Consider the following 72,089-nt stretch of genomic DNA (forward strand, 5'->3'; position numbering starts at 1 on the left):
CAATAAGCTGCTTTGGCTCCAATATCATCTAAACGGGAGGTCGGATGGACCCGGTTCGATCAATCGGCTGGTCATGTCGAGCCCTTCAGTTAATCCTCAACAATAAGCTTTCTTGTAACAATTTTCATTATATACACATGTGTTTTAAATTAAGCTATTTATATTTCGGATAACTGAAGAAGGCGATGGCTCATGGGTCAATCAAGTGGTACGCTTTCTATTTCGCTTGATGGATACGCTCTGCTTGAGTATACTATTCTTGGAACATCTGGTGCTTTCCGCAGTGGATCTTGGGTGCTAATTTTGGGGACCAGCTACGTTATACATGTTATACTTGGAGCTCGTTTTCAGCATTAGCACTTGACCCCGGCTCGCCACGGAAACACAGCATCGCCCTTGTAGGCACTCCGAGGTGGGTGGATGACAAGAATGGTGAATCTTTCTCATTTCCTATGGCACAACAAAACCAACCCTCTAAATCAGCTTTAATACATAAAAAAAGAAAATGTGATGATTCAGTGCCCTGTCAGGAAGATGACAGTTGGCCCAGATTTATTGTAATAAAAGGAACAGATGAAAAACCAATTTCCAAAATATCTCCCTTTGTGATTCACAAACAAATTCAAAGCGTTGCTGGTACTGTAAAAAAAGTTTCAAAAATGAGATCAGGCAATTTGTTGGTTGAATGTTCCAACAAAAGTCAGTCAACAAATTTGCTTACACTGACAACAATTACAAACTTTCCTGTTTCTGCCTCTCCTCACAACAGTTTGAACAGCGGTAAGGGGATCATTCGAGACAGAAGTCAATACCTTGGTGACCTTACCGTGGAAGAAATCTGTGAGGAACTTTCAAGCCAAGGTGTAACTGATGTTGTTAGATTTCAAATAAAAAAGAATGGAAATATAATCAAATTAAATACATATCTTTTGACATTTAGAACTCCAATTCCTCCTCCATCTATTACTTTAGGTTGCTTCGGAATCAGAGTTGACAGGTTTATCCCTAACCCAATTCGATGCTTCACTTGTCAAAAGTTTGGTCATGGAAGCAAACAATGTCGTGGTACGCAGAGATGCTTCAAGTGTTCTGACGAAGGACACGAGGGAACAACCTGTAGCTCTGAATCTTCTAAATGCGTAAACTGTGGTGAATCCCATTTTTCATCATCTAGGGACTGCCCTGTTTACCTTAAAGAAAAAAATATTATCAAAATTAAAACAGAAAGAAACATCAGTTACCCAGAAGCTAAACATATAGCTTCTGTTTCGAATGATCTCCTTGTTTCGAACAGACCATCGTACGCCAGCAAAGTTGTCCGCTCATTCAGTCACGAGCATACACAAACTCGCATGACCTGGCCAATAGATGCTGAGACATTTACAATGCTGCCTGTTGAAACAGAACCTAACGATAAAATATTAGTTCCAAGAAAACCAACACCTTCTAAAACCAGTACTCAGTCAACTCAATCTTCCTTACAGAGCTCAATGTCATCATCTAAAAATAATGATAAAAAGAAATCAAATAAAAAAGATACAGTTAAATCAGACAGTTGGGGCGGTGAATCTGTCTGGGATCTTCCCAGTGACATAGATGATTCTTCCATCTCCAATAGTCCTCCTTCATCTGCATCTAATAAAACTAGTTTATCTTCTGCATCTAGTACAAAGTCTTCTAAAGCCCCGTCTCCTCTTCGTTCTCCAGAACAGAAGGATGTCCCAAAGAAGCCAGCAAATACATCCTCTCAGAAGTCTTCTGATTCGAGGTCGCGGGGTAGGGGTCGAGGCGGAGTAAAACCAGCTGCGCATGGTCCTGGAGATCGACGACTCTCCTCACACAACAGATTTTCAACACTTAACGACGAATCAGAAATGGAAATCGAAAGTGTTCCGCCACCCGAAAGATTACAATCTCAGGGTGAGCGAAATAAGAATGCTGGCAAACTCGATAGCATTCGCCCGTCTATTAACAAAACATGACTAATATCATCCAATGGAATTGCCGAGGTCTTAAAATAAATCTTCTCGAGTTAACGCTTCTAGTTCAGTCTTTTTTACCTACTGCATTTTGTCTTCAAGAAACTCATTTAAAAGAAAGTGACAATGTATCTTTAAAAGGATACAACATGTATAGCACATTTTCTAAGGTAGATGAACGTGCTGCAGGCGGATCATCCATTTTTGTGAAGGACAACGTCATTCATAGCACAGTCCAACTCACCACGGATCTGCAGGCAGTTGCAATTCGTTTATCATTAGATAAAACAATTACATTATGTTCTATATATATTCCACCCAATTCAATTATCGATAAAGCTAAACTCAAAAACCTCACTGATCAATTACCCTTACCATTTATACTTATGGGCGACTTCAATGCACACAACCCCTTGTGGGGAAGCAAGTCTCATAATATCAAAGGTAAGATCATTGAGGACTTTGTCTCTCAAGAAGGATTATGCATTTTTAATGATGGGTCTGATACTTATCTTCATCCTGGAAACGGGTCTTATTCTGCTATTGATATCACTATTTGCGATCCCTCTCTTCTTCTGGATTATTCATGGCGTGTTCATGATGATCTATGTGGAATTGATCACTTTCCAATAGTACTTGAACATCTTTTTACTTCTGCCCAACAGAGAGTACCACGTTGGAAACTTGACAAGGCGGACTGGTCCTTGTTTGAGAATCTCTGTCAAGCGGAACTTCAGTCAAAGATGTTTGAGACTGTACAAGATCCAATTTTAACTTTTAATACAGTTTTAACGTCAATTGCTGACAGAACTATTCCTAAGACCTCGGCAAATCCGAAACATCCCAGCAAACCATGGTTTGATGATGCTTGTGATCAAGCAATAGGTGACCGTAAAAAATCTGAAAGACGGTTCAATCAACAACCAACGACGGAAAACTTGAGTAATTTTCGTGTTTTTCGCGCTAAGGCACGGCGGACTTGCAGGCAAGCACGACGAACGTCTTGGAAGAAATTTGTCTCGGAGATAACATCTCGCACTCCGATGACAAAAGTATGGAACATGATACAAAAGATAAAAGGTAAAAATTCTAAAGCCACAGTTAAACATTTAAAAAATGGCAATGATTTATTAACATCTGAAAAGGATATTGCCAACAATCTTGGTGAAACTTTTGCGAAATCTTCTTCTTCTAACAACTACAGGGAAGATTTTAAAAAAGTTAAAAAACAAAAAGAAAAAATTAAATTAAACTTTAAATCAAAAAATGGTGAAAATTATAATAAACTCTTTTCTCTTGAAGAACTTAAAACATCTCTGTCAAAAGCCCATGATACAGCTTGTGGGCCTGATAATATTCACTACCAACTGTTAAAACACTTGCCAGATTCCTCGCTCGAAGCTCTTTTGCAGCTTATGAATAACATCTGGGAATCTGGTGATTTACCATCAATCTGGAAGCTTGCAACCGTCGTGCCTATTCCAAAACCAAGTAAAGATCACACGGATCCTATTAATTATCGGCCAATTGCTCTTACCAGTTGTGTCTGTAAAACACTAGAACGGATGGTCAATGATCGCCTTGTTTGGTTCCTGGAATCCAATGGGCTTTTAGCCAATATCCAGTGTGGATTCCGCCAAGGTCGCAGTACTCTTGACCATCTTGTTCGATTCGAATCATTTGTCCGTAATGGTTTTGCGAAAAATGAACATGTAGTGTCGGTCTTTTTCGATCTAGAAAAAGCCTATGATACTGCATGGAAGTATGGTATTTTAAAAGATCTCTTTGATATGGGGTTGAAAGGCAATATGCCAAATTTTATTTCGAATTTTCTATCTAACAGACAATTTAATGTTAGAGTAAATTCAACCATGTCTGATCTGTATGATCAAGAGATGGGTGTCCCTCAGGGCAGTATTTTATCTGTTACATTATTTAGTCTTAAAATCAACAGCCTTGTTGAAGTTTTAAAAAGTAATATTGAAGGTTCATTGTATGTTGATGACTTTTTGATATGTTATAGAGGCAAAAATATGAATAACATAGAAAGACAATTACAGTTATGTCTTGGAAGAATTGAAAAATGGGCCTCGGAAAATGGGTTTAAATTTTCCACTTCAAAAACGGTCGGGATGCATTTTTGTAACAAAAGGAAATTGCATCTTGATCCAGAACTCACTTTGTACGGCAACCCAATTAAAATGGTTGATGAAACCAAATTTCTTGGGTTAATTTTCGATAAAAAGTTAACCTTTCTACCCCATATCAAAATGTTAAAATCGAAATGTTTAAAAGCATTAGATATTTTAAAAGTTGTCGGCAGCACCGACTGGGGTGCTGATCGCAACATTTTACTTAATTTATATAGATCTCTAGTTAGATCTAAACTAGATTATGGCTCTATAGTGTATGGCTCTGCAAGGAAGTCCTACATACAGATTCTCGATGCTGTGCATCATCAGGGTTTGCGTCTCTGTCTTGGCGCATTTAAAACCTCACCAGTTGAGAGTCTGTATGTAGAGGCTGATGAGCACTCACTCTCTAACAGACGTTTGAAGCTTGGACTTCAATATGCTGTCAAACTAAAAGCCTACTCAGATAATCCTGCCTACAGCTGTGTTTTTAATCCAATTTATGAAGATATTTTTGCAAAACATGAAAATAAAATTCCTCCGTTAGGTATACGTTTAAAATCACATTTAGCTTCTTTTGATTTAAAATCTGTTGCTCAAGTTGAAACTTGCAAATGTCCTCCATGGGAACTTCCGAAACCAAAAATGATATTTGATCTCCGTGAACACAATAAAAATAAAACAAATCCTCTTTTAATTCAGCAACACTATGCTGAAATCAAAGCCAATTATTCAGATTTTTCAACTGTCTATACTGATGGATCAAAAGATGGTGACAGAGTTGCATCTGCTGCTGTCTTCAGGGACAGAGCTGCAACTCTCCGTTTGCCATCTGATGCATCGATCTTTACTGCTGAAGCAGAAGCAATAATTTTGGCTTTGAAATTTATTGCTTCTTCAAATAAATCCAAATTTATTATATGTTCTGATTCACTCTCATGCTTACAAGCTATACAAAATACTAAAATTAAAAACCCAACAATTCTCAAAATTTTATATGTAATGAGGAATTTAAAAATTCTTCTTAAAGAAATATTATTTCTATGGGTGCCGAGTCATGTTGGAATCCTTGGAAACACAGCTGTAGACCTTGAGGCAAAGAATGCCCTGGGTGACCCTTTATCTAACTGTGATATACCATATACCGATTTTAAATCTAATATTAGAGAATATGTTTTTAATATATTGAAAAATGAATGGAGTAAAAAAGATAGTAATAAATTACATGAAATTAAACCTAATTTATGTAAACCTTTCAATAATTTTATGTGCAGAAAAGATCAGTGTGTTATTTCTAGATGTCGTATTGGTCATACTAGAATAACACACGAATATCTTTTAAAAAATGAAGTAGAACCACAATGTATACCTTGTAACTGCAAGTATACTATTAAACATGTTTTAATCAATTGTATTGACTTTGCTGATATTCGGAAGAAGCATTTCAATGTCAATAATATGTATGATTTATTTAATAATATTCCATTTACAAATATTGTTTCATTCTTAAAAGAAATTGGAATATATTATAAAATATAAAAATGTTGTTATATTTAAAACGATTTTAATTTTTATCACGTTATCTTAGTGTTGATTTTTATTTGTAAATAATCAATTTGCTTTAGTCTAGAATTTTAGTTTATTGAAAGACCTTTTGTCTGATTTTAAAAATATACCTTAAATTGTTATAATATTCGAATTAGCTCTCGCCGCGATATAGCCTTTCTGTGCTAATGCGGCGTAAAGCAAACAACAATCAATCAATCAATATTACAGAACCTACCTATTGTATTTATTGTGAACTTGTTCTCGTCCTGAATATGCATGAAATATTTGCCACTGGACGTTAAGCAACCAACAATCAATCAATCAATTTAATTATAAACTGTCATAGGTTTTTGTTGATTAAGACTCAGTAAGAGCTTAACATATTGCATAGACAAATACATTACATTGACATGATTGAAGATCGTATGGTGCCCTTAAATGATGTATAAGGATGTCACAATAATGTTTCACCATGAACGCTTCCATCATAGCTTCTTTCAAAGGATCAATAAGAATTAACTAGTAACTAGCACTAAATGAAGACCGTACGGTTATACCAATTACTATCTCTATTTCACGAATTAACAGAAAAAAGGTAATATGATGGTTTCTGAAGTCCACCACGGTCTTGCGTTTTGTAAAACTTGTATGGTTTTAAAAAGTTTACACAAGAGGAATTGTCTGTAAGTTTATTGATAACTGATAATAATGCAACTTCTTAGTTTAGTACCTGGAGTATCTATTCTCTAGGGCACGAATGGTGTAACCAGAAATGTAATACAAAATGCTTTAATCATTTTCTATTTGCTCCTGACCTGTTGTTGATTAATTTACAGCTGTCACTGTCTGAACTTTAAAAAAAAAATTCTCCGACATGTATCATCTGAAGGACTAAGTTAATAGAGTTTAATGAGTGTGATGGACAATGTAAGCTAACAATCTTTTTGGAATCTAGATTAACTCTGCTGGTATGCAGACGGCAGAGGAAGTTATATTACTATTTCTTTAACTTTTCAAACGTTTCATCTAGTTTAGTTCCAAGTGACATGTTCTGTCTTTTGTGAAGTAAGCGGTGAAGTGGTATAAAACGACCAACGAAATTAACTAATTGATAAAGCTTCATCTTGAATACGTTAAACTTTGAGTTTGTGAAGTACTCATATTAAGCTACTTCATCAATAACTGTTATGACTGTTATATATTAACACATGTAGCTATATAAAACTTATTGGGCATCTCCATTGAAAAGATTCATTTTGTATCCAAAACTTCATAGCCTTTCCTAGTTTCTCTCATTGGATACAACTAATTCCCGTTTTCTAACATTAACAATAAGATTCGTTCGTTTTCCTTCTTTTAACTTTTTGGGGCATGTGACAAAGAGGGGCGAAAGATACCAGAGGGAAAGTCAAACTCATAGATTAAAACTAAACTTACAACGCCATGGCTAAAACATAAAAAGACAAACAAATAATAGTTCACAAGACACAACATAGAAAACTAAACACTAGGCAACACAAACCCCACCAAAACTGGGGTCGATCTCAGGTGCTCCGGAAGCCAGGTACTAAAGAATATCAACCAAAAGCTGACACCTTTTTCTTTAACCTTCCATATCATTTACATTCGAAAACCTCATTTAACGCCCACATTTATCAAATTATTTCTTTTCAGCCAAGCTCCGCCTTTTCGTCGGCCATTTTAAAATCAAACGAGATCGGTAGATTTGTACCACGTGATTTCAAGTTGACGTTACTCCACCTACAAAACACGTGTACGGTTTGTTAACGTTTTTTGCCGGTAAAGTCGCGAATTCTTTGGCAATTAAATTCGTTATTCGACTTGATTTTTTATGTTTGCACATTTAATTTTGAGAAAATAATCTTATAATATTGAAGTACATTTGTTGAATTCACATTTAATTGACAAATGTTGTAATAAACACATTCTTTAAGGATTTTTCTTAGCAAAAATGGATGTGGAAAATATAAATGTCCCTTCCTCATTAAAAGAAAAACAAACCATATATAAACAATTATACAGGGTCTGCACCCTCTCGATCTACCTCAAAATGTTGTGAATTTTGGGGGATTCGGGAAAGAAGTGGTGAACAATTGGGAAATTAAAAAAAACAATAGAAATGTCAGAAAAGATGTTTGGGAATTCGAAAAATTATTTTTAGAGCGTATGCTGTACTCGAGGGTGAAGGGGGTTACAACGCCAACATTCAAGTAACAAAAAGTAACTATCAACTTTTAAACGACATATTTTCAATGTATCGTGTGAGTTCTTGCCACACTCACAGTCACTCCATTGCCATTTTTTTTATATGTCATTATGTAAATCTAAATGGTCTCTGTGTTCTTCCAGGCATAACAAATTGATTGTATTCCCTCGTTTGTCTATCTCTAGAAATTCTGCTAAAATTCAGCGATGTTTTGCACAAAATTGACCATTAAATTGGGCTAGGGTAGGCAGAAAAACTAGGGTAGGTAGGGTAACCTGAAACAGACATATATATGTTTATGCCCTTTAAGTTTAAGCAATTTATTGGTTATTGTAGGGGTGAGAAATTCAGGACAACATTCCAGTGGCTTGGGGAGCTTAGGAGCCGTTTCACAAATGTCCCTTTCCTTCTTTTAACTTCCACCTGTACAGATAGCATTTTACAATCTATAATAAGAAAACTGTATATTCAAGATCCCCTCATTGAATCCCTATGTACTGACAGGTTTGTTTAATCTCTATAGTATAAAAAGACAAAAATGGGGAAATGCCATAAACACAAAAAAAAAATCAACCACTGAAACAGTCACATCAAAGGGCAACAATGAACGGCCCTGGTAAAATTAAGTGTCAAAACGTAATTTTTAACATATTAAGGACCAAGCAAAACAGTTCTGTGAAAAGATTAGATACCAAGTACGTGTTTGCTTTGAAGATATAGCTCAGGGCTATAATAGGATTATAAATATAATATGAGGAACATTTATCAGTGATAACATGAACTATCATTTCATGTTTACAACTGGACATTCATTTATTTAATATGGACATATACGTATATTCTGTAAAAATTATTCAACGATAGCAAGATGAAGGACTCTAACACTTATAATATATTCGACAAAGGATTAATATTTAGATAAAGCGTTTTAACATTTTGTGCTTGAACTGTTCGCCTCACATCCCATGCACAGTCTATACTTTGTTCCTGTAGTGTCGTAACCTTATTATGACAGCGCTGTTTCGTCCGTCGTAAAAGTTGACGATTTCTAAAGTGGCGACCCGCTAGGAGGGACTTTTCACCAAAGCAGGAGAAAGCAAACGACGTTTTGAATGAAGTGTAAAAGTGAAAATGCTACACAAAACAGACCATATGTTGGAAGCGGAAAGCAATGAAAAGTGCCACAAGCCGGAATTTTTGGCTGAAAATTTACTACAAAAACAATACTAGGCACACAAAGATTTTTAGGATGTAAAACTATTGCAGTCTATTCTAAACTTTGCAAAACCATCAGCATCAGAGATGTTAGAAAATTATTTCAGTATAGAATCCCTAATAAGATATATTGTTTCTGTGGCATACCATCTTGCCGTGCAATTTGGTACTCTGGTAGCCTGGGTAAAAAGATTCGAAACAAGGGTTACTAGTTATGTACTGTATCCTCATAATTTCTGTGTGAATAGGTTGATTTACATTAGTAAGAAAAGGTTTCATTGACTGCTGCATTGCCAATTGTATCTGTTTCACTTCTCCAGCAGATGATTTTGGCCTTAGAATTTCATATTGGCTCTTTTCTTGCTCGACAACTTCATTTCGAATTTTACATTCACTATCTTGTCCTTTTTTTTTTTAAATTAAAACCAATAAAATATTCTTATCTTATTTTACAAAAGGTTTCACCTTTAAAATGAATTACAAATGTAGGTTATAATTTTCAATTCCACAAAATTGTACAAATAAATTGAAAATTTGAATATATTTAAGAAATTTCCTGTGTGGATCCTCAATACATTGAACCTATGTAACATGCATAACTTACCCACACTCATTGGCTGCTTGTACAAAAGCTCTTCTCTCATCTTCTTCTATTAAATGATGACTGTGTCTTCTATTTGGTACTTTTGGCATTTTTAATCAATTTAATTGTGTGGTTGTGTTTTATTTTTAAGAGAATTATAAATTTAATAAATAAAATATTAAGGAAATATTCTCAGTTGTTTCTTTAAATGGAACATTCCATTTAATAAAAGGGAAAGTAGCATTTATAAAATCTACTTTTCATTCAATATCAACAATAACCAGTTGTATTTTTGTAATAAACTATATCCTGATACAACTTAAATTTAATTTTCTAACACTAACATTTAAAAAAAGAGGAATAATTTATATATTGAGCAATAAACAGTTCCTGTTGTCATCTTGCTTTAATTAATGGTTCATGACTGGTCAGTGGAGGCGGAGTTATGACCTTATCAGTAAGCTGTTAACCTCAAGCTGGGTCAAAGTGATGTAATATCTCCCGCCAATTTCATGTGTTTGATGCACAGGGTATACATTATTCAGCTTTATTCAGAGTTTGTGTAACCAAATTCTTTCTCTCTGGTCAAATCATTGTTGATTTATGATTCAAGGTCAATTATATGTCCGTCCCATGGTACATTTGCCTCTTTTAAACACACAAATGAGGTTCAAAGGGGAAAAACTCAACTTTTGAAGTTTTTCAACTATTGATTTTTACATGAAATTCCACATTTGAAGGAAATTAGCTCCTTCATTGGTACCCCTAGAGGCTTGGTTTTGGTATATGTTGTTCCTTAGACTATTATCTACAAAAGGGTGTCTCAGATTTCAAATAGAATGTACAGAGCAGATTTTACACCCAATTAAACATTGTATACTTTAGGATGTTAGAATGGTAACACTAATTAGAGATTTAAGAGAGAATGAAACATCACAGGAAAAATCTGAGACACCCTTTTGGAGCTCATACTGTGCTGAATCAGATTTGGTTAAAACTTTCTATATGAAGATAAAGATGATAAAGCTAAATTCATTCAAGTGAACTGACTAAGATTTTGCCACTTATTGCATCATAATTGATTACATAATGGTTGCAAATAAAAAAAAATGCAATCATTTGAAAGACTTAATTTTTTATCTATCCATAAATACCTATTTTATTAAATTCCATGCATTCGTTAGGAAGTTACAGCATTTAGAAGTTGGGAGATTGGAGGTATAAAAATATTTGTATTGTGCTACCTTCAGGTAGTACAATACAAAGATTTTATACCTCCAATGTCCCCAGTTTTAAAATGCTGTAACTTTCTTTATAATGCTTGAAAATTTATAGAAGTGGTATTTTTGGATAGCTAACAAATTACTCTTTCAAATTAATGCAATGTTAGTATTATACAACAATTATGTAATCAATTATTATGTTAACTGTCTATAAAATTTTACAAGAAACTACAACTTTCAATTGAAATTAGCTTCTTCATAGATATCCCGAGAGGGTTGGTTTTATTATTTGTTGTTCCTAGAGCCTTATCTACAAAAAGGTGTCTCAGATTTTAGAAAGAATGTAAAGATCAAATTTTACACATAATCAAATATTAATTACTTTGATGTGGTAAGGATGTTTACAGTAATTAGAGATTTATGAGAGAATGGAATACGATAGCCATAATTTGAGACACCCTTTTGTAGTTCCTGCTGTGTTGATAAAGATTTCGTTAAAATTTCCTGTATAGTTATTGAGATGATACAGCTAAATTCATTCAAGTGAACTGACCAAGATTTTGCATTAATTGCATAATAATTGATTACATAATGACTGCATAACAAAAATATTGCATTCATTTAAGAGATTAATCTTTTATTTATCTATATATATACCTGTTTTATTAATTTATATGCAGTGTAAAGAAAGTAACAGCATTTTAAAGGTTGGAGATTGGAAGTAAATAAAAATCTTTGTATTGTGTATCTTAAGTAGCTATGATGTTGTGATGTTGTTATATTTATTCTGTTTAGTTGCTATATTTTTAAAATGTACCTCAATTTAATTTAAGATATTTCCAGCAACCAGTAAGATAGTAAAAGGTGATGCCGTCCCCTTTCAAGAATTCATATTGAAGGACACCTCTGCAAAAACAAAAGTAGCCGTGTGGGACAATATGGTTGATAAGTTGAAAGAAAAGCAACTAGTTATAATAACCAATTGTAGGGTACGACTGTACAATGATGAAAAAGGTGATTTGTACTTCTAATTTAACTTATAACATCCCAGAGCCACCATAAATTTATCATGACCTACATGTTTTTACAAGTTCAGTTCATCAAGTACTCTTACGAACTTACGATTTTCACACCTTCATTCTAATGAACAAACAACATTCAGGACTATAACTTGGTTTTTTGTATCCTAACATTTCTCAGAGACATTCTAGGTAACAGTTTTATGCCTACAATAGCATATAATGCCATCTTGTATTCCTGGCAGGTTTCTTGCTAAGTCCATATTTATATTATAGTATAAAGTGGCAGTGGACGTTTGGCCTCTCCTTCCAGCTCTTCCAATTTCTTGGCGGTTTGCTATGTATTATCTCGGTCACTGAGGGAAGAAAAAAAACCATAACAACTTCATTTGTTGTAAAAACAAGCCTGAACCGAGGCTGAACACTCTGGAGATCAGTAATAATACACTTCATAACTTTAGGTTTTTTATTGGGATATTTTTTTTCTGTATTCATCATTTGTCAGGAATGATCATATATTATACTTATCATGAAACTGACGTATATGTCATTCAACAGATCTGAGTGGTCGTGCCATAACTTTAGATGTCTTGTCCTTCCCATGGTTTTAAGTTGTTGAAGTTCTTGAAGTGGTGGTATTTCTTCATTTATCCTGATGTATCTGTAAAAATATGTATTTACATCTAGTTGAACATTATTATGTTTATACAGTCATAACTTAATTTTAAATATAGGCCACCATTTTTATTTTAGTGATTTGGTTTTCCGAGATTAACATGTAACAAATTAACTAAAAAATATTGAAAATATATGTTTATGTAACGGTCTGTGGACAATGTTGCATTATTTTTCAATATGGATACCATTTAACAGATTCAGCAAGTCATAGGAATGTTCTGATATATAACAGAAAGCTACAAGAAAGCAGCAATTTCTGTAAAATTCATACAATCATTCATCACCAGAGGTACCTTGATACAGGTACATTATATTTCACTGCGCCACATCGAGGGATGTACTAAATATATGAATTGAGTAATCTATCTTAGGTCAGATCCTCACCTTCAATTGTGCAAAATCGGGAAAAAACATGGATAAACACAAGGAATTGTAAATAAATAATCTATAATTTCAACCAGGATATATTAAATCAAATCGGTATGTCCAGGTTATTACGGAACCAACAAACAGAAAAGGGTACATTGATTGATCATGTAAATGTGAAAGGTATTAATTCATGTTGCGTAAGGATTGTACCAACTTTTTACAGTTTATTACATAATGTAATTTATGTAACTAGAACCACACATTCTATTTTGTTAAAACATACCTGAAGCTTCCCATGCATAGTTCTGAGTGTCCATGGCTTCGAGAAATAATCGTCTGAGTGGTAGTCAAAACCCGGTGGGTATTGCAAATTTTTGGCTCTCTTATCTGCAACTGCTAGAGCTGTACGATCTAACCTCCAATGAGCAGATGGTAATACACATTGTTCAACATTATTACTCTTGTTCTTTTTCTGTTGCACATTACTCTTCCTTTTCCGACCCACTACTTCAGTGCTGGAAACATCTGTTGACACTTATGTTACAACTGTATTTTCTTTCACCCAAGTGTCTTTAAAACTATTGAACTTTTGCTCACATAGCCTTACTTTCTTTGTATCATCCTTTCCAGTAACATTGTCCAAAACATTACCAATAACATCAGCAATTGTGTGCATGCCGTCTGGTTGCATCTGTTATGATATGGTAGCTTCATGAAGCTGTATGTACCTTTCAAACCAGTTCTTGTTTGCACATTGTTTTTCTGATTTTTGTTGGGTAAATCGTCGTATTGCTTCCTTTTGTCATACTCTTCCTCCTTGGTATACATGTGCTGAGTAGTTAAGGATTCTTCCCTCTTGATGCATAATTTGTGGTATCTGATCGTAGATGATGGTTGGTAGGTAAAAATGATCTGTTGTTTAAGTGGACGACTTTGTGCAGGTTTTTACAGTATTTACCAGTTTCTCTACGGTATGGGCATCCTCTTAATGCTGCCTGACTTGACACATGTAACAAATTGCCAAATGATGGTATATCACACTGATATTGTAATAACCTTGCATGGTGCTCCTTTGTAGGTGTTCAAAAGTTTTGATTCCGATAATGTCATAGTTCATCCACAATTAATTAAAATAAGGGTCAAGATGTGTTGCTTCATTGTAACTTGCAGGTAGCTTGTTAGGTTCAGGAAGTACTTTTTTTCAATTGACAAACACATGCTCACTGCAGACTTTGACATGCCATTGTTCGAGCAAAAAGTCACAAAATGACGCAACACTGATTGTAGGATTGTGGTTTTACTTCCATCATACAATGGTTAGTTAAGTCTAGGTTCCTTATATGGTCTGGTTGTGAAGTTTATTGTAGGCTTCTCATTTTTCCATGTAGTGTTCATAACTTTTATCATGTTTGCCTTGTGTCTTCTATTAGTCCTCTCACTTATGAGACCACCTTAAAAAAAAATATGAAAAAACAAATATCCTTAACTTTGCAATGGCATATGATATGTGTTATTTAAAAAACCATGAATTACATTGTAGCATGGAAGTATTATATTGACGTGGTCGCCACTTCTAAGGGCGTAAAAGGGACATCTTTAAAACTATTTGGTTGCCCAAACCCTTTCTAGATGTAAAGACGGTGGGTAGGTAGGTATGCATTTTTTTTTTTTTAGTTAAAGAGAAATTGAGAAATTGTCAGATTTTTTTAGTCTTCATGTTGATCTGATTAAAAATAATTTTGACATTAGGATAATAAAAGATTTTGAGTACAGTTATCACGTGGTTAGGGCAAACTAATGAAAATTGTTCACAGTATTGCTGAGTTTTGTCAGAAAACTTGAAAATCCCACATTTTTATTGAGATAAAATTCAATAACTTGTCAAAGTAAAATTTATAAAAATTAACAGGGAGCTTACGCCAATAGATATGAACTATTCACCAAAATTTCATGAAACTTTGAAAGTGTTTTTGAGTAATTGTCTGACATGTTGATAATAGACTGACAACGGTATATATACTCTGATAAAACAATAAACAGGCATATTATAAACACAAGTCAACAGTTAAATTAATATCAATAAATATATATAAATCTATCTCATGCAAAATTTGTGTCTATCCTGCATTACTATCAGTACTTATTAGTGCCACAACAATTTTAATTGTAAAGTTTTCTGCTTACGTTAGATTGATAGGAACTACTTGTGATAGATCAATGATATTTTGTAAGAAGTTGCATTTATACTTATCTCTATACAAATCGGTATGTCAACAATTCGTAGGCCCTACCCAGTAGTTGGTCCAGTGACGTTGATTTAATTTTCAGTTTTATGCAGACAGATACCGTAGGACATACATTGTGTCACTCAACAGTTTTTTTTATAGTTTTATCTTAACATTTTAAGTTTTAGATGTTTGTTTATATATATATAAAACACACATGTTAAAATTGAGAATGGAAATGGGGAATGTGTCAAAGAGACAACAACCCTACCATAGAACAGACAACAGCAGAAGGTCACCAACAGGTCTTCAATGCAGCGAGAAATTCCCGCACCCGGAGGCGTCCTTCAGCTGGCCCCTAAACAAATATATATATACTAGTTCAGTGATAACGAACGCCATACTTAACTCCAAATTGTACACAAGAAACTAAAATTAAAAATAATACAAGACTAACAAAGGCTAGAGGCTCCTGACTTGGGACAGGCGCAAAAATGCGGCGGGGTTAAACATGTTTATGAGATCCCAACCCTCCCCCTATACCTCTAGCCAATGTAGAAAAGTAAACGCATAACAATGCGCACATTAAAATTCAGTTCAATAGAAGTCCGAGTCTGATGTCAGAAGATGTAACCAAAGAAAATAAACAAAATGACAATAATACATAAATAACAACAGACTACTAGCAGTTAACTGACATGCCAGCTCCAGACTTCAATTAAACTGATTGAAAGATTATGTCTTCATCATATGAATATCAGGCACAATCCTTCCCGTTAGGAGCTTAGTATCATACCATCATAACATATATGAAAAGAACATAACCCGTGTCATGCCAACAACTGGTTTTTAAATAAATGTGTTTAGTGCCGATGCAAAAACCCTATAAGTGAATCAATATTAACGCCAAAATATGCAATCCTTAATGACCTGACAACAGTATCGTAACTATATCCCTTCTTAATAAGTCTATTTAAAGGTTTTGTTAGCTTCAGAGGTGAATACTGACATTTTTGTGCTTTATAAAGAATATTTCCATAAAAAATTGGATGTGAAATACCTGAACGTATAAGAAGTCTGCATGTTGAGCTATATTTACGAATGATGTCCTTATACCGATGATAAAATTTAGTAAATGTTTTGACTAGTTTGTGATATCGAAAACCCTGGTGTAATAATTTTTCAGTAATACATAAATTTCTCTCGTTAAAATCTAAAACATTGTTACATACACAAGCGAATCGTACAAGTTGAGATATATAAACACCGTAAGATGGTGACAAGGGAACGTCACCATCTAAAAATGGATAATTAACGATAGGAAATGAAAAATCATCTCTTTTATCATATATTTTAGTATTAAGCTTTCCGTTAATGTTGTATCCTTTTAGTTTTAGACTGGTTATATATCATATTTTGTAGTGTACTGTATCAAATTTATACGATCCATCGCCCCGTAAGAATTATCGTTGGCTATTTTTCAGTTATTTTTTTTTATTAAATACCTTATATACATAATATATCTTCCTTAATGGACATCAAAACTTCTTTAATTTTCAGGTTGTACGTCAGAATGAATTACCTTTGACAATAGCTGTAAATGAAATGTGTGAGGGAAAAACCATCACAAGAAACAGCAATTTTTAAAATGTTTAGACAGGCCATTACCAGAGTCAACTGATGACATCACCAGACTTTTTGGTACCAACTTTGACACATCATATATCAACCAGGAAATGTTGGATGACTTGGAAGGTGAACTGTTTTTGTTCAAAGCAAAAGATACAAGTATACATTGGTCCTTTTATAGCTCACCTGCCCAAAAAGGGCAAAGTGAGTTTTTATCATCACTTGTCGTCCTTCTTCGTTTTGATACCACCCCCAAGGGTGACTGGGGAATAGAAGTATGGTCACCATTGGTCTTCCTCCGACCGGCAGTAAAACCCGTGCTAAAGTGGGCGTCCGTTTGGCTGTGCGGGATGTACAAATTTGCAGCCACGTCCGGTCAGAATGGGGACGTTAAATCCGATGCCTCGTGTAAAGAGAGTGCCACGCTCTTTGCACGTTAAGAACCCTTGCGACAACTCTTTGAGGGGTCCGTAGGTGACCTGTTGCAAGGCTAAATTTCTGTCCCTATCCAATATACCCTCATTTCCCGTGGAAGTCTAAATTTCTCTGACCTTAATCCCTTAATCTATTACAGAACCTACCTATTGTATTTATTGTGAACTTGTTCTCGTCCTGAATATGCATGAAATATTTGCCACTGGACGTTAAGCAACCAACAATCAATCAATCAATCGTTTTGATACCTTTTTAAAAAATCTTTGAAACAACTGAGCTAAATGAAACCAAACTTAGCCTAACTCAGTCAGGGGTACTACTTGTAATAATAATTTTTATTTACTTGAAGAAGTACATTTTGTAATAATTATATACTTTGAATTTGTAGGATACTTATACAAGTGAATTTTATTTATTTGTATAAGTATAAAAATGGCTTAGTTATGTCCCTTAGGCATTCAGTTTTTTTTACTTATGTAAAAAATAATTCACTTATACGTGAATTTTTGAGAAAATTAAGGGGAGATTATTCAAACTTTATAATAAACTTGTATCAGTATATTTTTCTTTACTTCTTCAAATAAATAAAGATTATTTAGTAGTTCCCCTGACTGTAAATCATCCTTAGGGAAGATAGCTAAATTTATCCAAATGACTCCGCCCATTAACCAAGATGGCAGCCATGGCTAAAAATAAAACATACAGGTTTACTTTAAATGTCTATTGGAAAAAATTCTAGGGTGAAGCAAAATATATCAAATTATATTCTACTATTTTTAGCAATTCACTATTGGTTAAAGTTTGAAATAAGGTCATATACTTCATTTAAAGGTATATTATTTGAAATATAATCTAGTTTGGGTAATTGTAAAACATAATATATTTGCTATTCATGTAAACTCTTGTTATTTCCGCTTAACAAAGAATAAACATTTGTAAAGAATCTTGGGGATTTCTACAATGTATATACTATTACACAAATTCATGTACTATTTGATGTCATATGATATGATGTTATTACTTTAAAAACTATAACATTAAGTTTGTAATCCTTTGAAATTTGATATGTAGTCTTAAAATAGCATTTTATGTATCAGTTGAATATATGTAATGAATTTGACTTATGCTTTGCAATTTTTATTCCGGGTCCAAAACATTTACTACTTCAGTGTCCTGGTGGTGCAACTTTAGCTTTAAAAGTTGGGGCTCCTGTTGTTTAAGTCCGAAATTTATCTGGTGGACTGATGAATGGAATGATAGGCAAAGTTATTGAATTGCAGCATGGACACCCACCCATTGTCAATTTTGGTGGAAGGATTGTACCTTTGGAACTGGTGCGGTTTGACACTTATGATCCAAGGCAGAAAAAGTCCCTTGCTTTAAGACACCAGTTCCCAATTAAGCTGGCATACGCATTAACAGTTCACCGTGCCTTAGGCATGACTTTGCCTAAAGTGGAGGTGGATTGTTACTCGTTCTTTGCACCCGGGCAGTTAGGGGTCGCTGTTGGTCGATCTGTTTCAACAAGTGGTCTCAGAATTGTTAATTACAATTCTAGAGCAGCCAATTTGATTGCACTCAGAAGGTGTATATGACTGTTACTTTCATAAAAGTACAAAGCCTGAGGCAGATTTATCATGCTGCAAAAAACGGTATCAATTAGATGAAGTCTAGGAAAGAATATACAACAACCTAATCCAGCACATCAAAATTCACAACCGAGTTAGCCAACGCAATAAACGCACAATGTGACGTCACATCTGAATTTCTAAAAATTTCCCAAAAAATGGATAGTGTAAGAATAGATTTCAGGATAAGGTTTGTAATACCGATATGACATTTATTAATAACAATGAAAAATTACAATATTAATTAAAATCAAATTATGGTAGTAATTAGATAATTAATTGTATTATCTAGCTATGTCCGTGTTTCTTCTAAATCAAACTGTAAACCAAATATATCGTATAAATTTAGATGACCCAAATATTGAAAATTTATATATTTGAGAAAACGTTATGGAGTTGTGGTACTGTCGTATTAATTTTACGTTATTATTTCGTATTGAAAAAAAAACGAATTATTTTAACGTTACAATTACGTAATTTCAACATTATGAATAAGACGTTATGCTTTAACCTTCAACGAACATCATTAATAAAACATATAAAAGAATACATTTCTTCGACGTTATACTAACATTATTCTAGCGTAATACGAGATCGTCTTAAAGAATGGAATACTCTGGGGGGGGGGAATTAATTTTTTCCAAGAAATACACATTAATATAGGTGGAATCATTCTCTACAGAAGATTGGCAAATTATTTAGTTTAACCTACCATTAGTTCTTTTTTGCTTTGATTGGTTACTTCATAACGATCATGTTTAACGTTTTCCTTATATGTTAATTTAACGTTACACGTAAACGTAACGTAAATATAACATTACGTTATGTTGACGTTGTGTGTTTGCCGGGAAATGGTTGCATTTCATGAACCGAAAATACGACATCTTGATGTCTGTGTTATTTGATATATGACCGATGCTTAAACTACTTTTAAGTCATTTGATATATGACGTCATGCCCTAGTGTCTGTATAACCAATGAACACAACAATCTTTGCAGTGCATACCAAAAATGTGTCAAACCACTTCAAAATAGAAGAGTCAATTCTAAAACACCAGCCACATTAGAAAAAAAGAACTTCAATAGATTCTTCAAGACATTTTAGAAGGATCCAAAGACCACCCGTTTTGATGTGTGAAAAAACTTACCGCAGAGGAACTTCACATTCCAAATACGAAGTGTTAGCCTGCGAACCATTACATGACATAACAAAACATATTAAAGAAGAACATGTACAAATTCAAAATGAACATTACTTTGACATCACAGTTAGTGGAGAAAAACAAATTAAAAGCTCTTTGGTTGAAATTATTATCATTTGTTACAAAAACAGAAAAAATGGTAGAATTTGGTGCTCCCGGCAGAATTGCAGAAAGGACCAGGTCGTACCACAGGACTAATTAAGAACGGATATTAGCCCATAAAAGATTTAGTCTGAATTATGAGGATTTAACAGACATCTAGCTATTTTTAAAGATGTCATCTTAGACCTGACTACATTAAGCAAATCTCTTAAATGAGGGACGAAAGATACCAGAGGGACATTCAACCTATGCAGCCTGTGAATAGTGAAAGAATAAAGAAGGCTGAACCTTGCAAGTTTTTGTTATCTATGTATTTCTTTATGATCAATAAGTTTTTTCACATTATATGTACCTTCCTTTGGTGTCGCCTGTAGTTTGCCTTTTACCGGATATTGGCATCACACAGAATGCAAATGTACACCTTTCCACTGTGCACCTAGCAGTGCTGATCTAGAGTTTTCTTATAGGCAAATGTCCTTTGACAGGTGTCAACATTTAAACATGTTGTCAGTGTGCTTTGCAGTGATGTGATTTGCTAGATATTTTTTGTGAACATACTGCTTTGAGCAATCTGCACATTTATATTGTTTGTCCTGAAATGAACGAAGAAAATTGATCTGAATAATAAACAAGCACAAATGTGTTTATGGAACAATGAACCCGCAGTTGTCATTTCACTATAATAATTTCAAATAGGTTTCTGTGTTTTCCTGTGTTGTATTTGTGTGTTCCTGTGTTTGTTTGTTGCCATCATTATACGTCTTTTGGATCATTTCTTATGTATTTTTGTTTGTCATTGAAAATATAATGATGTAATAATTGTTTTATTCCTTGATCATAATATAACGTTTCTGTATTTTTATCGCTATTAATTTTAGGACCTTGTTTGCCCCAAATATATCCTTTAGATAAATTGTGCTATAAAATATAATTTTCTTTGAATAATGCCTTTGAATGGTTAGGGAGGTAAGACCGGAACAATGTGCGGGATGTGAACTTTTGTTAACACTGGGTACAAGTGAAATTTGGTGTCCCATGCTCTCGTTTCATATGGTCAAACATCCCTTGTTTGGATCGGTAACCTTTGCCACAAACATTACATACATATTTAGCTGTACAAAATGGCAGAGATTGATTGATTGATTGTTGGTTGCTTAACGTCCAGTGGCAAATATTTCATGCATATTCAGGACGAGAACAAATTAACAATGAATACAATAGGTAGGTTCTGTAATAGGGGCTTTCGGGATTACGGTCGGAGGAATTTAGACTGCCACGGGAAATGAGGGTATATTGGATAGGGACAGAAATTTAGCCTTGCAACAGGTCACCTACGGACCCCTCAAAGAGTTGTTGCAAGGGGTCTTAACGTGCAAAGAGCGTGGCACTCTCTTTACACGAGGCATCGGATTTAACGTCCCCATTCTGACCGGACGTGGCTGCAAATTTGTACATCCCGCACAGCCAAACGGACGCCCCACTTTAGCAAGGGTTTTACTGCCGGTCGGAGGAAGACCAATGGTGACCATACTTCTATTCCCCAGTCACCCTTGGGGGTGAAAATGGCAGAGATAATATGTTTCTAAAAGTGCCAAAGGAACTAGACAGCTTTTCTTCAAGTTATGAAAACACTTCCATCTTCATACAAGGATTTGTTTATTCTTCCGTCAACAATGTCTGTGAAAGTTTCGGTATATATATCTTGACTGGAATACATATATTATACGTTCCAAAAATTCTAGAGTCTTGGTCTTGACTAAAAATTCCCAGTTTTCTATGTGGAAAAATTGGTCTTGTGGGTCAATATTTCCAAAAGGAAGTAATATAGCTTTAGATAATCTTTCTTTGGTAAATTAGTCTCCTCTATTGAAAATGTTTTGTTCTGCATCAGCACCAGCTTCCTCCTTAATGGTAACCAGAAGCTGTTGGTACCAGACAAGGATTATCACATCATCCTGGAATTAATTTTCCTTATAAGGCAAACAGTGTAGAGGCATTACATCTGTCTTAGCTGATCGCAACATTTTACTTAATTTATATAGATCTCTAGTTAGATCCAAACTAGATTATGGCTCTATAGTGTATGGCTCTGCACGGAAGTCCTACATACAGATTCTCGATGCTGTGCATCACCAGGGTTTGCGTCTCTGCCTTGGCGCATTTAAAACCTCACCAGTTGAGAGTTTGTATGTAGAGGCTGATGAGCATTCACTTTTTGACAGACGTTTGAAGCTTGGACTTCAATATGCTGTCAAACTAAAAGCCTATTCAGATAATCCTGCTTACAACTGTGTTTTTAATCCAATTTATGAAGATATTTTTGCAAAACATGAAAATAAAATTCCTCCGTTAGGTAAACGTTTAAAACCACATTTAGCTACTTTTGATTTAAAATCTGTTGCTCAAGTTGAAACTTGCAAATGTCCTCCATGGGAACTTCCCAAACCAAAAATGATATTTGATCTCCGTAAACACAATAAAAATGAAACAAATCCTCTTTTAATTCAGCAACACTATGCTGAAATTAAAGCCAATTATTCCGATTTTTCAACTGTCTATACTGATGGATCAAAAGATGGTGACAGAGTTGCATCTGCTGCTGTCTTCAGGGACAGAGCTGCAACTCTCCGTTTGCCATCTGCTGCATCCATCTTTACTGCTGAAGCAGAAGCAATATTTTTGGCTTTGAAATTTATTGCTTCTTCAGATAAATCCAAATTTATTATATGTTCTGATTCACTTTCGTGCTTACAAGCTATACAAAATACTAAAATTAAAAACCCAACAATTCTCAAAATTTTATATGTAATGAGGAATTTAAAAATTCTTCTTAAGGAAATAATATTTCTATGGGTGCCGAGTCATGTTGGAATCCATGGAAACACAGCTGTAGACCTTGAGGCAAAGAATGCCCTGGGTGACACTGTATCTAACTGTGATATACCATATACCGATTTTAAATCTAATATTAGAGAATATGTTTTTAATATTTTGAAAAATTAATGGAGTAAGAAAGATGGTAACAAATTACATGAAATTAAACCCAATTTAGGTAAACCTTTTAATAATTTAATGTGCAGAAAAGATCAGTGTGTTAATTCTAGATGCCGACTTGGTCATACTAGAGTGACACACGAGTATCTTTTAAAAAATGAAGATGAACCACAATGTGTACCTTGCAACTGCAAGTATACTATTAAACATGTTTTAATTTATTGTATTGACTTTGCTGATATTCGGAAGAAGCATTTTAATGTCAATAATATGTATGATTTATTTAATAATATTCCATTTACAAATATTGTTTCATTCTTAAAAGAAATTGGAATATATTATAAAATATAAAAAATGTTGTTATATTTAAAACGATTTTAATTTTTATCACGTTATCTTAGTATTGATTTTTATTTGTGAATAATCAATTTGCTTTAGTCTAGAATTTTAGTTTATTGAAAGACCTTTTGTCTGATTTTAAAAATATACCTTAAATTGTTATAATATTCGAATTAGCTCTCGCCGCGATATAGCCTTTCTGTGCTAATGCGGCGTAAAGCAAACAACAATCAATCAATCAATGCTGAAAGAGTTTGATTGCCAAATATAGAAATTACACTGTTCACCAGTGTTGTAAGAAATGAAAGACATACGTGGCATGTCCTATTTAAGGTAACGTTAAATAAAATGATCATTAAAAATGAAGTGCCATTTAAGGCTAAAAAACGATAAATTTGTCAGTGATGAAAGTGATCGATTTAAGGTAACGTGTTATACAATTAACTATAGAACAGAGACCGAATTTAAGTTGTAAGTGTAGTGAAAATATCATTATGAGTGGCAGATTTACGATCAAGATTTTTTTTTCAAGTTTTAAAACGAGGATATGGCAGCCATTAAAATAAAATAATCGTACGACATTTAACGAGGGTGACGAAACTTTCCAGATGGGTCATGTAGAGAGAGTTATCGTTCTTTATTCTAATTTGGTGCTTCTACCATAAGTGCCAGCTGTTTGCTGGCATAGAGTTTAAGCTAATTGATGGTTATCAATTTCTAATTTTCCAAAGCGTTTAAAGGCAACCCCCCCCCAAGGGTGACTGGGGAAAAGAAGTATGATCACTTGGTCTTCTTCCGACCGGCAGTAAAACGCTTGCCAAAAAGGGGCGTCCGGTCAGAATGGGAACGTTAAATCCGGTGCCTCGTGTAGAGAGGGTGCCACGCTCTTTGCACGTTAAGAACCCTTGCAACAACTCTTTGAGGGGTCCGTAGGTGGCCTGTTGCTAGGCAAAATTTCTGTCCCTATCCACAATATCCTCATTTTCCTGTGGGTGGCAGTCAAAATTTCCTCGACCATCATCCCGGACGGCCTCTATTACAAGACCTACATATTGTATTTATTGTTAACCTGTACTCGTCCTGAACATGCATGAAAAATTTGCCAATTTACGTTAAGCAACCACCAACCAATCAATCAATCGTTTAAATAAACTCATTATAGATACAAGGATTAAATTTTGTATTTACGACAGACGCGCGTTTCGTATACAAAAGACTCATCAAAGACGCTCGAATCCAAAAATGTTAAAAAGGCCAAATAAAGTACGAAGTTGAAGTGCATTAAGGACCAAAATTCCTAAACGTTTTGCCAAATATAGCTAAGGTAATCTATTCCTGAGGTAGAAAAGCCTTAGTATTTCAAAATTCAAAAGTAAAGGCATGTTATACATACATAATTATTGTCTGATCAAAAGACAATGAAATCAACTTCTTCAATAGCAAAAGACGCACGTTTTTTATCTCCATAGCTTTAATGTAACATTTCTCTAAATGTTCTGCACATCAGAATTTCTTTAACATTTTTGATAGTTTTCAAATTTTCATCTGGGTCAATGTCAATTAGAATTCCTTCATCCATGACTTCACAGTAGTGTACAATTCCTATTAGTCGATTACACAATAAATCAGCACTCAATCTTAAATGCTGGAGAGTTCTTTGTATAGTATCTTCATCAAGTAATGCATCAGTACTGGCATTAATGGAATGTATCAAATAGTCAAATCCATTGTCAATAAAGTCAAAATTGTACACATTATAGGCACGGTCACCATATTCATTAATTTCAGATTGTCATTATTGAACCAAATAACTTGAATATCATATTAATATTAAAGTGTATGTGGCATCAGCTCTCAGAATCTCTTTTGAATAAGAGAGAATTTCAATCACTTGTACAGGTAGTTCATTCAATGGCAGTTCTGTCTCAAAAAAAAGTGATACCACTTTAAACGGTTAGAGGTAATGGTGATAAATGTGTCGTGCTCTTTGATCCGTAAAGTATAATCATTTAAGTGATGTAATATAAGTTGTTATTCCTGTTCTCGAGTACAAAATCACCTTTTCAATCATGCCCCCTATGATGTGATCTACTTTCTACTCTTCTCATTGTGTCTGATTATCTAGTTTCTCAGTATGTATGTTCTGGAGAAAAAACAAGACATATTTTAAAATTTGGTGATACCTTTTCATTTCTAATTTTTATTGCAATCAATTACTGAGTCAAAGATTTACAAAATATAAGTAGCATAACACCAAAATTTGATTTAAGAAAAAAGTCATGAAGACAAATCAATCTAAGGTCAGCATAAACAGACTTGAAATTTTGCATTCTGTAAATTTTCAATGAGAGATATCTCATCTGATTAACATACATATATATGTCATAAATCTGTCTTAGCTGAAATATATGCTGATTCTAATGGTTTATTATGTTTGAAGAAAGCAATGTTAACAACAGTGTTAATTATTAATCCAATCACTTCGTGCCTAATAATTTCATATCCCTGCCGGTTGTTTCTGTACTTATACATCCTCGACTTTGAAGGTATGTAAATATGAGCCGCTGGAATGGGTCTCTTTATTTGATATGCCAAATATATCAATGAGGTGCAATTTTACCGAGGAAATATATCAATAAGTAGTAATTTACCAATTGTGACATATCAATGGGTCATAATTTTTCAGTTTGTAGTGCACCGATCTTCACTGATTTTTCCAAACTCTTTGTCATAAAAATTTCCACATCTGCTGAAACTTATTGACACAAGTTTTTTTATTAATCAAATTTTATTACACTGTCACAATTAATAATCGTTACCTGCTACAGTATAGTTAAAAAAAGGTCACATATCGAACCTTTTGCACTTATTGCGTAACACATCTATCTATTTGCACTAATTTTGTTGCGTTTATTCTCTATGTGTGTCTTGCATAATTTTAAATTTGCTGAAAGAGTTTGATTGCCAAATATAGAAATTACACTGTTCACCAGTGTTGTAAGAAATGAAAGACATACGTGGCATGTCCTATTTAAGGTAACTTTAAATAAAATGATCATTAAAAATGAAGTGCCATTTAAGGCTAAAAAAGGATAAATTTGTCAGTGATGGAAGTGATCGATTTAAGGTAACGTGTTATACAATTAACTATAGAACAAAGACCGAATTTAAGTTGTAAGTGTAGTGAAAATATCATTATGAGTGGCAGATTTACGATCAAGATTTTTTTTCAAGTTTTAAAACGAGGATATGGCAGCCATTAAAATAAAATAATCGTACGACATTTAACGAGGGTGACGAAACTTTCCAGATGGGTCATGTAGAGAGAGTTATCGTTCTTTATTCTAATTTGGTGTTTCTACCATAAGTGCCAGCTGTTTGCTGGCATAGAGTTTAAGCTAATTGATGGTTATCAATTTCTAATTTTCCAAAGCGTTTAAAGGCAACCCCCCAAGGGTGACTGGGGAAAAGAAGTATGATCACTTGGTCTTCTTCCGACCGGCAGTAAAACACTTGCCAAAAAGGGGCGTCCGGTCAGAATGGGAACGTTAAATCCGGTGCCTCGTGTAGAGAGGGTGCCGCGCTCTTTGCACGTTAAGAACCCTTGCAACAACTCTTTGAGGGGTCCGTAGGTGGCCTGTTGCAAGGCAAAATTTCTGTCCCTATCCACAATATCCTCATTTTCCTGTGGCAGTCAAAATTTCCTCGACCATCATCCCGGACGGCCTCTATTACAAGACCTACTTATTGTATTTATTGTTAACTTGTTCTCGTCCTGAACATGCATGAAAAATTTGCCGATTTACGTTAAGCAACCACCAACCAATCAATCAATCGTTTAAATAAACTCATTATAGATACAAGGATTAAATTTTGTATTTACGACAGACGCGCGTTTCGTATACAAAAGACTCATCAAAGACGCTCGAATCCAAAAATGTTAAAAAGGCCAAATAAAGTACGAAGTTGAAGTGCATTAAGGACCAAAATTCTTAAACGTTTTGCCAAATACAGCTAAGGTAATCTATTCCTGAGGTAGAAAAGCCTAAGTATTTCGAAATTCAAAAGTAAAGGCATGTTATACATACATAATTATTGTCTGATCAAAAGACAATGAAATCAACTTCTTCAATAGCATTGATTGATTGATTGTTGGTTGCTTAACGTCCAGTGGCAAATACTTCATGCATATTCAGGACGAGAACAAGTTCACAATAAATACAATAGGTAGGTTCTGTAATAGATTAAGGGATTCAGGCCGGAGAAATTTAGACTGCCACGGGAAATGAAGGTATATTGGATAGGGACAGAAATTTAGCCTTGCAACAGGTCACCTACGGACCCTCAAAGAGTTGTTGCAAGGGTTCTTAACGTGCAAAGAACGTGGCACTTTCTTTACACGAGGCATCGGATTTAACGGTTCAACCAACAACCAACGACAGAAAACTTGAGTAATTTCCGTGTTTTTCGCACTCCGATGACAAAAGTATGGAACATGATACAAAAGATAAAAGGTAAAAATTCTAAAGCCACAGTTAAACATTTAAAAAATGGCAATTATTTATTAACATCTGAAAAGGATATTGCCAACAAGCTTGGTGAAACTTTTGCGAAATCTTCTTCTTCTAACAACTACAGGGAAGATTTTAAAAAAGTTAAAAAACAAAAAGAAAAAATTAAATTAAACTTTAAATCAAAAAATGGTGAAAATTATAATAAACTCTTTTCTCTTGAAGAACTTAAAACATCTCTGTCAAAAGCCCATGATACAGCTTGTGGGCCTGATAATATTCACTACCAACTGTTAAACACTTGCCAGATTCCTCGCTGGAAACTCTTTTGCAGCTTATGAATAACATCTGGGAATCTGGTGATTTACCATCAATCTGGAAGCTTGCAACCGTCGTGCCTATTCCAAAACCAAGTAAAGATCACACGGATCCTATTAATTATCGACCAATTGCTCTTACCAGTTGTGTCTGTAAAACACTAGAACGGATGGTCAATGATCGCCTTGTTTGGTTCCTGGAATCCAATGGGCTTTTAGCCAATATCCAGTGTGGATTCCGCCAAGGTCGCAGTACTCTTGACCATCTTGTTCGATTCGAATCATTTGTCCGTAATAGTTTTGCGAAAAATGAACATGTAGTGTCGGTCTTTTTCGATCTAGAAAAAGCCTATGATACTGCATGGAAGTATGGTATTTTAAAAGATCTCTTTGATATGGGGTTGAAAGGCAATATGCCAAATTTTATTTCGAATTTTCTATCTAACAGACAATTTAATGTTAGAGTAAATTCAACCATGTCTGATCTGTATGATCAAGAGATGGGTGTCCCTCAGGGCAGTATTTTATCTGTTACATTATTTAGTCTTAAAATCAACAGCCTTGTTGAAGTTTTAAAAAGTAATATTGAAGGTTCATTGTATGTTGATGACTTTTTAATATGTTATAGAGGCAAAAATATGAATAACATAGAAAGACAATTACAGTTATGTCTTGGAAGAATTGAAAAATGGGCCTCGGAAAATGGGTTTAAATTTTCCACTTCAAAAACGGTCGGGATGCATTTTTGTAACAAAAGGCAATTGCATCTTGATCCAGAACTCACTTTGTACGGCAACCCAATTAAAATGGTTGATGAAACCAAATTTCTTGGGTTAATTTTCGATAAAAAGTTAACCTTTCTACCCCATATCAAAATGTTAAAATCGAAATGTTTAAAAGCATTAGATATTTTAAAAGTTGTCGATCGCAACATTTTACTTAATTTATATAGATCTCTAGTTAGATCTAAACTAGATTATGGCTCTATAGTGTATGGCTCTGCAAGGAAGTCCTACATACAGATTCTCGATGCTGTGCATCATCAGGGTTTGCGTCTCTGTCTTGGCGCATTTAAAACCTCACCAGTTGAGAGTCTGTATGTAGAGGCTCACTCTCTAACAGACGTTTGAAGCTTGGACTTCAATATGCTGTCAAACTAAAAGCCTACTCAGATAATCCTGCCTACAGCTGTGTTTTTAATCCAATTTATGAAGATATTTTTGCAAAACATGAAAATAAAATTCCCCCGTTAGGTATACGTTTAAAACCACATTTAGCTTCTTTTGATTTAAAATCTGTTGCTCAAGTTGAAACTTGCAAATGTCCCAAACCAAAAATGATATTTGATCTCCGTGAACACAATAAAAATAGAACAAATCCGCTTTTAATTCAGCAACACTATGCTGAAATCAAAGCCAATTATTCAGATTTTTCAACTGTCTATACTGATGGATCAAAAGATGGTGACAGAGTTGCATCTGCTGCTGTCTTCAGGGACAGAGCTGCAACTCTCCGTTTGCCATCTGATGCATCGATCTTTACTGCTGAAGCAGAAGCAATAATTTTGGCTTTGAAATTTATTGCTTCTTCAGATAAATCCAAATTTATTATATGTTCTGATTCACTTTCATGCTTACAAGCTATACAAAATACTAAAATTAAAAACCCAACAATTCTCAAAATTTTATATGTAATGAGGAATTTAAAAATTCTTCTTAAAGAAATATTATTTCTATGGGTGCCGAGTCATGTTGGAATCCTTGGAAACACAGCTGTAGACCTTGAGGCAAAGAATGCCCTGGGTGACCCTTTATCTAACTGTGATATACCATATACCGATTTTAAATCTAATATTAGAGAATATGTTTTTAATATATTGAAAAATGAATGGAGTAAAAAAGATGGTAATAAATTACATGAAATTAAACCTAATTTATGTAAACCTTTCAATAATTTTATGTGCAGAAAAGATCAGTGTGTTATTTCTAGATGTCGTATTGGTCATACTAGAATAACACACGAATATCTTTTAAAAAATGAAGTAGAACCACAATGTATACCTTGCAACTGCAAGTATACTATTAAACATGTTTTAATCAATTGTATTGACTTTGCTGATATTCGTAAGAAGCATTTCAATGTCAATAATATGTATGATTTATTTAATAATGTTTCATTTACAAATATTGTTTCATTTTTAAAAGAAGTTGGAATATATTCTAAAATATAAAAATGTTTTTATATTTAAAACGATTTAAAATTTTTATCACGTTATCTTAATGTTCATTTTTATTTGTAAATAATCAATTTGCTTTAATCTAGAATTTTAGTTTATTGAAGGACCTTTTGTCTGATTTTAAGAATATGCTTTAAATTGTAAAAAATATTCGAATTAGCTCTCGCCGCGATATAGCCTTGTTGTGCTAATGCGGCGTAAAGCAACCAACAATCAATCAATCAATCAATTCAGCAACACTATGCTGAAATCAAAGCCAATTATTCAGATTTTTCAACTGTCTATACTGATGGATCAAAAGATGGTGACAGAGTTGCATCTGCTGCTGTCTTCAGGGACAGAGCTGCAACTCTCCGTTTGCCATCTGATGCATCGATCTTTACTGCTGAAGCAGAAGCAATAATTTTGGCTATGAAATTTATTGCTTCTTCAGATAAATCCAAATTTATTATATGTTCTGATTCACTTTCATGCTTACAAGCTATACAAAATACTAAAATTAAAAACCCAACAATTCTCAAAATTTTATATGTAATGAGGAATTTAAAAATTCTTCTTAAAGAAATATTATTTCTATGGGTGCCGAGTCACGTTGGAATCCTTGGAAACACAGCTGTAGACCTTGAGGCAAAGAATGCCCTGGGTGACCCTTTATCTAACTGTGATATACCATATACCGATTTTAAATCTAATATTCGAGAATATGTTTTTAATATATTGAAAAAGGAATGGAGTAAAAAAGATGGTAATAAATTACATGAAATTAAACCTAATTTATGTAAACCTTTCAATAATTTTATGTGCAGAAAAGATCAGTGTGTTATTTCTAGATGTCGTATTGGTCATCTAGAATAACACACGAATATCTTTTAAAAAATGAAGTAGAACCACAATGTATACCTTGTAACTGCAAGTATACTATTAAACATGTTTTAATTTATTGTATTGACTTTGCTGATATTCGGAAGAAGCATTTCAATGTCAATAATATGTATGATTTATTTAATAATATTCAATTTACAAATATTGTTTCATTCTTAAAAGAAATTGGAATATATTATAAAATATAAAAATGTTGTTATATTTAAAACGATTTTAATTTTTATCACGTTATCTTAGTGTTGATTTTTATTTGTAAATAATCAATTTGCTTTAGTCTAGAATTTTAGTTTATTGAAAGACCTTTTGTCTGATTTTAAAAATATACCTTAAATTGTTATAATATTCGAATTAGCTCTCGCCGCGATATAGCCTTTCTGTGCTAATGCGGCGTAAAGCAAACAACAATCAATCAATCAATCAACTGTCTATACTGATGGATCAAAAGATGGTGACAGAGTTGCATCTGCTGCTGTCTTCAGGGACAGAGCTGCAACTCTCCGTTTGCCGTCTGATGCATCGATCTTTACTGCTGAAGCAGAAGCAATAATTTTGGCTTTAAAATTTATTGCTTCTTCAGATAAATCCAAATTTATTATATGTTCTGATTCACTTTCATGCTTACATGCTATACAAAATACTACAATTAAAAACCCAGTAATTCTCAAAATTTTATATGTAATGAGGAATTTAAAAATTCTTCGTAAAGAAATATTATTTCTATGGGTGCCGAGTCATGTTGGAATTCTTGGAAACACAGCTGTAGATCTTGAGGCAAAGAATGCCCTGGGTTACCCTTTATCTAACTGTGATATACCATATACCGATTTTAAATCTAATATTAGAGAATATGTTTTTAATATATTGAAAAATGAAGGAGTAAAAAAGATGATAATAAATTACATGAAATTAAACCTAATTTAGGTAAACCTTTCAATAATGTTATGTGCAGAAAAGATCAGTGTGTTATTTCTAGATGTCGTATTGGTCATACTACAATAACACACGAATATCTTTTAAAAAATGAAGTAGAACCACAATGTATACCTTGTAACTGCAAGTATACTATAAAACATGTTTTAATCAATTGTATTGACTTTGCTGATATTCGTAAGAAGCATTTTAATGTTAATAATATGTATGATTTATTTAATAATGTTCCATTTACAAATATTGTTTCATTCTTAAAAGAAGTTGGAATATATTCTAAAATATAAAAGTTTTATTATATTTAAAACGATTTTAAATTATATCACGTTATTTAATGTTCATTTTTATTTGTAAATAATCAATTTGTTTTAATCTAGAATTTTAGTTTATTGAAGGGCCTTTTGTCTGATTTTAGGAATATGCTTTAAATTGTAAAAAATATTCGAATTAGCTCTCGCCGCGATATAGCCTTGTTGTGCTAATGCGGCGTAAAGCAACCAACAATCAATCAATCATCATGAAAATAAAATTCCTCCGTTGGGTATACGTTTAAAACCACATTTAGCTTCTTTTGATTTAAAATCTGTTGCTCAAGTTGAAACTTGCAAATGTCCTCCATTGGAACTTCCCAAACCAAAAATGATATTTGATCTCCGTGAATACAATAAAAATGAAACAAATCCTCTTTTAATTCAGCAACACTATGCTGAAATCCCCCCCAAGGGTGACTGGGGAATAGAAATATGGTCACCATTGGTCTTCCTCCGACCGGCGGTAAAACCCTCGCTAAAGTGGGGCGTCCGTTTGGCTGTGCGGGATGTACAAGTTCGCAGTCACGTCCGGTCAGAATGGGGACGTTAAATCCGATGCCTCGTGTAAAGAGAGTGCCACGTTCTTTGCACGTTAAGAACCCTTGCAACAACTCTTTGAGGGGTCCGTAGGTGGCCTGTTGCAAGGCTAAATTTCTGTCCCTATCCAATATACCCTCATTTCCCGTGGCAGTCTAAATTTCTCCGACCTTAATCCCTTAATCTATTACAGATCCTACCTATTGTATTTATTGTGAACTTGTTCTCGTCCTGAATATGCATGAAATATTTGCCACTGGACGTTAAGCAACCAACAATCAATCAATCAATCTATGCTGAAATCAAAGCCAATTATTCAGATTTTTCAACTGTCTATACTGATGGATTAAAAGATGGTGACCGAGTTGCATCTGCTGCTGTCTTCAGGGACAGAGCTGCAACTCTCCGTTTGCCATCTGATGCATCGATCTTTACTGCTGAAGCAGAAGCAATAATTTTGGCTTTGAAATTTATTGCTTCTTCAGATAAATCCAAATTTACTATATGTTCTGATCACTTTAATGCTTACAAGCTATACAAAATACTAAAATTAAAAACCCAACAATTCTCAAAATTTTATATGTAATGAGGAATTTAAAAATTCTTCTTAAAGAAATAATATTTCTATGGGTGTCGAGTCATGTTGGAATCCTTGGAAACACAGCTGTAGACCTTGAGGCAAAGAATGCCCTGGGTGACCCTTTATCTAACTGTGATATACCATATACCGATTTTAAATCTAATATTAGAGAATATGTTTTTAATATATTGAAAAATGAATGGAGCAAAAAAGATGATAATAAATTATATGAAATGAAACCTAATTTAGGTAAACCTTTCAATAATTTTATGTGCAGAAAAGATCAGTGTGTTATTTCTAGATGTCGTATTGGTCATACTAGAATAACACACGAATATCTTTTAAAAAATGAAGTAGAACCACAATGTATACCTTGTAACTGCAAGTATACTGTTAAACATGTTTTAATTAATTGTATTGACTTTGCTGATATTCGTAAGAAACATTTCAATGTCAATAATATGTATGATTTATTTAATAATGTTACATTTACAAATATTGTTTCATTCTTAAAAGAACTTGGAATATATTCTAAAATATAAAAATGTTATTATATTTAAAACGATTTTAAATTTTATCACGTTATCTTAATGAACATTTTTATTTGTAAATAATCAATTTGCTTTAATTTAGAATTTTAGTTTATTGAAGGGCCTTTTGTCTGATTTTAAGAATATGCTTTAAATTGTAAAAAATATTCGAATTAGCTCTCGCCGCGATATAGCCTTGTTGTGCTAATGCGGCGTAAAGCAACCAACAATCAATCAATCAATCAATCAAATAAGCCATTTAAGGGGAGATAACTCTTTTAGTACAAAATTTATACTGGACATATAGGGAAATTTTCATTTTTTACTTGTAGCAAGAAAACAAGTTCGGTGACACCATTTTTTCTTTCTATTTTCTTAAAACTTATTATAAAACCTATCTTCTCATATTTTATTTCAAAATTCTGTCTTATACATTTCTTTTTATGCACAAAAATGTGTTTTTTCATGAACAATCTAAGCAAATTTTGGCAAATTTGAACGACTCGTACCTTGAAAAATAGCGCGGTGACCCATACTTTTTATTATTTTTTTGTAAAAAGCATAGTAAAATCTTCATTTTGGCGAAGTATATCATTATGTCATTTTTTTTTCTATACCCCTGAACTACCTTAAATTTAGATCTGATTTCAGTGTTTTTCTCAACCATCAACGATGGTGATAAGGAAAATTCTAGGCCAAATAAGTCAACTAAAACGGATAGTTGTGTTGAAATTGTTGAAATTTTTCAGTCTACCTTAGAAAATATAGTTTAACATGTGACTATCCCTGAACGGATCATATTAGTTAGATTATACTAATTAATAATATTTATATTAATATATTTTGGTTGATTTTTGTACCATATCATAAAGTAATAACTTAAAGAGTAATAAATAAAATTTGTAATGAAAAAAACAAATGTTTAATTTTTCGCCGAATTTTTTGTACCCGCGAGCCTCCTTAAATTGATCCATAGCTAAAACAAGATTGCCGATTGTAGATTAATTGAAATAAATAGCAAAGTATTAATAATAGAATAAAATAGTGTTTAAGAAAAATATTTTAAAAGTAACAGATCCTGATATTCAACAATTTATACCATTTTGTATCTTTATAAATCTCTGACAAGGAAAATAAGAATATGCATGAAACCTCATTGTGAATCATTCTCGCTTGAATTGGGTACATTCTTTCATGAAAGAATTAAAAAGCAAGCCAAGTAACCAACTTTACTCTTCAGATGCTTTTTTGTTACAAGCTGTGTCCATAATCCAATTCCAGCAAACATTTACTTATACCCTTGTCCATAGAAACATGAAACATATAAATTGCAGTTATTTCTATTTGAACCTGATTTGACCTTTCATAAATATAGAAAAATGATTGCATTCTAAAGTTGTTTTTTTTCTTTTTATTACATACTTAATTTTAAAATCCAACAAAATTGATTATATTTTCGTTCCAGGTCATAAGTATAGCAGAAGAAGATGTGTATGTTTCTTTTATGAAAAAAAATCAACATGAAATGTTTATATGGCCAGAAATGCCAAATCAACGTATTATAGAAAGAAAAAGCATTATAAAGAAATTGCAACATCCGAAACAAATTAAGAAGAGGCGTTCAATTGGGATGTTTTTTCTAGATACATGTATGTGAAATGTCATGTCAGAATGTATATAATAGTCCAGTTTAGTGACTATTTTCCAGACACCTGATATTAATCTTTACTATGACATTAACTGGCTTATTGTTACTTAACTATTATATATCATGTATACACTTTCCCCCTGTTTTTAGCTCTCATTTAGTAAATGTGAGCTTTTGCCATCATTTGGCGTCTGTCATCGTCGTCCGTCCGGTGTAAACTATTTCAAAGATCTTCTCCTCTGAAACTACTGAACCAATTCTAATCAAACTTAACCTGAATGATTCTTAGGGTATCTAAAATAAATTTTGTGTTTTATTTTCGGTTTCTTAAAAAAACATGGCTGCGTTGACTAAAAGTAGAACATAAGGGTCTAGTATAAAGTTTGTGTTTTATTTTCTTTTACATAAGAAAAATAGCGACTTTGGCTCAATAAGAACTTAGGGGTAAAATGCATTTTTTTTGTTTACCTTTGAAGACATAAATTACAGATACAAAGAATATTTATTTTCAAGCACACATTTATATATACATAGAAAAGCTAAACAATCATTGAAAACAGATTTAAGCAAAGAATTACAGGTGAGCAATTCAGGCTCTTGAGAGCCTGTTTTTTTTTTTTAGATTAGGTTTCAAATTTTACTTTTGGGCGGGGGATGTTATATACCTCTATTTGGTATTTCTGGTGACCGGAAATGTAAGACATAACTTAGCATGTTTTAAGCATTTTAACGGGACTGTATACTTTTCCTATTCTTGTCGGCGGCGAACACTTAGTGTCGTCTGTCATACATGTTGTTTTGTCAATTGCTGTAAAAAGTTGATAGATATAAATCGTGACTTCATTCTTATAGTCCCCCAGTCAACAAAAGGATTGAGGACCACGACAGTAATCTAACTTGTTGAGTTAAGATAGATCTTCTTGGACTCAATTGATTAGAGCGCTGACTTTAAATCACGAGATAGGGGTTTGAATCCCACTGTATTTAAAACATGAATGGTATTATTTCAAACTACCTCACTGGTGTAAATGTGATCTCCGTAACTGCAGTTACGTATCTCCAAAGATTGCGGACGATGTTTCTCGTCAATATTTCTTTTGTCAACTTTGTAATAATAATGTATTATTCTTCGGTATTTCGTATCTTTTTTTAACGTATTAATAAATTTGAAACTGAAATACTATAACTAAGTGGTTTTTTTCATAATTCAACCGCTAAATGGAGAAAACAGCCATCGTAAATATCGTGATGATATGGGTAACTGAAGTTTATTATTTGTCAATGATATACGTAACTGGAAATATTGATATCCGTAACTGATTTTATTTCTAAACAATCACAAGTACACAAAGCAGTGCACGAGAGACCTGATTTTCCACATTTACAAAGACCTTGGCATGCTTTCTTACATCCATAATGTACAAGCTCCTGACAAGATGAAGAGGCCTCATAAAGAGTTGTCCAAAAGGGTTCCCATGGATCATATTTGTCCCTTTGCTATTCATAAGCATCTGGACTAGTTAGCATAGGACCCATGTCCAAGCTTGTTACTCATTCACACCTGCCATGGTATATTGCACGTTTTACATGCTGGAAAAGACTAGACCGAGTCGTGGGAATAGCCTAAATTAGTCTCCTCTTCCAAAAAACATGTTTTCTTGCTTCGTTAACCCATCTGATAAGTTTGTTCGATCTTACAGTAAAACCATGTATCGTTCTATCAATGACATTATCAAATCCATATCTGGTGATGTTGGCTGATCAATCATCATTCTAAATGCTAAAGTCACATCTTCAAACGCCATCCATGTCTCCAACGCAGTCTTTTTTCCTTTTCCAGCAAACGTGTAATCGCTCAATGCCTAGTGCATTTGAAAGGTCATGGATAGATATATCTAATGCTTTTCCCACTCCCAAACGCAAGCCAAAGTTCGTCTGTCCCTATGTCACGGAATACCGAAACAACAATGACAGCAACATCAGTATCAACTGTTCTAATCAGATTGCATCAGACACATGCAACATGTTGTAGCAACAAATGCCTATGATTCAGCACCATGTTCACATTAGGAGGCTGATACTAGAATCATGGTGCATGTGTCTGAATGCAATGATTCGAACAGTCGTTACTGTTGATGCTGTCATTACTGTTTCGCTATTCCGTGACATAGAGGTAAGCTTAATATGTTTTGGAGGGCAAACAGCTTTGGATAAATATCTTTCCATGACATTTCAAATGCACTAGGTAATGAGTGATCACACACATTTCTTGTGATCCAGTCCCCAAGGGTGACTGGGGAATAGAAATATGGTCACTACAGGTCTTCTTCCGACCGGCAGTAGAACCCTTGCCAAAGTGGGGCGTCCGTTTGGCTGTGCAGGATGTACAAGTACGCAGCCACGTCCGGTCAGAATGGGGACGTTAAATCCGATGCCTCGTGTAGAGAAAGTGCCACGCTCTCTGCACGCGAAGAACCCTTGCAACAACTCTTTGAGGGGTCCGTAGGTGACCTGTTGCAAGGCAAAATTTCTGTTCCTACCCAATTTACCCTCATTTTCCAGTGGCAGTCTAAATTTCCCCGACCTTCTTCCCGGACGGCCTACATTACAGGACCTACCTATCGTATTTATTGTTAATTTGTTCTCGTCCTGAATATGCATGAAATATTTGCCACTGGACGTTAAGCAACCAACAGTCAATCAATCAATCTTGTGATCCATGCCTTTACCGGTTGTGATACAGTTCTCTGTATGCTTGAAAAGGAAAAAAAAGACTGCGTGGGAGACATTGATGTCATTTGAAGATGTGACTTCAACATTAGAATGATGATTGAACAGCATAAATCACCGTGGTTTTACTGTAAGATCGCACAAACTTATCAGATGGGGTTAACGAAGCAAGAAAATAACTATTTGCGCAAAAGGGAAGGCTAACTGAGGCTATTCCCTCAACTTGGTCTAGACTTTTCCAGCATGTAAAACGTGTAATATATTAAGGCGGGTGTTAAGGGGGACGAGCTTGGAATTGGCTCTTATGCTACCCAGTCCAGGCGCTAATGGATAGCGAAAAAACAAAGAGAATCCATAGGAACCCTTTTAAAAAAACTCTTTCTGAAGCCTCATCATCTTGTCAGGAGTTTGTACATTGTGGAGGTAAGAAAAGATGACGCAGTCGTTGTAAATGTGGAAAATTGGGTCTCCCGTGCACTGCTTTGTGTGCTTGTGGTGGTGAATGTGAATAAACATGTGTTTGTGTCCAAAAAGTAGTAATTTTAAAAATGTTTTATATTAAAAGAAGTTGTGATTGCCAATAAGACAACTCTCCACAAGAGACCAAATGACACTGAAATAAAGAACTATAGGTCACTGTACGGCCTTCCACAATGAGCAAAGCCCATAACGCATAGTCAGCTATACAAGGCCCCGAAATGACAATGTAAAACAATTCAAATGAGAAAACTAACTAGTACTTTAGTGACTTTATTTTGTTTTAATCAATATATCCAAAAATCTACATCTAGGATATGGATTGAGGACTCATCTTTGAAATTTACGCCATATTGTTTAAACTTTGTATTAAAACATTTAAAAAATAATAGAGAATTAGTGGTTTTGAGTTTAACTTAAAGCCAAAAGTATAATGACCAGCACAAAAAACATTTTTTTTTACATTTTGAAAAAAAGGTAAATGTTAAAATAAAAAATCGATATTTCTATTTCCGCCATATTAGATTTTACTGGAAGTAGGGGTTTTTAAAGACACATGTCCTATATATTTTATCCATGAGAAGCACCAAAGAAAGGTTCCTTCACAATATTATGATAGTAGCAATACTTTAAAACACATTGCAATTACCCTGCCTAAAAAACGTTCATTTTAGTACAATGTCCGCCATATTAGATTTTACCGGAAGTAGGGTTTTTGAAGACATCTAATCAATATAATATATCCAACAGTAGTACATAACAAAGGTTTGTACAAAATTGTATGATAGTAGCATGATAATAACACCTTTGTTCACATACTAGCCTTTGATATAGGGCTGATTTAAGTATGATGTCCGCCATTTTGGATTTTACAGGAAGTGAGACTTTTTTTCAAATGCCTCCCTATTTGAATTAAAAGAGTAATAGCTGAAGTAGATCTATGCCAAATTTCATGCTTGTAGCAGGATGTGCACTATTCGTCTGAAATATGCTTGTAGCCGCTGTACTAGAATCGCCACATTTTGAAAAAACGTCAATGCTGTTATTATGCTTGAGATATTATATGAAATAGTCATTTAATATTAAATATATTACATTTAACAAGATTAAACCATTCATTATAGATAATTGTTTAAGATGTCACCTTAAATATATCACTTTATTTATTGATTATTTTACCATATTTTACAATGAATTCGATCAATTTTTATAGATAGTTGTATTAGACGTAACCTTAAATCGATAATTATTTTTTCTAAATATCGTATAAGATGTTACCCTCAATCCGCTTTTTTCTTTATTGATAATTCCTTTACATTTGCAAGATTCGTCCACTTTTGATAAATAATGTATTAAATTTTACATTAAATTAAAGATACCCCCAAGGGTGACTGGGAAACGAAATATGGTCACTTGGTCTTCTCCCGACCGGCAATAAAAAGCTTGCCAAAGTAGGCCGTCCGTTTGTCTGTGCGGGATGTATCAAGTTTGCAGCCACGTCCGGTCAGAATGGGACGTTTAATCAGATGCCTCGTGTAAAGAGAGTGCCACGCTCTTTGCACGTTTAGAACCCTTGCAACAACTCTTTGAGGGGTCCGTAGGTAGCCTGTTGCTAGGCAAAACTTCTGTCCATATCCAATTTACCCTCATTTTCTTGTGACAGTCCAAATTTCCCCGACCATCATTCCCGATGGCCTCTATTATTACAAAACGTACCTATTGTATTTATTGTTATCTTGTTCTCGTCCTGAACATGCATGAAATATTTGCCACTGGACTTTAAGCAACCAAAAATCACTCAATCTATTATAGATAATTGTATTTGATGTAACCTCATACCGGCCACTTTCGTTATTGATAATTTTATCCTATTTTACATGATTCAACCAATATATTCGACAATTTGTTTTACTATTGTTACAGTTTCAACCTTAGATCGATAACTTTTTTTTTAGATAATTGTATTAGAATTCACCGTAAATCGAAATCTTTTTACAGATAATTGTGTGAGATGAAGCCTTAAGGTAAGGTTTGCATGATACGTGGATTTTTTTCTTAAGTGATATTATACTAATATGATATATCATTTTGTTCAGGGAGGAGTACCAGACAATTTAATGTCGCCCGTCCCGTTTTTTTGGTGAGAAAAGCTCAAAATTTCGATTTTTTGACATTTTTTAGGGAAAAATTTATTTGCACTCTACGGATTCAATAATGTAGGCAAGTGACAATAAGCAAATAAAACTGAATAAAATATGTATAAACAATTGTTGTCCCTTCATTAATAATAAATTTCAAATCAAAAGTTCACAAAAAAGTACTATATCAAAAACAAAATTTGTTGGTTAAAATAAAACCGTTGCCATGGCAACAAAAAGCCAAAAAAATCCTGTTTCCCGGTCCACCGTTTTTGTAAAAAACTGAGAACTTAGGGATTTTAGTATTTTTAGTTTAATGAGCTGATAAAATTAATATGTCACCGAACTCGTTTTCACAGAAATGGTCGTTATACCTTCGTCATGTCATCTCGGTAAAACGCAAAAATGGGTTGTTTTGTGGATCTTCAAAGAAGATTTCGAGGTCAAAGTCATATTTGATAGCTTCTTTTTTCAAAGAATCATTCTGTCTTGTAACACTTTATGATTTATCATAACCAATGAGAGAAAACAGTGATTAACTTACCTTTTATGCTCAAATCTATCTGCCGGTAGGGGAGTTATTGAACTTTGGTCAAACTTTGTATTACATGAACAAGTATCTCATTTTGAAGAAAACAAATATTTTTTTCCGTGCTTCAAACTGTTATATTTTAAATTATAGAATAACATTATGATTGCCAATGAGAGTAACCAGTATTTCTTTATTGTCCAATGTTTGGTAAATTGTTTGTATGAAGCAATTGGATGAAAAGACATAAGTTTTGACTATGAAAGTCATGTACAGCAGCCGTGTTTATTCCATTCATTTCAATCTAGACATAAACAAATATTATAAAAATATTAATGAATAAGCAGAAAAAAGCCCTGCATGAAAAAGATAAATTTCTGGTATGATTTGTCCAATTGTTACACCATGTTCAGATTTGGAGTCTTTTTGACATAACAAACAAACTGCATGCTCCTATACATGAGGATAGACGAAACAGAAGATGAGCAGGGAACACAAACCAACTGTATATGTATTGTTCTTATATAAAATAACTAATGTGGTTATGTAGACCTGTAATATGAAAATCTTTCACATAATTTAATAAATTAAAATCAGTTCAATCAAGTTCACTTCTGGATATCTGTTTTGTATACCCCATTATGTGATTTGTGGTGTTTTTGTGTGATTGGCATGTACATTTGTATCTGTCTTTTTTCACATTTGCTCCTTGATTTAGATCTGTTGGTGATTGTGTTGTTCAGTGATTACAGTATTTATGCAAATTTAGATGGAATTTTATACAGTGAAAAATTTTCCAACTTTCAGAAGTAAAGGACAACCATAAAACTTGTTTAGGGGATCTTGTCATTTTGTTTTCTCAAACGTAGCACTATGGCCTACCCCTTCATTTGAATGATCAATGCAACACTTATATACCTAAAGAAAAACAATGATACTGAAGTATAATTATTTTTTATCTTTTAAAAATAAATGTTGTTTACATGAACAATATACATTAAAAAAAATTACAATAGTATATATATATAAGCAGGTCCAAAACTACCAAAATCTTCATTTGCACCCAATCCATTACATAGCTAAAAATATAAATGGTCCTATATCTGTCACCCCTGTCATATCTATTCTACTAAAGTACCTATAATTGTTCCAACCTTATAACATCATACCCAATTGCAAGTTCCTATTTCTGTCCCACCCTGAAAACATCATACCCAAGTTCCCATAACTGTCACACCCTCATAAACATCATACCCAACTTCCTATAACTGTCACACCCTCATAAGATCATACCCAAGTTCCGATATCTGTCACACCCTCATAAACATCATACATATGTTCCTATGACTGTCACACACTGATAACATCATACCGAAGTTCCTATGACTGTCACTCCGTCATAACATCATACCCAAGTTCCTAGGACTGTCAAACCCTCATAACATCATACCCAAATTCCTATGACTGTCACACCCTCATGACGTCATACCAAGTTTCTATAACTGTCATACCCTCATAACATCATACCAAAGTTCCAATGACTGTCACACCCTCATAACATCATACCCAAGTTCCTATGACTGTCACACCCTCATTACATCATACCAAGTTTCTATAACTGTCACACCCTTATAACATCATACCCAAGTTTCTATAATTGTCACACCCTCATAACATCATACCAAGTTTCTACAACTGTCACACCCTCATAACATCATACCCAAGTTCCTATGACTGTCACACCCTCATAACATCATACCCAAATTTCTATAACTGTCACACCCTCATAACATCATACCCAAGCAGTGGAAGGGGCATTAAGATTTACCCTTGTCTGTACACGTATGCTCTTTTGGACTTTATTGAGTATTTAATGAAAGTCCCTCAACCCGTACAGATGGACTGGACGTACATCCTATAATTGGTTTCCATTCTCTAACTTTAGTATGCTTTTATGAATCTTATACACAATGCTTATTACCAAAAAACACAGATTAAGTTTGATTTTGAGGAGCGTCACGGTTACCATACTAAAATTATGCCTCTTTACAAATAGAAAAAATTACTGAATTTTCGTTTCCATTCTCTAACTTTAGTTTTCCTAAAAAAAAATGTTATGAAACTTATACACAGTGCTAATCAACACAAAAAGCTGATCAAGTTAAATTTGGGAAGTGTCACTTCTACCATTCTAGAGTTATGACCCTTTACAAATAGAAAAATTGCCTTAACCAAATATTTTGAAACTTATACACAATGCTTATTACCACAAAACACAGATCTAATTTGAATTTTGATGGCCTTACTTTTACTGTTCTATAGAAACCCCCCTTTTCAAATTCAAAAAATTGCTGATTTTTTTGTTTTTGTTTTCTTCCATTAGTTTGCCTCAAATAAATGTTATGAAACTGATACGCAATGCTTACTAGTACAAATAAAATTGAGAATGGAAATGGGGAATATGGCCCAATAATTTCAGAGAAGAATTTTGTAAAAGTTAATGGATGACAATAAGACAACTACGGACGCCAAGTGATGCTAACAACGTGAAATTCATTCTTCTTTCTCCAGAAAACTAATCACAGATATTAAGTTCTTGTTTGTTAATCTAATATGCAGGTCAGTTAATAATAATTTTAAACCAGAGTTTCTGTTATGCGCTTATTGAAGATGAAGTGGAGAGACACCATTTCTGGCTAACTTCTTCACTGCTGCTAATGACATACATTTCTGTTGTAATATGTCATCATATGTTTTTTTCACATTATGAAAGCATATGTGGAAAAGACCTCCATCAAGGACTTCCTTCTGTATTTTTCCTGTAAATAAAGTAGTCAATACTCTAACATCTTCTTTCGCATCATGCGCTTGATACGTGTAGTTTGTCAATAGTTTACTGACCCAGATTTTCCTGCTTGTAGTTACCAACATCAGACTTTTGGAAGATTCTTTTTGAAATTTTCAGAGTATCAACAAAACCAAAAATATGAGACGAAAATTCTGAAAATAATTTGAATTCAGCCATTCTATTGCAAATAACTGGAATGTCAAAATTACAGGCATTGTGTCCTACAAGTACGGGTTGAGGGACTTTCTTTAAATACTCAATAAAGTCCAAAAGAGCTTCATGTATAGGTTTTTATGTTACTGGAATACCTCTATGGAACATAGTATTTGTTCTTCTATCATATCTTAACATATTGACAGCAGATGCCTGGTCAGAAATTTCACAACGTGGCTGAGCATAAACATTAAAGTCATGACCAGCTACTATCTGCAAAATGTCACTACTTCTCCCTCTGCCAGTTGTTTCGGTATCAAAACCAACATACGTAAAGGGATTTTCTGGCAGTTTCAATCTATTTGGAATTTCTGTTGTCTGGGTTAATTCATCATCACCAGCTGCAGAGTAGGTAACACCTTCATGAATTTCCTTAGTTGCTTTTTTACGACTTTTCGATATTTTTTTTACCAGACGTTTTCTCTTTGCTTGTAAACTTATCTGCTTAGCTTTTTGTAGCTTTCTCTTGGCAGCAATTTTTAAGGCCATTTTAAAGGTGAATTCTCCAGGAGATAATCCTACAGCTTTGTTAACCTGTGAAAAAGAGACAAAATCTATTGCAACTAGCTTTATAAATATCAAAGATAAAGATATAGATTGTAGAGCATTTGATGAAAAAGTGACCAAAGTCAAATCCTTTTCCGAATGGTCCTTAAGGTAGATCATAGGTATATATTTCCTCAGATGGATTTTTTTTTTATACTTTGCCAAAATAAAGTTTTTTTTATGCTTTTTCCAAAAATATGAGAAGTATGGGTCCCATGCTATTTTTCAAGCTACGGGTCGTACAAATTGTTCAAATTTGCTTAGATTGTTCATGAAAAAACACATTTTGTAGCAGAACAAGAAATCTATTAGATAGAATTTTGAAATAAAATATGAGATGTTTTTTAATATGCTTTAAGAAAATTGAAAGAAAAAATGGTGTCACCGAAATTGTTTTCTTGCTACAAGTAAAAAAATAAAATTTCCCTATCAGTCCAGTATAAAAAAAATTACTAGAAGAGTTATCTCCCCTTAAATGGCCAAGTTGAAAAAAATGATTCTAAAAACACAAATATTTGGTATTTATTTAAACATTTTGAATAATGCAATAAATCACCAGGTTTTCTTTCTATAAATCAACAGTCTAACCTATAAATTGCCAATCTGTCTCCAAATTTGCAGATTTATACCATGAATCTACCTTAAAAATTCCTATTCAGGGGAAGTAAAAAATCTGCAAAAGCTTGACCTGAGTTGATTGGTGATGCCCTCTGAACGTAGAGCGGCAAATATTACATCAATATCCAGGACGTTATCATGATAGTGAACTATGAATATATTCATGTTTTAATTTTCATTCTAACGTATAAAGTTTTTGCAAAAACCTCACCACTTCAACAGTCAACACCTGCCAAGCTGACCCGCAATAAGAAAAGAAAGGTGAATAATCTTACATATTTACAGCAACTGCTTAAAACTGGTTTCTTATGCGCATATTACTTACTCTTACATCCTATGAATTAAAGAAATTCTTCTTTCTGTGTGAGTATATTCTTGTCTTAGAATTTTGTAGTGGTCTGCACAAAACACAGATCCTGGTTTCGGTTTGGACGTGCATACATTTGGGAAATTCAAAAGGGGGAATCCCTGAACTTCCATCTCCATGACAAACATACAATGGGAAAGGCACACTTTCCAGCACCCATCAATAACTCTCAAGTTTTCACAACTTATATTACCTCCTCTATCATTACAGATACAGATCATCATCTTTCATGTCTTCATGCGGTGAATCTTTTGGAGAATCAACATCAGAAGCTGAAAATGTTATAACATATAACAATTAAACAAGAATAGTTCCCAGTTGTACAATATTATTGTGTAATTAATGTTGTGCCAAGCTCAAACCTATTTATGGAAGTACACCCTTTTGAGAATATCTGGGTGAAGTAGTAATACAATATTCCATATTGCGATACTTTCCTAAAATAAAATCACCTTTTTTGTAAAATTGTTTCGCAGTCAATAGGTCTTCTAGTGAACAAATCAGATTGAACGTAACACTCCTTTAATTTTTGCCCAAAATTGTACAGATAACAGAAAGTCGATGAAAATTTTCTAACCAAATTGCTTTCCTAGATTTAAGTGTACATTTTTAATCAACTAATACTAAAGTTATGTAATATTTCAACTCTCAGTTTACCCAAAAGGTGACTGGGGAAACGAAATATGGTCACTTGGTCTTCTCCCAACCGGCAGTAAAACGCTTGCCGAAGTGGGGCGTCCGTTTGGCTGTGCGGGATGTATCAAGTTTGCAGCCACGTCCGGTCAGAATGGGGACGTTAAATCCGATGCCTCGAGTGGAAAGAGTTCTACGCTCTTTGCACGTTAAGAACCCTTGCAACAACTCTTTATACAAAACTCGAATCAAAACAATTTGAAAGATCAAATAAAGAGTGTTGAAGATCATTAATATAATTGATGTAGCCTTTGGAATATGGAAAAATTAAACGCATCAACAACAAAAAAAAGAAACCATATAAGAGACAAACAAGACAATTAGCAATTTCAGAGAGAAAGGAACTGATGAGAGAAAGAAAAGTGAAAAGCTCCATAGAAGTGAATTCAAATGATGATGACGATTCTTTTGGTTCATGCCAGGATGTTGATAGTAGTATCTAAGTGTTCTATGGATACCATTCATTTCTAATTAAGTTATGATTAATTTTACATTAAAATACAAACACAACAGTCATCAACCTTATAACTAAGATTTTTATATGTTTTAATATAGAAAGAACAGAAATCATCATCATTATGATTTTGTCTCTGTTAGTTGGTGTTCTAAAATGCTATACGTGGGTTGTGGGGATTTTCAATGCACTTAATGGAGAACCTCAGGGACAAATTCAAACTAGAACAACCTCAGGAGCAGCAACCTTATGGCAACCCATTCAGCCCCTAGGACAACAAAATCAACCTCAGGGGCAACCCATTCTACCCCCAGAGCAACCAAATCAACCTAAGGGACAACCCATGCAATCTAAGGGGCAACCAAATCAACCTCAGGGACAACCCATGCAACATCCAGAGCAACCTAATCAACATCAAGGACAACCCATGCAACATCCAGAACAACCAAATCAACCTCAGGAACAACCCATGCAACCTCAAGGCCAACCAGTTCAAGCTGTAGTTAATCCAATTAAACCTCAGCAACAACCAAGAAGGTCGCAAAGAAAATGTAACCGTGTTTATAGACTTAATCTTTAATCTTACCTGTGTGTGAGTATACCGTCGGCAATCACCATGATTTGTATCCCATGTTGTGAATTTTTTGAATTCAGCTTTTCTGCTAATAGATAGCAAACTAGCACAGTAGTAGCATCTTTAAAATGCAATGTCAATATACTTGTAAACACATCACTATGTAGCTTAGTGTCTTATAGAGCAACCTTTTACCTCACTCTTAATATCAGCATTATGTTCGCACTACTCACAAGGAAAGTGCATCAAATCGAATTGGTTTATATTTTTCAAAGCATTTAAAACTTCGTGTATTAACTGTAGAAATTCCATCTTCAAAGTTTGAATGTTATTCCTGATGTATACATATCAGGATTATATATCCTTTCGGTAATTGAAAGGTCAAGAAGTCAGCCTTTTCTTAACTAATCTTATTGGTTTATTTTGCAATGAGGGGTGTTGTAAATGCAAATGAGGCAAGGCAATCTAAAAAAAAATGTTTTAATTTTAATCAACTTTCACAATATTTAACTAGAAATGTTCAAGGTTACTATGTTCTCTTCAATCAGTATTCTAATGTTATGTATATCTTTACATTGACACATGTAAAATGGAGAATGGAAATGGAAATGTGTTGTCTTATTTAAGATCTTATCATTTAAGTGTATATCTGTGATTTTTTTTATCGTAGTATTAAGTTTCTGTTTACATTTGTTTTTAATGACATTCAACTTTTAGCTAACATGGCTAGTGATAATAGCAATAATTTCTATTTTGTGCGGCTAAAATAAACTCTTTAACGGGTTACTTCTATTCATACTACCCCCAAGGGTGACTGGGGAATAGAAGTATGGTCACCATTGGTCTTCCTCCGACCGGCAGTAAAACCCGGGCTAAAGTGGGGCGTCCGTTTGGCTGTGCGGGATGTACAAATTTGCAGCCACGTCCGGTCAGAATGGGGACGTTAAATCCGATGCCTCGTGTACAGAGAGTGCCACGCTCTTTGCACGTTAAGAACCCTTGCAACAACTCTTCGAGGGGTCCGTAGGTGACCTGTTGCAAGGCTAAATTTCTGTCCCTATCCAATATACCCTCATTTCCCGTGGCAGTCTAAATTTCTCCGACCTTAATCCCTTAATCAATTACAGAACCTACCTATTGTATTTATTGTGAACTTGTTCTCGTCCTGAATATGCATGAAATATTTGCCACTGGACGTTAAGCAACCAACAATCAATCTATTCATACTCATCATTTAAGACATATTAAAATAGATCATGTGTTTCAATGTTCATATAGTCATGATAGTATTGACTTTGGTTGAATGATTTTTGTGTCAGTATTAAAAAATGTGTTTCAGAGGAATATGAAAAACCTTCTTTAAATAAACTTTCAAAAATAGATTCCTAATCCAAACTTTGTCTTTATGGGAAATAATTGTCAGTCTGAGGAATATTTAAATTGCAATAATTTTATACATAGGCAGTTACTCTTAAAATTAAGACTTAGTGATCATCTCGTAGGCATTGAATTGGGAAGGTACAGAAACATTCCAAGAGCACAAAGATTATGTAAAACATGTGGAGTCCTAGATGACGAATTTCATTTCTTTTTGTATTGTGACTTATCATTGCGTTTTTATCTTTTTGCTTATCTTCAAGACTATGTACCATTGTTTTTCAACATCTTGATGCATTTAATAAACTAAAACACATTCTAAACCCCATCCAAGAAGTTGTTTGTCATATTGGAGTCTCCATTAAGCAGTCTTTAGAACTGAGGGGTCAGCCCCATGTCAGACAAGCTTATGATGGTGTTTTTTACATAAATTTATAATTGAACTCTTCAAATATGTTCTATTATTCTATATATTGTATTGTATTGCATAATATTGTATATAATTGTTTTCATTGTATTGCTTGACATCTATGGGTGTAATTTTGCATAAAGATTATTAATGATTTGAATATCTGTGATATTTGTTGTGATTGTTTTCAATCATCTTCACAATTTCAAACATTGTTGTACTGTTTGTATATACAAACTATACTTTATTTCAGTAAGATTTGAATAATTGTTTGTTTCAATGGGGAGACAAGGTTCGACAACACTCATGTTCCTTTATTATTAGCAAGAATTTGTTTGTTCTGAAAATAAAATTACAACATATCCCCCCTTTTTCCACAAAAGGCAAAGAATTGCCTTATTGTTTAATTACCTTTTGCAATCTGTAATCAAATGATTAAAATTACATGTATGGTTATAATTATCTTCAAATACCACGTAATTAATTTTTGGTCTTGAATACCTTAAATACGCATTTCAGTAGCCATCAAGGTAATAAACAACGATAGAATGTATATAGTTTAGGAGATGACCCCCACATCATATTATATTCATCTTCCACCCAACACGAGCGACAACAGCAGTGCCGTCTTTTCTAACACGCCTATTGATCTCGTTTTCCAGTTTGATTGGATATGCTTAATCTTCTTGGATTATGATAGATTTTGCCTATCACTACAATGGTATACGTTCGCTTTCATAGCTACTACGACAAAATTGTTTTCCAGTTTCGCTATCATTCCAGGTACAAGAATAATGTACTTTTTACGTTTGAAGTTTAGTAAATCATTCACAATGTCATGGTTTTGATCTCCATTATCTAGAATGTTTCTATTTCAGGGAGTCAACATGGCGCTGAACACCCGAATTGCGGTGGTCCAGCGCGTCGGGCATAGTGCAAGGCGAATTGGTGCCACGATATCTCAGTAGCATAAGTTCGAATCCCGGAGAGTGAAGAACACAATCTCACATTGTTGGGCTGATGTTTAGACGAATTATATATATATATGTGTATATACAGGGAAGAGGCAGGCCACCCCGTACAGGCGACCCCCGCTTAGATAGGCCAACTACAGTATCTCCCTTGGAGATTCTGCCCTCACTCCCCCACTGCCTTGCCACCTCATACAGTAAATGAGGATGGCCATGCCGAGCGTTAGGAGGGAGAATTAAGGGGCGCCACCCTCTATTCCCAGATGTAGTTTAAAGTCAATTTTAAGTACATTTTGTTACTTTTCACCTTTGACGAAATTGCTTTGGACCAGGCAGAGAGCAGTTCCTTTTTTTCAAGTTCATTTTTCCCCATTGTCAAGATTCAACTCTCTTGTGCCACAAGCCACTAGTTGAATGAAAGATTGGTCAGTAAACTTGGAATTATTCATTCTTTGTCTTTTTGTTGTGTGTGTACTAGATCTTCTTTTGATCCTCTTCCATAGAGCAGTGCATGTTGTCTAGCTTTATCTCCATTCTATATATTGTGATACCTGGTTACCGTCCTCATCAGTGAATGATAACCTTAGTGGGCTGTGCAGATCATCTTGGCTAATACTGATGAAAGCCAAGGAATCCTGTACACGATATTCCTTTCTCGCCTCCATCAGTAATTGGTCGTCCGATTCATTGTGTATGAATAATTCCTTAAATTTATGACAAAAACTCTATTAAGGTAGCACTATAGTCTTAACAGTGATTTTTTGAAGATATTTTTTTATTACATAATTTGGAAGTAAATACTTTTCTGCACAATTTAAAAAAATCCCAGTCATTATCACATCAGAACAGGGAGTAATTCGATAATGAACTTATGTAAATAAAAGCACATAGTAATTAATCTAATATATAGGCATTTAGGATGGGCTAATATGTCTATCATCTGTTGATACCAGTGTCCAGCTGTTAATCCCTGACCACAAGATAGATAGTATCTCATTGTATCATGTGTATATATAATGATATTCTTGGAAGAATTTCTGATCTTTATAATAATAGATAATTAAAGATTTGTTAAATTTTAATTAGTATCTTGTATACGTCAATCTTCGTATCTAAACTTTTTGATTGGTTATTAATAACATTCTTGTGTGCCTTTATGTATTACTGAATATTCATGATGCTGCAGTATCTATAAATTCTGTGAATATGGTTATAACCTTGGATGTAATAGCAATTCGTCATACCTCTGTCCGACAACCTAACAACCTTCTTTTACGCGTGCCAAATAACTTATTTAATGAGGTTCTTGACTTTGTACTATTTTTGCGTACCATGCATCTAAGATAATGTTTGTTATTCTTACGAATCATGAGCTATTTTCTTTGTATTTTCTTCTTATTTTATTTTCCTATATCAACGAATTATTTGACATTTATATTATCTTTTTCCTTTTAGATATCTTAATAAACTAGAAACATATATTTTTGTTTTACTAAGATCTACTTTATTTCAATTTCTTATTATTTCTAAAAGCGTCCTAAATCCTTTCATTCCAAAGATGAAAGGTGAAATGAGGTTTGGCACCCAGCAGTTAAATCAATATATCTTCTTACTGGAGGCATATATCAAAAATCTGAGACACGGTTTTGTAGTTTGTGAATGGTTGATTAAAGTGACGAAAACAAATTTTTACTACCATTTGACCTGAATGTGCCATTTTCATCCAAGTTGGAATACCACTTCTTTTGCAATTAATGAGCTATATTTTCAGATTAATCATACCAAACATTAATTTATCTACGAAGGAGTAATATTTCAGCTTTAAAATGAGTTAAAGATTTTAAAAATTCATTGAGTAGTTTTGGAGAAATTAGTCCTTAAAGACTGTTGGTTGGAGTCAGAAAATTCTGACTGTATTGCTACATTAAAATATGTGGATTTTCTACATAAATAATTGTTTTATTTTCACCAAATTCTCTTTTTCTACTAAATGCAATTAAACTATAGATAATAATGCTTTGTATAAGGTTTCCCTTTGACAAATGTTCAAAATGGTCCATCTCTATTATTCATTATCATTACTGTTTCCATGACCACTAGTTGAATAGGTTTATTGTTTTATACTAAAATTTATCAAATGTGCATATTTATTTTCTGTTACATGCCTTCTTTTCTTCAACTGGAATATTGTTTAATTATAATAATAATACATTACAATATATGGAAACATAACACTTCTTCCATTATGCATTGGTATATATTACAGTTGAAAATTACTTTTTAAGAGCACATAATTTATCCTGGTCCTCAAGACCCGGCCTTGAAAGCCCTGTTGGAAGGCTGCCTTTTCAAAGACCTTCCCACACACTCCGCCTTTGTAAACATTGGCCTGAATAAAACTGTTGTCCTCTTTTTAAAGCATGTCTCTCGGCTGACTTTCAAAAACAGCTGTTCCTAAAAAAAGTCAAATGATCAGTTGTTACACTGGCAAGACAACAGAGCAGATTTAGTTAAGGCTCTAAAACATATTTATTTTGCAGATTACTAATTTTTTCGCTATTTCTATAGGAATGGTTTATCTGGATATTAAATGGAGAGCGGGACGACTTGTTCAGAGTTGCAGAGCTAGCATCAACTTTGGCTGGACAAAACATTCTATTAACGGTGTCTAGAGATGTCTCTTCATCCAAAATGCTAGTGATGCCATTATCATTTGAAATATTAAGACATAAATTTCTTATCAGAAATTTCAATTAGTATGAAATATCATACAAAGAAATTACTGGCATGACTGGTAAAAGAAACTCTGTATTAATTCAAATTTGTATTCTTTAACATTATGGGTCATCAATGTTCTTTCAATTTGTACTTTATTTGGCCTTATAATTATTTTGATAAGAGTGTCACTGAAGATAGATATAGGAAGATGTGGTAAGAGTGCCAATGAGACATCTATCCATTCAAGTAACAATTCACAAAAGTGAAAAGTAAAATCACAAAAATACTGAACTCAGAGGAAAAGCAAATCGGAAAGTACCTTATCACATGGCAAAAGCAAATGACAAAACACATAACAAATGAATGGACAAGAACTGTCATATTCCTGACTTGGTACAGGCATTTTCAAATGTAGAAAATGGTGGATTAAACCTGGTTTTATAGTGCTAAACCTCTCACTTTGTAAACAGTCTCATCAAATTCCGTTATATTTACAATGATGCGTGAACTAGACAGACATAATAAATAAAATAGTTAAAATATGGGCACAGCAGTCATCATCGTGTAACAATTTTAAAAGGAACAATTTAACAGAACACAAAAACATCTATCTACAAACACAACCATTATAGGTCAAGGTACGGCCTTCAACACACGTACGGAGCCTTGGCTCACAACGAACAGCAAGCTATGAAGGGTCCTAAAAATTACTAGTGAAAAACTATTCAAACGGGAAAACTAACGATCTAATCTATATAAAAACCAGAAACACTTATGAACTATGTAAACAGACTACAACCACTGTACATCAGATCTTATATAAACGAAACATGCTTATGGATTAAAGTCATGCATGAGATCATTCAAACAAATCCTATTTCAAAATCAACAACCTCCAAATAATATTTAGTCATTGAAAAATAATTTTTACTTACACTTTTACTTCACCTGGAACAATTTTCATTTGCAGATTGTCCAGTGAATCTTTTTGAATTTCGGCAAAAGTACTGCCACTACCCCTACCGAAATTGAACATATCCTTCTCCGGTGTTAGGAATTCTATTTTTGCATCTTTTTCTCCGTTCAGCATAATTTTCTGTTGATATATGGTGGAAAATCCGTGAGAGGTTCGCCGTTCATGAACCTTTCACGGAGTTCCCCATAGCCAAATCATCGGTAAAGCAGGCTGCCTCGTTTACGAACAATGAATAATGTGTCAACAGGTTCGTACACCTGTTCCTGTTCTAGTTTCACAGCCATTTTTCTTCAATTGTATCATTATTCTGGATTTCGAAGCGTTCAATGCACTAATTTTACAATTTAGTTTTTCTACAGTACTAGTATATGTTTTCAGCACTCCTGGTTTTTACGACTATGTACATTTGTTGCCACAGGCTCCTCAAGCTGTTTCACTGTTTCGGAAACTGAAATGTAGAAGATAAAGAAATATAATCATGACATTAACATGAAAAGCCATCATAACGTCACTTATAGCATAAACACAGATGAATAACAAACATGTTTAACTTGCTGGATGTTTAATACACCTGGATTAAGTCAGGAGTGTGCGGCTCAGTATATGTCATTTGTCGATGTGGCATATGATATATTTGCTTGATATATAGATTAGACTGTTGATTTTCCAGTTGTCTAGTCATTCAATGTCATTTTTTAATTTGCTGTTCAGTGTGAGCCATGACAACATGTTGAAGGCTGTACTTTGACCTTTTATTGACGTCTCAATTATATTAATCAATAGACATTTGGTATTTTTAACATTTTGATATTCAGGGTTGTTGTTCATTTGTATAATGGCTGTGATGATTTGTCTTCTACAATTAGGTTTGATTGTATGTTGCCTTGGTAGCAAACATTGACACCTTTAAAAGAGAACCAAATTGTAGATATGATGTCAATACTACCTTAACCTAATTCAGGACAGACGAACAGATTGATAAACATTGTCATAAATGAAAGTAAAAAGTAAATTTATTTAAACTTGATTATTTGCATTATCGTTATCAATATTCATACTGCATATTCCATTAGACATTTAAAGGCAACAGCATCAAGTATTAGAATTAAAATGTTAATTGTGAATGTTTTGCCTGATACTTGCCATATGCTGTTCATACATGTATCCCCCCTGAAGTCCTAAATATGTATGTCTATTGTGTTATTGTTGTTTATTTAGTTAACAAAATAGCTTTTCCTTTCATATGAATGTGGGAATGCTGTAATTTACCTGTCACTGTGTATAAATATATATCAATCAGCTGCCAGCATTTCGCTACATATAAAATCACATGCAAACCATAACAAAATCACTTCCCACATTCATTTTATGGAAAACCTTCAGATTGAAATACCTGGCTTGAAGAATTATTCTTAGCTTTCTCTGGATCACTAGCAAAAATACCAGTAATACTAAGAAGAAACCTGACATGCATGCCATTTGCAAGGAATCTTCATTCCACATACGATCATAAACAGAATAATGGATAATGGTTTAGACAGGTTTCAGACGAAGGAGTACAGCATGCAGTTATATAACATTGTCATGTTATTAATCCATTTCAGTTGTTTAGCAATAAAAAAAATCATTAATAAAGTAATTAAAAACACATGTATTGCCAATATAATGCAAAAAAGACATGAATGATACTCAAAAGGATAAAAGGGTGCAATATCACATATCTATTTCAGTTATCAAGAAGCATTCATAACAAAGTCAAAGATAGGTTAATGAGGAAAAGGGATAGAATCATGAATTGCAGCCTTTTTTCAGGAAAAATGACAAATTGGTGGTTTGATTCTGATATACATATGTATATATCATCAACATGCGCTAATAATGCAAATAGAGTGGTACCTATTTATGACCTATTTATTGCTGGTTCCTTGTAAAAAAACAACTGTATTGTGTGTGTGTAGAGCAGTTTTGACTTCTTGCAGAAAATGCAGTCTAGCAGTCTGGCCTTTCCTATTGTTTTCACTTCCTGCTGATACAACTTTTTATGGTAATCGGATTGGAAAGGGTCTGTAATTTGGCTTAACAATTTTGAAATTTCTTCCTGTATTTCGTTGATGGTCATATTGCAGGTACTATACAACTTCTCTCTCTCTCTCAAAAGGTGTGACAGGAACCGGATGTATAAATGTATAATGTTCGGGTTGTAAGGGTAAACCTAAAAATTTTGTTTTTATAATATGGATTCTTTTCCCTTAACCCATTTCTCTGACGTCAGTCTATTGTTCTTACAGTAGATTATTTTTCAAGAATCCACTGACCACTTCGTTAACTTAAGATAACTTATTTTATAACTTTAAACTTTTAACTTACGATTTTTTATCCTTTCAAAAACGAGAGGCATATGAAGGGTTCGAACTCGCGCGTAATTTCTTCATAATCAGTAGAGTCTTCAGTCTATGCATGATACCACTATACCACGAGTGCTGACATAAATCAATATTTAAATAACACTCTTAAAGCGCACAACTGTCAATACACGTCAATAAACTGTATTTCTATCTCAGAGATAATTCGCTTTTGTTATCTAATAAAATATATATACTATGTCTGGATTTGTTCATGTTCTTTTCAAATTTATGTAAATTGTTTTATGCGTTATTTTTTAAAGAAGATTATGTTCTAAATTTGAACGTTCTTGAGTATAGTTATATAGCAGTATGGAAATATCTTAAAATAGAGTTTATTCACGATGTCAGGTTTGAACATTGGTCAATTTTTAACATCGTTATAATGAACCGATAGATCTTTATACGATTGTGGCTATTACACACTAGTTCTAAACACTAGAGAATCGAGGAATTGTATATATTAGTACAATTCCTTGATAAAATAAACAACCATATGCCCATTACACATGTCACTTTTAACGTACAATGACTTTTCCTTTTCATTATAGCAAATGCTTACTTAAGGTTTTAGTCTTATAATGATATCGAACTATCAATATTTTCTTCTTTGTTTGATTATAAATGGTCCAAATATACATCACGTCAACATTGAACGTACTCTAATTTGAATAAAGTGTGATATATAAGCTACGACCGTAAAACTACTTCTTAGACTGTAAAACCAGAAACAAAATCATCGCCTTAAAATGAAAATGAAGTATATAATACCTCTAACATGTCTAAGATTAAAACAATATTTTTGTCGAGAAAAAAATTGCAATGAAAAATTTCAATTCGGGTACAAGGTTTGAACTTGGCACTGCTAATATCACAGTTGTGTCTTTTGGTACCAACGACTAGACGATCACGGCTATGAACAGCTTGAATGTAATAGTAAAAAATTGACATAACTATACATTGTACATCTGTAGCACGAGCTATTCTGCTGGAGATTCAGAATGCGAACCACAGAAAATACTAGTTTATTGACTGGTTTACGATGGATGCCAAATGTAATAACGTTAAAATAATCTAAACTTAATGAAATGGAAACAGTTTAAACAAAATACATGTATAATTTTCATAAAAGACCTTCAGCAATTATTTTATTTATTTCGGAAAGCATCATTTACTGGAGCATCATAAAATTGTAGTATTATGGCAACTACGCTAAATACATGTATTTGACTTAGTACGGTTAAATTGCAGGCAATCCTTAATCAGCTGTAAAGAATCATAGATTGCTAAATACTATATATGTAAATTTGAAAGGTTTCTAAATTTTGGTAATTAGATTTTTTTAACTATTCAAAAAAAGATTAAAAAATTCTGTATATTTACATATGTCTTTTTGAATAAATCATAAATACCAAAATCTATATAATTTAAATACTTTGTAATGATAAAACATTAAATGAAATATAAATATACAAGTATTAAATCTGGTAATAAAAAGGGGAGCTAACAGCCCATTTAAGTTATATCAAACTTATGTTAACTTAAATATAGACGTGAACCGTGTGGATATAATCATTTCCAGCTATTATAGAATAAAAAAGACAAAATACGAAATCATTTTTGTGAAATTCCGTTGATTCATTGTCAGAACATAAAACAGACAGTCTTTTTACTAGAAATGGGTTAAGCTAGAGAATTGATAAGAAGTAGTGGATTCGTAAACGATAATCAACTTGCGACTAAAGTCGCTCGTTGATTATCGTTTACGAATCCACTACTTCTTATCAATTCTCTACTACTTAAAAATTAAAGAGTCTTCACCTTTCTACCAGGATAATCCCACTATGACAATGTTCATGCACCAAACTTTGTTTTTACCCTCAACCAAACGCTAAATCAATGCTTATGATTTTACTAAACCTCGCACTCGCCTCGGTTGACTATGGTATTGTTTTGACTTATAACTGATCTGTCCAGACTTTACAAATACACAATGTGTATTTTTCTATAACTAGATACTAAATTTCACACAACCAATCAGATGCAATTTTAAAAACACTGTTTCAGCGCTTGAATTTTGTTCATTTCAAAGCTAGATAAAATATTGAAATAATTTGATATACTGGTGTTTTATATTTTAGAAAATAATTCTGTAATATACTGAAGTGATAAATTATAAGCAATGTGAAAGTTTATGGATATGTAAAGGCCAAGGCCACTTCTATTTCTGATGTGTCATAAATGAAAAAAAATAGAATGTTCCAGATTAACGCCATTTTGTAATAGTAGCTCTTCATATAAGTGGTCAAATTTGTAGATTTAACATCGTTTACGGCATATGCTTTATGATTGAACCGTTTTTGTAGCATTCTGTTGAATACTTAATCCACTTCGTCCCATGGGGGACATAGGGCGACCACAGTAGATTATGTTGAATAAATATCAGAAAATTTCTCCTTTTTGTCCTTGTGGTTGAAATATTGATATTTTTAGGTTTGACATATGACCTCAATTTCACAAAAATGTGACCACTCTGTATCTTTACGACTAAACTTTTCTTATTGTACACGTTTTCCTCTTTCCATCGATATATAATTTAGGTATGTGTTAATCCGGAACATTAAAGGTTTAAAAAAATGAACTCTGGTTGCAGAACTATAATCTCTCAATTACTTTGGTGGATAAAAACCCTATTTCTGTGTTTTTATCTAAAGTTCTTTATAAATACTTAATATTTTGCCTGGTTTTTTTCAAACTATGGGTAAACTGTTTTCGTTCTGACATGTCCAATAAAAAGATAAACATGCCCAATGGTTAAGAATAAAATGCTTTGTGATTTTAAAATCGAAGTACCTGAGAAACATACAGGATGGGAAATCATTATTTCCAATGATAAGAGGATGAAATAATGCCTGAGAGTACACTTTACATCGGTCAACGCTTTTACACCCCAATGAAGTTACAAAAAGAAGCATTCAATTCTTAATTATATGTATGAAACTTTGGAACAGAAAAATAAACACGAGATGGAAATTTGTGTCTTCTATAAAATGTATGTCTTTCAAGATTAAAATTTCTAAAACCGGTTCTCGGGCTTTGTGAAACTAAGGTACTGTAGTGGATGTAAATTTATTATATTAACACATGAACTTGAAACCGAACCAAGTTAATGCAATCATTTTTTAACCACTGTTAATATTAATTTAGTTTTTTTTTCACATGGTCAGCCTAATTATACCGTTGAGTAGTGAATTGTGTACAAGCACTGGTTATTTGATTTCATCAGTCTGAACTCCCGAAGGGTTACTGGGGAAAAGATATGGTCACTTAAATATTTTTCCGACCGGCAGTAACACGCTTGTCAAAGTCGAGCGTCCATTTGGCTGTGCGGGATGTGTAGGTTTGCAGCCACGTCCGGTCAGAATTGGGCCGTTGAATCCGATGACTCGTTATGCACCACGTTCTCTTGCCGAGAAGAACACTTGATACATCTCTTTCCTGTCCCCGTCGTTCAAAACCCTCAGTTTCCAGTGGCAGTCGAATTAATACGACCTTAATCCCGGATGGCCGGTATTACAATACCTACCTCTTGTATTTTTAAAGTCAACGTGTTGTCGTTTTCTATTTGATCGAGGCGATGAAATTATCTGAACTTATGTCTTTAGATAAAACATAATAAAATACGTTGTCTTCACTTCTATGATCGTCCTGAACATGCATGAAATATTTGCAACTGGACGTTAAGCAACCAACAATCAATCAATCACTTGTATGAATTTTTATTGAACAAATTATTTTGAAAATGTTTAGGAACTGAAATGTTAATCGTGCAACCTATATATAAACGACTTTGGAATTAAACTGATTTTGTTTTATCTTCAAGACTAAATTTGAGACAGTAAATGACATAAAAAGACCTAGAAAGTAAACTTGCAATGTATGTCACTTTCCCCTTGTTTACTCAATATTAGCCATTATACACTGAATATCTAAATTAGTCAATTTGACCAATTTAATTGGTCTTTTGACTGTCCTCTAGATGACAATACACTTTAATCATTTTGACTATGCTCTTAATCGTTTGACTAGATGGTTAGTCACATTTGACCAAGTAGGGTGGTAATTATGACTATGTTAGGAAGTCAAAATGACTATATATTATACTCGTTATGACGAATTGGATTGTTGCAGATTGATTATGCAGATTCGTTAGTTAGACAATGGAATGCAGTCCATATGACTTATTGAAATGGTCGAAAGTTACCATGTTGGTTAGTCAACATGATTACTGTGAATAGTCACGACTGTTAGACTGTTATTTCAATTTGTGTTGTATTTTTTGTTCCACCATTTTACTTTGTGTGTGTTTCTATCCCTTTTCTTCTTTTATGTTTCATTTCTTCTGTTATTCTACTTTATGTTGTTTCTCTTGCATCGGATTGGCAAATACATCTGGAGTATAATATCATTAAAAATACCACAGCAGCAATATATCAGTATAGACTTTGCATATATGTTAAGGTCCTTAATGCTCTTCAACTTTGTACTTTTTTGGCTTTATAACTTTTTGATCTGAGCGTCACTGATGAGTCTAATATAGACGAAACGCGCGTCTGGCGTATTGAATTATAATCCTGGTACCTTTGATAACAATTAAGGAGGTCCATGACCAAGTCACCATAAAGATTGTTGCCCTCCCCTTCTTTTAAGTTAACAAATCGATTGAAAACAATCTTATGGCGTTTTCTGGTAGTAAATAGAGCATTAATGTCTGTCAGCAACACAAAATGGCTACAATCTATAGTCTCTTTGGATTGATGGTATACTAGAAAAGCATACTTTCAGTGGCGCATTCTCTCAAGCCATCACCATATATTGTTGCAAACACATATAGCTTGCGCAGTAGGCCTAATTTTGTCAAATTATCATTTTGACTGTCTTTGTCTTCTATCCTTACTATGCTTTCACTTAGTGAATTTAAGAAATATTTGTCGGCAACTCCTGCTGCAAGATGGAAAAGACGCCTTTTCTTTTTGTGTGTACATCAGCAGTTTCAATATCTGCTGGTATTCTGTCTGATGTACCATAACTTCTAGCTTAAAGTGTTCTATGGCTGCAGTTCGTACATGGCAATCTGTAACCCGGTTAATAGCAGAACTGTCGACGTGATAATCTTGGGAAACAGTATTTACAACATTCCGTCTATTAATGACATAACGCAGCTGATATAGAGTCCTTTGCTCCCTTGCACTTGAAGTTGCATAAAATTTGTCCGTAACAAACCTAATAAAATATTTATTTTGAAGTAAAATTAATTGAGTGTTAATGAAAATTCTGAAATATATTTTCCATAATGATACTGCAACTAAAACACAATGACTTATCTCAGACTTGACAATTAACAGCTTTTAAGACCTACTAAGATTGATTTGAATTTTGGTCTTTAATGCCACTTTTAAGCAGCGCATTTAGGCTATTTCTTAAGGTCCAGTTTTTGTTGGTGGAGGAAGGCCGAGTTCCCGAAGAAGACCAACGACCTTCGATAGGAAAAATGACAAATCCTAGTCATTCAAGATTGTAGTCGATTGCACCCAAAATGAGCGGAGTTCAAACTTGCAACCTCAGTGTTGACTGGCTAGTGATTACAGCAGTACCTTTATTATATGGGTGTGTTTGAATATTTTTTTAGAGAGTTTTTTTTTTGCTACTTTGACTGAACTTAAGGTATACACACTTGTCAATTGGTAGACCATATCTTTAAATTAAATAAATTGATTGATTGATTGTTAGTTGCTTAACGTCCAGTGGCAAATATTTCATGCATATTCAGGACGAGAACAAGTTAACAATAAATACAAAAGGTAGGTTCTCTAATAGGGGCTTCCGGGATTAGAGTCGGAGAAATTTTGACGGCCACGGGAAATGAGGGTAAATTGGATAGGGACAGAAATTTAACCTTGCAATAGGCCACCTACGGACCCCTCAAGGAGTTGTTGCAAGGGTTATTAACGTGCAAAGAGCGTGGCACTCTCTTTACACGAGGCATCGGATTTAACGTCCCCATTCTGACCGGACGTGACTGCGAACTTGTACATCCCGCACAGTCAAACGGACGCCCCACTTTAGCGAGGGTTTTACCGCCGGTCGGAGGAAGGCCAATGGTGACCATATTTCTATTCCCCAGTCACCCTTGGGGGCTAAATTAAATAAACAAGATGTATATAATTGTGTTGTTTGGTTGCTGACTCTTTGACTTATAACCCACATTTTCTATCAATTATATAGGTCTATTAAGAAGACAATGTATTAAATATTTAAATATTGGTATTGTATCTCTTCAAAGTGTTCTTTCTAACACAGATTTTAATTCTAAAACTCTAAACGAAAATGTAAAATATCTCATTAAAATGTATAAGAAATCCTTCATTTAAATGTTTATTGTTTATACATCTTAGCTTTCATCGGACAATTTTCATAGGAGACCAATCAAATGCTTTCTATCACCACAGAATGTTTTTATATCTGTATTAAAAAAAAAAAGACATGTCAAGAAGTAAAATTATCAAATTAACCTTCATGGTACTTACTTGTAAAAAATTATTTTGTTTGATGATAAAGAACACCTTAAACCCTATGAAGAAATCAATGGTACAGTTACCAGTGACAGACCAACCATTAAGCATTCTGACACTGAGGTATATGCAAGGCTTGTCTTTTGTCCATTGATTGTCCTTTTATTCTACTGACGCTTCCGTTTTTGACTCTATACGGTACCCTACGATTGTTAAAATCTGTGTCATTTGGTCTCTTGTGAAGACTTGTCTCATTGACAATTACAATTACACCACATCTTCATTTTTATTTCTTCCTTGATAAAGTGACTTGGTTTACATCCAGACTTCGCCTAGATAAAGGTTATGTCCTACCTTTCCATATCTCAACAACTTTATGTAGTAGGGTCATTTAAACTTTCATACAGGTCAGTCAGCATCAAGTTTGATTTAGGTTATCATGACAGTCGTAACCTACATTTCATGTGTTATTGACTTCGTAAAGGTTTGAGTCCGTCTCTGAGCAACTATATGCACTTTTAAGCCCGGTATTTATTCACTATTCTTAAATTTTGGCAAACAAGGCGAACTTTGTAATCTTTAGATTCCTATGTTCTGAAATTATCAAAATAAAATATTTATTTTATTTTGCAGGATCCCCAAGGATGTTAATGTTGGTTTAATTTTGGTTCTTGTGCAGCAGAGAATCATTGTCATCACATCTCTTAATAAATATGGTTTTGTTTAGGGGCCAGCTGTTTTAAAGCCCGCCTCCGGGTGCAGGATTTTCTTGGCGTGTTGAAGACCCATTGGTGGCCTTCATCTGGTTTATGTCCTTTAGCCGATTTGTGGTTTTACACCATCTTCCCTATCCATTTTCCATTTTATTTAACCAAAAGAGAATAGGCCATTTAAAAACTTGCTATCAATGTGTAAACACTAAAACCATTCTACCTTACGTTCTTGAAGATTGAACAATCTGACTCATTCGTAAAGGTTTCAAAATGACAAAGTGAAACAATTCTAAAGAAAAAAAAACCAGCTCTTAAAATTTCAAATAGGAACCAACAAAAACTAATAAACGAATCTATATCTATATATTTATTTATATATATAAATACAAATGTATCTGTATCGGTTCTCCCGTGGTTCTTTTGTCGTCTTGGGTGTTTTTTTCACTGTTTTACGTAAGTATGGTCTACAAACGAAAAAATCATAAATATTGATATTCTAACGCTTATAATTAACAATTTGTTATATTAAAAGATTCTCAATGCTGCATGTTAATAAATAACTCTACGACATGGTTTAAAAAAGACGGTAGAATCGTTCATAAAAAAGTTTACCTTCTAAATGATAATGAAAAATCTAAAATTATACAAAATTTACATTTGCAAATCATGACAATTCTTGGAAATATGAACTACCATGTAATCAACAAAGAGGTTTGAACAGTTCATTTACATTCGTAATACATGCATCATAAAACAGTCAGAATCAATAAATACGACGAAGGGACACTTGGAATTTGGATTATTTCTTGTCTACTAGAAAATTTAAAAAATGAACACAGTTTCCATCGCCAATCGTCTATTACAAATGTATAGTTTGATGAAATTGCCTTAATTGCCTGCTAACTTTGTTGTCATTTGGTTTATGGTTACGAGTTTTTATCGGCAATCATATCATATTTTATACTTATAGTATTTCCTTTTACCAACCAAAGTTTTATAGTCAAAGTTAAGGATCGTATTTAAACCTTTAAGTTCACCAGAAAACAACATCAATTATTGGGTACTTTACACATGCATTTTACGAGGGTCTGAATGAAGCTAAGAAGATAGAAAAATGGAAATAAAGAGCAAAACCAATTAAGAAAACAAAAAAATAAGATAATGAATAGGTGCTAAAATTTAAAGAATAAATAATCAACAAAATAAAATAAGGTCCACAAAATTCAAAATAACTCCAGACCCCTTTATATGTATGTATGAATATTGAAATGAAAAACTCCCTAATAAATCATACTCTATTTCAGACAACTTGTTGTTCATTAGAATCCAGACAAACAAAGCCAGATTTTTTTCACTGTACTAGATAGCATTATTCTACTCTCGACACCACTCTACACTAGCTATATAGAAATTATTAAAAATAAGTATTTTAATAATTCATTGGTCAATCGTAGTTATAAAGTAGTCAAGGTTTTTTAGAGATAAGGTTAAAATTTGTCCATTTACATTACTTACAGCATTAACAATCTTCCCATTTTTCACGATCAAATTTACCTTTCTTGATAGAAATACATGTACTTGTTCTGGATATAGAATTTCCAGAACATCTTCGCTTATCGGATATTCACCCTCTGGCGTGAGTACCAGTTTTCTGAAATATTAAATTTGTATAAGAAAATAATTGATATTTTTACAAGCATAGATTATTATTCATTATGCGTGCTTGATTTTTTGAATTGACATTTTTTGGGGAGTAAACGCATAAATTTTCTAAAGGAATTTCTACAAGGTTTTTTTTTTGTATTTTATCTGATAAAAACTTACAGTGACACCATCTTTTCTTTTGATATTTTCGAAGCATTTTCCTAAAGCCTGACATTTTGAAACAACGTGTAGCTTGAGAAAATTCTAGATGACCTACCATTTAAATTATATTCTTGAACATCACAATATATGCCAAGTTTTGGTAAAGTATGATCAAATTCATTCAATTTAAACTCCCATACAACCTTAAGTTCAATTTGTAGATGAACTGGTCAGTAGTTTGAGAAACTTATTTATACTACATGTTACTTACTCCCTCGATGGTTACCCCATTCAGTTGAAGATCTTCTTGTAATTTCTGAAATGAATAAACATGAATAAGATGACTATTGAATGTTTTTACCTAACGAAAAGGGGTATTTAACAACAACAAAAATGTGGAAAAAAACAATGAAGCTCAAAAATGAACATGCCTACGTTTAATATTTTTTGTTTTTTTTTTATTTAAAAAAAAATCTTAATTGGAACATTTTAAATATTTTCTTACATCCTTTTGATTTTTTTAACCCTGTATGCTAACATTGCCCATGTGAAATTTTAAAATTGTTTGTATAAACATTGAACGTCAAAATTTGTGACGTATACAATTTTTCTGACGTCAGACACGCGAATCAATGAATGTGTTTGTAGATAGATGTTTTTGTGTTCTGTTAAATTTTTATTTTTAAAATTGTTACACGACGATGACTGCTGTACCCATATTTTGACAATTTTATTTATTATGTCTGTTTAATTCACGCATCATTGTAAATATAACGGAATTTGATGAGACTATCAACAAAGTGAGAGGTTTAGCGCTATAAAACCAGGTTTAATGCCTGTACCAGGTCAGGAATATGACAGTTCTTGTCCATTCGTTTTTGATGTGTTTTGTCATTTGATTTTTCCATGTGATTATGGACTTTCCGATTAGATTTTCCTCTGAGTTCAGTATTTTTGTGATTTTACTTTTTACAATCAAATGTTGCCAAGAGGGCGATTCATTTCCAGTAGGTCATGAAATCGAATGCGAATACATAGTATTTGGAGAGTAGATGGAAATTATACGACTAACATCAGCGCGTATTTAATATTACACCAGCCTATATACTTTATCCATTGGACCCTAACTTTTGTCAAAAGTATTTATAGTTCATGTTAAATACGTACCTTTATGCAGGTGTCCACCGTGGCATCAAATTGAATGCCCACCTGCCACAGTTCCACCAACATGGAACTGAGGGAATAGGTGGTGAACCGCTTCATTGTGGTAATCACATCTTCTTGGTTACCGGCCCAGAATCACTTTGAAATTCTGGCCGGTAATCCCTTTCTCGTCCGTCATTGTAAGAATTTGCAGAGATGTTTTATCTGTTGATGTTCTCGGAGCAGCCTTAAAGTATATCAAGATCCGACATCAGATTATTTTATGTTAAATAACTTTGGCCAGGTTGACCCTAAACTAGATAGTATTAAATTTTCAAAATAAAGTAGTTCCTTTCATAAAACATTTGGTTATAAATGAAAATATGTACTATTGATTGTTTATACAGGTAAGAAAAGACAGAAAATGAAATGAAATGACGAATTTGCCTCAAATTATGAGACAGGGGTGACAAAGAATTTCAACAGTTAGTTTTGTAAACTGCTAAAAACAGTTGCAAATAAGTTAAAAGATATATTGAAGCAAGTTATGGTGTCATGAATTACCTTTTTTCAGTTGGGACAAAGCCGATGTTTTTGCTGCAGTTTGTGTCTTTTCCTCCTTTGAAACTAATTCCATCAATCTACCAATTTCCTAACGAAAGTTTTCACCCTTTGATAGACAGAGGTAATTCCCCTAATGTAGTTTAGAAAAGTCTTCAGCGTGACCAATTCTGTCAATAGACTCATGCCCAGATATTTTTTCAAAGGGGACTTCCCACGCGTTACAATCAATCTTCTTTTTTTCTGAGCACCGTAGGTATTGTCGTCAGTTCTTTTCCGTAACTAATTTACAGTTTTTTTTATATTTTGCAGTATCATGTAACTTTGACCAACATTCCGGGAATAAAAATTGTCCTTGTCGTTTATTGGAAACTTATATTACCTGAGATCCTGTAATGTTAACGAGAATGTTTCTTTGCTACAGGGTAACGAGTTTTCCAACGAATATCTGTAATGACCTGAATGATTTGGCTTTTTTTGGAATACTTGAAAAACTAAAACGCACATCTATGGCAGAAAAAATCCCACTTCAAGACTACTACAAAATGAAATACGAAAACTTCAAAATGCTAGTGACTAAGTATTATAACTGACAAGGAATACGTGACCAAGATAACACCACCATTAACTAATGGAATTAAATTAATTGCAGCAGAAACAAAATTGTCTTGTCATTTTGGTGCAAAACAAAATAGTCTCTGCACCTGTTTTGACCATCTGGAAACTTCCTGTGAGGTATTTAGTTTTGCCATATGCTGACACTGTAACTGTTGAAACATTGTGAACGCAACTTGTTATAAAGTCCATATAAATTGCGTTTAGCCAAATTTTTAGCCTTCTTTTAGCGGGAAAGTGCGTATTAATTTAAAAAAAAATAATATTTGATCACTTTACCACAGAAATTGTATTAAAGAACAAAGGTTTTACATTGTACAGAGTACGTCCTCTTTCATGTAGGTAAATAATGACTAACTCACTATCACAATCTACTCCTTTGTTATATTTTTGGCCAACGTGTCCTTGTTATTTTTAATGAAACATAATATAAATTTGTTGACAAATTCACAGATAATACAAGATAGTCTTAAAGTATATCCCCAAGGCTAACAGTCCATATTGGATAACTCATTGCCCAATATTGTTTTCCTTTCTTGTTTTTCTACCAATCAATCGGATAATGTCAACCACCAACATCATCGGTGCTAGAAGGTAGCGAAGCTCTTGAGAGATGATATTCCAGTCAAAAGTTTCTCCAGTTCATTTTTTAGTTCAATGACCGACAGTGTTCCTAAAATGATGTTTGCATAGTTCTTGAATTTTATATCTGTTATCATTCACACGTATATTTCTTGTTTCTAAGCTTTTATAAGTCTCTTTCACAACCTATCAACAGGGAACAAAACTTAAGGCATAAGATATATGCGTAGTTTGGATGTGAGACTGTTTTTGAAAGTGTACTTACGTATAGTGACACTTTTTGTTTGTATGATATTTGCTTAAAATCGTCAAGGGTGCTGTCAAAAGTGACCACATTTATAAATGTCTGAAACATTGTTTAATAACTGGCTTCAGACTTCTTAACAATGAATCTTTTCCTCAGAGCTTCAAGAATTCTGATGTCTGGAGGATCCAATGTATAAGAAACATTTGTTGTAGCAATTTTACAAATTGACCCACTATCCATTCCCTCTCTTTCTTTGTGATAGCTGTAATAGAGAATCAATGGCCATTCAGAAACCGATTTAAGATTACATCTGAAACAATTCTTTATAATAAGTTGTAGAATTTTGAAAAACGACCGATTTAAGGTAACATCAAATACAATTATAAGAAAGTCGTAAAATTTACTGTAAAATGTAGTAAAATTGTCAATAGAGCAGTGGAAGGTTTGCTGTTACATCTCAAAAACAATTATCCATAAATTATGTTTGAATTAGGGTTACGTCAGATGTATTATATTTAAATCTTGTAAAATCTAAGACAATTATCAATAAGAAAAAATCACCGATTTAAGATTACATCTGAAACAATTATCTATCAAAAGTTGAAGAATTTTGTACAATAACACCAGTTTTAGGTAACATCAAAAACAATTATAAGAAAGTCGTAAAATTTACTGTAATATGTAGTAAAATTGTCAATAGAGCAGTGGAAAGTTTGCTGTTAGAGCTCAAATTCAATTATCCATAAATTATGTTCGAATTAAGGTAACGTCTGATATATTATATTGAAAATTTAAATTTTGTCAAATCTAAGACAATTATCAATAAGAAAGAGACCGATTGAAGAATACATCTAGAACAATTCTCTATAGAAAGTGGAAGAATTTTGTAAAATTACCCCAGTTTAAGGTAACATCTAATACAATTATCAAAAAGTGGTAAAACTTACTGTAAAATGTAGTATAATTGTCAATTGAGCAGTGGAAGGCTTGTTGTTACATCTCAAACAATTATCGATAAAATATGTTCGATTGAAGGTTACATCTACGAAATTATATTTAAAATCGTTAAATCTTGTTAAATCTCATACAATTATCAATAAGAAAAGTGACCGATTTGAGGTAACATCTAAAACAATTCCCTATACAAAGTTGTAGAATTTTGTAAAATGACCCCAATTTAAGGTAACATCTAATATATTTTTCAAAAAATGGTAAAATTTACTGTAAAATGTAGTAAATTTAAGGTAACATACAGTTGGGTGCAGACCAAGCATTACATATTGTAAACGCACGTTAACGCCGCGTGCACATATTCCGTTAGTTCACTTCAATTTTCGCGTTTACTAGTAAACGCGCGTTTACTATAATTACGTTAACTTGGTCAAAATGGAAATTTCTAATGTCTACTCGAGTAAACGCGCGTTTACTCTGTGTCCGTTTAGTCAGTAGTAAACGGGCGTTTACTTCAGATTTCACAAGAAGATTTTTACGTGCACTTAAAAGTAAACGGGCGTTTACTACATATTTCACAACAGTTACTGTATTATTACTTGCACTTGAAAGTAAACGCACGTTTACTTTTCGCGTTAACTGATTGTGTACATTAAGAAATAAACTTCGTGTTCATTGTACCTTTGTTTTATTAAAAAGACTTTTATCTTACTATTTTACGTATATGTGTTTCAAACCAGAACAATTCAACATCACTTTTAATTCGAAATATTAACTTTTATTAATTACAAAAAATCAGTTCCAATAACTTTAAGTAGCAGATTTGCTATTTTTCCTTTTAAAAAGTTACATGTACAAAAATCGAGGCGGATAGATAGGTTATCCAACACATCGGAAAAATATTTTTATATGATGGGATATAAACATCATGGTTTCCGTTGCTTCGTTCCCCATTTTTAACAGTCTCTTCCATAATACATGGATTTTTAATCGTAACTCACCTTGTTTGCATTGGACATACATGATTTAAGATTCTGTTTTGCCAAATGTTCAATCGAAAATTGTACAGTGTATATATAGGGATATTGATAAGGTGTGGTATATAAGTATGTACATTTGTAATTTTTTTTCAATATTGCTGTCATTTGTATTATACAATCCATCGTGATATAAAAATATAACTGATTTACTATGCGGCTATTAAGATTTACATAATAAAGTGCAAATATGGTCAGTTTTGGTTGACGCAGTCAAATAATTATGTTATATGAGTCAGTCTGAGGTATGAAAACCACTGATATTTGTTTACGATTCAATATTTTGAATATAAAGAGGACATGCTGACACTATAAATTGATGAGAACCAAATTTTTAAGTAATTTATTTTCAATATTGCTGTCATTTGTATTATACAATCCATCGTGATATAAAAATATAACTGATTTACTATGCGGCTATTACGATTTACATAATAAAGTGCAAATATGGTCAGTTTTGGTTGACGCAGTCAAATAATTATGTTATATGAGTCAGGTTGAGGTTTGAAAACTACTGATATTTGTTTACGATTCAATATTTTGAATATAAAGAGGACATGCTGGCACTATAAATTGATGCGAACCAAATTTTTTAGTAATCTTTTTTCAATATTGCTGTCATTTTTTAGTAATTTTTTTTCAATATTGCTGTCATTTGTATTATACAATCCATCGTGATATAAAAAGATAACTGATTTACTATGCAGCTATTAAAATTTACATAATAAAGTGCAAATATGGTCAGTTTTGAATGATGCAGTCAAATAATTATGTTATATGAGTCAGTCTGAGGTATGAAAACTACTAATATTTGTT

At 33.4% G+C, this 72,089-nt stretch overlaps 1 pseudogene; it reads right to left on the reverse strand.

Moving 5' to 3' along the window:
• Window positions 1–13,508: 13,508 nt before the first annotated feature.
• LOC127703912 (uncharacterized) lies at window positions 13,509–46,677 on the reverse strand (annotated as a pseudogene).
• Window positions 46,678–72,089: the final 25,412 nt, after the last annotated feature.

This window comes from Mytilus californianus, unplaced genomic scaffold (genome assembly GCF_021869535.1).
Source record: "Mytilus californianus isolate M0D057914Y unplaced genomic scaffold, xbMytCali1.0.p SCAF_55, whole genome shotgun sequence".
Taxonomy (NCBI): Eukaryota; Metazoa; Mollusca; class Bivalvia; order Mytilida; family Mytilidae; genus Mytilus; species Mytilus californianus.